This window comes from Thermobia domestica, chromosome 7 (genome assembly GCF_964235325.1).
Source record: "Thermobia domestica chromosome 7, izTheDome1.hap1.1, whole genome shotgun sequence".
NCBI classification, from domain to species: domain Eukaryota; kingdom Metazoa; phylum Arthropoda; class Insecta; order Zygentoma; family Lepismatidae; genus Thermobia; species Thermobia domestica.
In genome coordinates this window covers 140,929,374-141,001,462 of record NC_137460.1, presented here as the reverse complement: position 1 = coordinate 141,001,462, position 72,089 = coordinate 140,929,374, and positions in this window count along the sequence as shown.

Sequence of the window (72,089 nt, the reverse complement as noted above, 5' to 3'; positions counted from 1 at the left end):
TTTTTTATTCCGCTTTAGGGGTGAACATGGATACCTTGGAATCGTCCCGAGTTTGATTCTTGGAAATGTTGAATTTAACGTCCCCGCGAAAACGATGAGAAATGATAGGACGAAACATGAACTTACTTGACTGAGGATTGAAGCAGGGACCTCATACAGTAGAGACAAGCGCTAAGCGACCGTACACGTGTGTTGATTACTATGCAATGGTCCCGAGTTTGATTCTTGGTGTTAGTTTCAGGAAATGTTAATGTCCCCTTGAAACGTAGGAGGAAAACATGAACTTACTTCGTTGTGGATTGAAGCAGGAACCTCATTCGTTAGAGACAAGCACTGAGCCGCCGTACTCCATTCAGTGCGAACAATTTTACCTATGAAAAGAAACATGGACATGTTATGTTACATTAAACACTTTTTCTGCTCGTTGTTACGCATACGAATTGTTGTGAACTTGCAGAATCTGCTTATACAAAGAGTATAATGTCAGTTCGTTTATTGAATATCTCTAAAAGGTGTAAAGGAGGAACGATTTCGGGTCTGGTTAATAACATAAATTTATATCGTTTTTGGTCGCAGATTAAATAAAAATGATGAAAAAAAAAGCTTCTTCGTGCATTGGCTTATAATCATATGTTTAGAAGCAAACGTCAGCTATATTGTGTTACATGTGCTTACGTGTTCGTTGTCAGTATCATTGCATATTGAACATATACAGTATTTAATTGCCAATGGTTTACTTTGAAAGGATATATTTATTTTGAGATGAATAAAAGGGATGGGATGATGTGATTTTGGACCTAATTAGTATCTTTTCGTTTCCGTTCATGGATTAAATAAAAGGATGACTCTTTGCTTAAATCTGATTAGTTCATTGTTCGAGCGATTTTTAAACGCTCTGCGTTTGTTGATCAGTAAGCGCTTCATTGATGGAACCGATGTTGCCAGATTTTGAAAATCTAAATTGCTCCGATTCTTTTTGAAACGGTTCCACTGAGTTTAAGAATTTTCAAAACTAAAAATTTTGAAAACTAAAAATTTTTAAACAAACAAAATTTAAACTTTTCAAAAAAAATTCGAACTAAAATTTTCAAAAGATTTGAAACGAAAAATTTTTTTCAAACTAAAGTTTTAAACTTTCCAACTAGAAAGAAAATTTAATCAAAAAATTAATCAAATTTTGGAAAGTTAAACTAAACTTTTTCGAATTAAACTTATAAACTTAAAAATGTTTAAACTCAAGATTTCAAACCGAATTTTTTGAAAACAAACTTTTCAATTTGAAAAAAATCTTATAAAGTATATTATATTCTCATAGAACATAATAAAATAACTTTTTTTTTATTATTTCGAATGTTATGTTAAAAGTAAATAAATAAAAAATTTAATTAGGATACTTACTTATTTTCTAATTTCGCTTTCAAACTTTTTGAACATATAACATTTTTGATGACAAAATACACAATGTTTTGTTGGATACAGAAGATGGAATGTTTTATAATGGTCGCTAGTGTAATAGTAATGACCGTTGTTTCCAATTAAAATTCTTTCAGGACCTCTTTTTTTTAATTTCCTATCAAAACTGTGATATACAATTGTTTTTCCTTGTGCACACTTTGGTAATATTTGTTCGAAGTTAAAAAAACGATGCTTCTTAAATTTTTTCACTCTTACGTTTTCACTAGCTTTTGCGATTAAAACACATGTATCATACACATGGCACGACATATTGTGAATGAAATTACACTAAAAGATAAGTTAATTAAAATTAATTTTACCTAATATCCGGTTTCGTATGTTAAATTTAGATGAAACAACAAATAGCTGATTATTCGACTATCATGCTAATTTCAGGCATTCTTGAAAGTTTAGCATTAAAGGTAAGAAAATAAGATGACATGTTCACTGCTTATGATTAATTTGCTTTCTATAATCATGTAATTGGATCCTGTATTTCCTTTGTATGAATTTAATAAACTGTGTATTGAGCAGATCTAAATGCTGATTATCGTTGAAATTTTATATAAAACATCCTTTTGAAGTTTCAAGCTATGTGTTGAATAATGAGTATCGTATAAGCTTCTTATATGTTAATGCTGATTTATACTTTTACGAAATTAAAGTTTCGTTTAACAGTAACACTCAAATATTTGATTAAGAAATATTTGCCAATATTTCATTTTAATGCATACATTTCGTACAAATTAGCATATTTTAGTAAATAGCTCATAATTAAAGAATTCATTATCTGTCCTAACAAAATATGTGCTTACAACCAATTTATGTGTAAATCAACATTATTGTAATTATGACAAATTAAAATATGTGAATGCTATGCTTAAAAAATCCTTAATAAACGAAAACGAAATTTTCATTAATGATTACCTATAAACATGAGTTACTTTGTTAAGAAGTTAGCATATTTATTGATTTAATCATATAAAAGGAATTTCTTATTGTACCGACAAACAAATTTCAATATTTTTTATCTGATATAGTGATGACATAAATAATAGTCACTTACATTATTCATATCAAAGTTCAGAATTTATATTACTTCATTGTGAGGAAATAAACTTAATGCGTCAGTAATATATTTGTCAAGTTTACGATTTATTGATTAAGAATGATGTCATACATTGTGAAATTAAGTTTATCCAATGAATTAAGTAAATGAATATGCCTATGATTTAATATAAATACTTACTTCAAACATCTTTAAAGCATTACAAAAGCATCATCATCAACAGCTACATCAATAACTATACATACAAGTATCAAAATGGCTTCATGCTTACAGTTTTTAAATAGCAAGAATACATTAAAATTTACGAAAATTGGTGATCTGGAGACACACATACCATATATGATTTTGTATGCTGAAAAGATAAAAACAAAGTTTGGAGAACGTTTCTTACTACACATGGAAAGAAATGTAAACATCATTTTACCTAAACGATTCTTCCCAGAAGATACGTCGAAGCAAGAAGAGTTATTAAAGTTTTTTAACGCTAGTGATGTGACATTATATTACGAAGGCCTCGTTAATGGCACTCATAGACTAAATTTTAAGCAACATCCATCTGCTTCAAGAAATTAGCACAAACTGTAAAGAAAACTCATAATGTACAAGTGAATGAAATTAAGTGTCTTAAATATAGTGTAATGTATTATAATACAGTGTACTGTGTTAGTGCTTTCTAAATCTGGGTGTTTTCTGAATTTTAAGTGGGTACCTTTATTTGTTTCATTTATAAAATATACGGTTTATTTATAAATAAATCACGATTTACTTTAAATGTTAATGTTTATTTCTATTACGAAGTTATGAACTTGATTCTCTAAATCTAGTAATCTGCTACACAACAATGATCTAATGTTGAACAGTAATCAGAAATAACTTAAAGAATATACTGAAACTTGTAACTAATCCTTTCAGCTGATCGACTTTTTGCTTGATTCATATCAATGAATGGTCTGTACGTGTGTGTGTGTGTGTGTGTGTGTGTGTGTGTGTGTGTGTGTGTGTGTGTGTGTGTGTGTGCATGATGTTAGTCTAAAACAACAGTCTTTTTTCATGAATGGTTTTAAATTATTGTTGTGGTATCTGCTCCCCGAGAAAAACTGAGGCCTGCAAAAATGATCTTCCTCAACTCAGTGACCTTGCTTGTTTCATGTTAAGTATATCATTATCTGTTTTTTACGTCGTGATGACTCAATGACAGAAGTGTGTAAGTTCGTTGGTTCGATCTTAGCTAGGAGCGCGGTGGCTCAGTGGTAGAGCGTTCACCTCCGGTGCTTGGGGGCCCCTGTTTCGATCCCAGCTTGCGCCGTGTGGACTTTTCTTGGAGTTTTCCACTTCCTTCATTCCACCATTTCACTCATTTCTCATTATAACCGTCTCCTTTTGCCTAACAGGCATAACCGTGGGACGTAAAACAAAGATTTCATTTCATTTTATTTCGATCTTAGCTAACGTCAAGTTGCTTTGTAGTGAACAAAAAAAAAGCCGTGTGCGTGAGTTTTCTCAGGGTTCTTCCCACTATATTTAATCCATCATCGTCTTCTTTAGCCTAGTTAACATAACCGTAAGACGAAAAACTCAAAGATTTAATTTCATTTCTCTGAATCACCACGAGTGTTTTTTGTTCTCTTGACAGTACCGAGGACGTAAATCTTGTGTTCCTAGACTGCATAAGACGTGAACGATAAAATTTGAACCACCATAAATGTTTTATGTTGTCTTAACAATATCGAGGCTGTATAGGACGTGGACCTACAGTTCAAAGTGAAATTCGAATCATCATAAATGTAGCTATAAACACCAAATATTTGTTTCTATTTTACGTATAAGATGGAAAGCGTTTATGACCTTAGGCTGTATAAGACTTGAACGTACTTCTGTGGGTTGTGTACTTAAACCCGTAATAATAACGCCAAAAATCGAACCTGGACTTAGCCTCTGAAATCTCAAATGGGGTTAAGGAAAGATTTTTTTTTATTGTAATGCATTCAACCTAGAAAATGCTGATTAGCACCTTGACCTTCAAGTGAGAGGAGTGAGAGGTAAGGAAATACTTCTGTGCTTGACGTCACATGAATGAAATTCTGTCCATCTTAGCATTTTTCGCTCTGTGCTTTGATCAGTAAGCTGTTATCCGTTTCATACAAGTTCAAGTGTTAATGTGGCTAATATTTATTAAATCACGTCTTAATGATCGCTAAACTAAGTAGTATTTCATTCCTGGTGATCATACAGGCTATGTCCAGAAAAAAAATGGTCACGGCTACACAACTACAACAAGATTGCTTTCATGAGCTACGATGTGAAATCAGGCTATGGCTGGCCAACGGGTTCATTACATAAACGAACTTAATCGTTCTCAAGACAACATAAATCTTAAACCGTAAACTATGTTACATTACTAAAAGTTACGGCTCGCCAAACGAGTGATCACTTTCAATCTCTGTTAAGATTTTCTAAAAGTTTGAGTTTGATAATTGTAGTTCGAAAATATTTTAAATTCGAAACTTGTTTCAAATTTTGATTTTAAAACTTTCTACCAAATGTTTAAATTGGACAATTTCCAAACTTGAAGGGGGTGGGCCAAAGTACTCCACCCAAATTTAAAGGGGTGCACAAATATACCCATATCTTATGAAAGGTAATGAACAACTGTATACGTCCATATAACTATATAAGGTAATAGGGCCTCATCCAAGAGGATAAATTGGGCCAAAAGACCAAACACGTGGTACAACGTATTGCCTACGTTTTTAATTTGACAATTTTGTACCTCTAAAAGGGAACATGTTTTCTCCTGTTTCGTCCTATCATTTCCCATCACCATCGTTTTTCGCTGGGGACGTTAAATTTAACATTTTCAAGAACCATGGTTCGAAACCCACCAAGCACGATTAAAACCGAATTCATTCATAGCTAAGCGGTTAGCATACACATCTTTGGTTTGAAAGACCTGAGTTCGATTCCTGGAGAAACATTTCTTAGGATTTTTCTTAAACGGTTTAAATTTCTAGTTCGAAAATTTTAAAAGTTTAGTTCGATAAAAAGTTTGATTTGAAAATTTTTAGATGTGATTTACATCTTTAGTTCGAAACTTTTGTTTTTAAAAAATGTTTTAGTTCGACAAAATTTTGTTTCAATTATTTTAGTTCGAAATTTTTTTGGGTTCGAAAATTTTTTGTTTGAAACTTTTTTTTTTGTTTCAAAATTTTTAGTTCGAAAATTTTTTGTTTGAAAATTTTTGTTTAAAATTTTTTAGTTTTGAAATTTTTTTTAGTTCGAAAAATTTTTAGTTTAAAATTTCTTGCACTCTGCGGAACCGTTTCGAAAAGAATCGGAGCAGTTTAGGTAAGAAAAAATCTGGCAACACTGTTTCCATTAATGAATCGCTTACTGAGCAATAAATCGCTTAAACTCACAACAATGTGTTATAAGAAATCTACAAGAGACAAGAATGGGCCCCTTTTTCACCATTGTTCACTTGAGAGACATAGGCTACTAATTCAAGAACAGGATCTCCATACGTAAACATATAAGGTCTCTCCATCAATGTAAGAAAGCTGGTAATCATCTTATCTGCCAAAGAGAACGATAATATTTAATGTAAACTTCAGTACAATATCATGATACCAAAAAGGTTATTTAAGAGGAGGTTGAACCCTTCATGGGAACTTTAAGGATAACCATAAAAGAGAACAAAATTCTAAAATCCCGGTCGAGGGTGGATCGTCGTCATAGCACTCTGAATGTCTAGCATTGGGGTGGGGTGTAAGATTATGTGATTTCTATCAACCAATCAACATCATGGTACCAAAACTTTCATCTTACCCGTAAAATGAAACAAATGAGTGAGGGGTTTTCCCACGTAATCTGTTCACCGTGTGATGGGTCTAAGATCATGTGACCTCTATCAACCAATCGGAATCGAGATACCAAAGTATACATCAGAAAGGACACCCTAATTTCAAAAATCCTAGGACCTAAAATCACGTGATCTCAGGTACCAAAACACTTATCTTACCCGTAAAAGGAAACGAATTAGTGATGGATTTCCCCGCAAGGGTAAAACATGACGTCATACCATGTAACCTGTTCACCGTGTAGCGGGTCTAAGATCATGTAACCTCTATCAGCCAATCAGTATCGTAGTACCAAAGTACTCATCAAAGAGGATACCCAAATTTCAAAATCCCAGGGTCTAAGATCATGTGACCGCTATCAACCAATCAAATTCAAGGTACCAAACCACTCATCTTACCCGTAAAAGGGAACGAATTTTTAAAAAAAATCCCTGAGCCTAAGATCACGTGACCTCTATCAGCCAATCAGCATCGTGGTACCAAAACATTCATCTTACCCGTAAAAGGGAACGAATTTTCAAATATCACAGGGTCTAAGATCACGTGACAGCTGTCAACCAATCAGAATCACTCATCTTACCCGTAAAAGGGAACAATTTTCAAAAATCCTAGTCATAAAAGAGAATGAGGGATTTCCCCGCGGGGTGACTCATGACGTCATACCACGTGACCTGAAAATTTGAGTTTCCCGCGTGGGCGGGGCCTAACGTCACGTGACCTCTCTCAGCCAATCAAAATCGAGGTACCAAAGCATTCATCTTAGCCGTAAAAGGGAACGAAGTTCAAAATCCTGGTCATAAAAGAGAGTGAGGATGAGTCATTCGCGCCAACGGGGACCACTACTACTTACATGAAGCATACATACCAGGCACTGGACCGGTCGTTTCAGTTCCATTTCAGTTCTCGTGACAACTCCATTCTGCTTTCCGGTATTTATCTTTGTTCCATCATAACGAATGGCGATAAGCCTATTCAGTTCAAATCCTGATCATTTATGGTATTGTAAAAGTGTATTGCTGATGCTTGCTGCATCTTCCGATTCAGGGTAATTGTGACCAATGTATGCTGAACCTGGTTCACTAACCATTGTGACATGCTATTCTGTCATAGTTCGTCTATAAAAACGGGTCCCTTCTTCTCTTGATTGATTGTTTTGTCTTCCCTCCCATTAAAATATGGAACTGTCAGCAACATTGTTCGTTCAGCCCTCACACTTATCCTCATTCATTGTCTTTCCCTAAGAATTTTCTTTCGATCTATCACTCTGGATGTTTCATCTTTCATCACAATTCCATCATATTTAAGGATTTAACTTGCAATAGCATCAGCTCCTCTCTCTGATACTCTGGACACATTCAAGAATGAGACTTGTGAAAGCTTTATTGTTACGTATGTGTTTTTTTGTGCCATGTAACTCTTCAGATTCAATGTCATCAGCAGAGTTTTCTGGATTTCCTTTGATCTGCGTGAATGTCTTCAGATTTCGGGATTTTTCCCTTTCTTTCTGGGGTGCTTTTTTTTCTTTTTTACTGCTATTGCAAAAATCTCTACAGCTCCAATCACCATCTTCCGTTCATTCCTCTGATCTCTCAGGCACTCTCTCTCTCTCTCTCTCTCTTCAACTAGAACCTTCTTCTTCTTACTGCACTGACAGTTACTGCAGTATGGGTATTGGCAAGAAACAGATATCAAAAAATTTGTTGTTTGATTCAAACAAAAGTGTTCTTTAACTTGGCTATGTAGTACTTTTCGTCAGTATGTATTCATTTGTAGGCTTCAAAATTGTTCTACACTAATTGTGATAATTACTGAATTTTGTAAATATCTTCTCTCTAATGTAGAGGATATGTTCTATCCCATGCTGCCTGGACCTCGGAAGCAACTCACTTTGATATCACAGGTACCGACGGTTCGTTTCCGTTATTATTGGTTTCCAGATGAAGTGGTACAAAGGCGTAAAACTTCATTACTTCAGCATGCGTTGGTAACATTTTCTTCATTTCAGCTGGTGATCCGAAAAGTGGGCACTCAACTTCTCTCCTCCTTCCCTTTTGTACTGATCATGATTCAGACTCTGATATTATGTCGTTTTCAACAAGTGTTCATCAGAAATCAAGAGTTGAAATTACATTAAGAAAAGATACGTACGTGGCGTACCTAAAAGTGTAGGTTGCATCTGTAAACCTTGTAGTTTATGTACTTAACGTACAACAAACGTATAACTAAAAAAGTATATTTTATACGTACTTTCCGTTCAAGTGTTGCGAATAAATGTACTTTCCGTACGAAAGAAAGAACTGTCAAGCGAAAGAAAGTGGTTAGGATCTTACATACAGGTGAACATATGTAACATGTAGCTGACGTAAAAAAATGAAATCTTTGAGTTTTACGTCCCACGGTTATGCCGGTTAGGCTAAAGGAGACGGTGATGATGAGAGATGAGTGAAATGGTGGAATGAAGAAAGTGGGAGGAAACGGGAGAACGCCGAGAAAACCCACGAGCACGGTGTTTGTCCACCACAAAGTTCACTTGGCGGAGGCTGGGATCGAACCCGGGTGAACCAGAGGTGAACGCTTTACCACTGAGCCACCGCGTCCCCATAGCTGACGTATATTACGTACATGTCACACATCCTGCAACGCCATGATGCAGCTTCTAAGCGGGAAAAGTATGTAGCATATGGATAACGTATACTCCATACAGGTTTCAGTAGTAAACATAAGGATTCTGTATATTTGTACAATATACAGTCTTTGGATAACGCATTTTTCTCATTGTAGGTACAATATCTATACAGAGAGAAACTCATTAAAATACATTGAGTACCTATTTTACTTTCTATCTGGAATACGTGTGCGCTCACATGAAATAACTAAAGATGGCTAAGCTGATCAGTATGCAGCTGGTGAGTGAACTTTTGTTCAGTTCAGTTCAGTTCATGCAGAGTTCTGATTATTGTGATGAGGCATGAATCGAGAATGTTACTTTGGTTATGACGGATCGCCATTTAGAATTGTCGAACTGAGCCACTTAGGGCACCTGAAGAAATGACGCTGCTCACCTAAATTGCTTTACGTTATCAAAACATAATATTTAGCTAACTTCACACACCAGGCGATTAATCGGTAACAATATTCTACACAGAATAAAAAATAAATAAAACTAAAAAATGGTCAAATTCATCCGCCTTGGGATACCTCTAGAAACAGAAAGAGATAAAAATATTTTGGGATTTTTCATTTGAGATCAAAGGTAACTTTCTCAAACAGGGCAGATTTCAAATTCAAATTTCGTTTTTTACGATCCAATTTTTAAAAATGACAAACTTCATCCTTTCCGATGCACATCCAAATATTGAAGGCGAAAAAAGATATTTTGAGATTCTTGTTTCGAGACTAAAAGGCAATTTTCCCACATTATGCGGATTTCAAATTCAAAATTTCGTTTTCCAGGATCCATCCTGGTGCATAGTAACGCCTGGAAACAAATCCACTTACGTTGCAAATTTCCAATATATATTTTGCATATATTAATGCATTTACATTCGTTTCTGAATATACCTAGATATATTTATGTAACGAAATCTTCTTAATCCCTTTTCTTTCCGGATGCCCGCCCCGGGCAAAACCTGTACTTGAAAGAATAAAAAAGAAATACAAGCCTAACTTTGAAAACACAGAGCTGACCCTCTGGGAAATAATCCTGAAAAACTAGGGAGAATTTCACCTATACTGTATTAAAAGGCCGCGTAGCGCATCCAGATAATGTAAATGTCACACTCTAAATTTTAATATATTAACCTAAATCGAAGAATTATTTGAGTTGTTTAAGGATGTTACTTAACGATGACAAACCTAGTATTTCAAAAACAAGAACTTACAATTTATTATAAATAAAGGGGAAAATATAGAAAATAAGAAAAAGGAACTAACAGTACACAAAAGCTTAGCAATTGCATAACTAGTAAAAGGCAGTGTCTACAGTTCCCAATGGAACATCCAGGAAGACATTTAAAAAAAAAAAAAAAAACGCCATTCCAATATGGCCTAGAGCAAACTCAATTTTTTTGTCTTTAAGCAGTAAAATTTTCAATAGCAAAATTTTACACTTGCTCGTATCTAAATATGTCATCTTGAATAATCATTTCCCAAATACATAGAGTATACTCACGAATGTCCTTGACAAAATTTCACATCATTAAATACATGAAAAAAATTAATTTAGTAAAGTGTAAAGAAGCATACTCTAGGTACCTTAAATACCGACCAACTGACGATCGACGCCAGTTGATCCATGGCTTCCATTCCGGGTTCGAAACCAACCAATCACAATCCGGACTTTAGATCACGAGTACTTGTCATTTTACACTACTAGCTGTACCAGATCTTTCAATATATTTTCTCTATTCATAACACACCTCAGACTGAGACCGAAAAGGTAAGGTGGAAAGGGCGAAGGGAGAATAAGGTCGTATGTCCCCATAAAAATAGAAGGTAGCGCCATATACTTCCTAATAATACATGCATAATGATAGATTATTATATATACATAACATATATCACACAATTCCTCTTTACCATATTCGTGACAATCCATTTCGTCACATATAGATTACTTTTGTTCCCAATGTTATTGTTTTAGCCCTATTTAGAGACTACATACCTGACTTCTTAAAGTGCATTACTCCCAATGCGACAAGCTCCAATTCAAATATGTATAAATTCCATAAATTGTCATTATAGTGAAAAAACGCAACTGCAAAAAGACTGTACAATAACAATAAGTAATATACCTGTGTTCAAAATTGTACCGAAGTAGACAAAATAATCGCAACAAAAATGTTATCATCACCCCGCATGGGGTGCGAAACTACATAATGCAATTAAAAAGCTCGTGAATAAGTGTACTTAACATTCCAAAGGTTTGGTACTCCCCTTAACTGATTATCAATAGGCAAACCGAAAAGTCAGACCACATGAAAAAATTAAATACGTGTTCCAACGAGAAACAAGTCCGCATCAACCAGAAAACGATATATAATTTCTTCACCCAATAGACAAACATCTAATTGCGGTGATGAAATTAAACATAAGAGATAAAAAATAAATATAAGAATCAATCTAGCTGTGTATGCGCATCTTTTGTGGAAGTACTGTTTTGTATATATATGTAATATATTTTATTTTTAATTACAGTATTTGTATAGGCATAATTGCTTTTAGCGAATTGTTTATATGCTTATTAACGTTATAATTGGCGAATATGTTGAAGGGTCCTTCACAATATTCCTTTTGCATTCAGTACTTCCTTTTGCATCCAGTCTAATCAAATTATGGCTACTGACATCCATCAATAGATCATATAGTATATGATAGCCTTTTATATTTAATTTCGTTATAAAACACTATACTCTTTCTTGTAGTGTCATTTGGAGGAATTGGAAGTCTATTCTTTGGTGGAAGTTTGTTAGCAGTTTTTGAAATAATGTATCTCATCGTCGTAATTTTTTTCAAATCCGTTTTTAAAATGAAAAAGGAGACAAGTGTTGTAGTTGCTCCAGCAAGATGCAGGAAAAGAAAACGTTTCCAAGTGGATCAGGATAGAGGCAACACAATTCGTCTATATATACGGGAACATCGTAGGTGTAGGCAGGCCTGGACAAAAAGAAATTCCGTATCTACAGAAATAGATGTTGAAAGTTGTCGAACAAGGTGAGTAGTTTTGCAGTGTGTAATTCAGATTTTTCTTTAGTAATATAATAATAATAATAACAATAATAATAATAATAATAATAATAATAATAATAATAATAATAATAATAATAATAATAATAATAATAATAATGTTTTTATTTTAGCATTTGTGAAAATATTTCAAGTTCAACGAAAATTATTTTTCTATCGGATTACACATACGTTTCTGTGGGTAAATAACTATTCTTAAAATGCAATCTTTGTGATTATCTCAATACATTGATACATTTTAATACAAACATTGACGTATATATTTTATTACAGCAGGTGCTGATTATTCCTCTAAATATAAAGTTGTTACTTCGAATAGTATTACTAACTATAAAACATATTGTCAAACACTGTCTTTTTTTTACATATGGTTTAATTCCAAACTACAAAAGATTTATCATGATACAAAAAGTTAGGTCTGGTTGTTTACTTACAAAAGTATAACAGTTAGCATTAGCTTGAGAATGTGCATGAACAATGGTGAAAGTGACATCTGTCAGAGTTGTTATCAACCTCGCCTATCGTCTTTATATCCGTCATATTGGATTTAGTTTAAACTTCTTAAATGAAAAGAAACTGTGCGATACATGAACAAAGGCTTCAACTTTCTTAGAAGTAACTTTGTATGACATCATTGTGTGACAATCATGTCAGATTGGATCATAAAACATGCGAAACATAACATTGAATTACACAATGTGTTTTATATTGTTCTCTTGGACACGGATATATGCGTGTATGTGGGAAAATTTGTTTTCATGAAGACGTTAAAACTCTTTTGGTGTGACACATGCACAGGGCTCAATAATCCCAGCCTCAAAGAAATCCATACCATGAATTTTAATGAATACACAATAGACTTAGATTCCCCATAGCTAAAAGTCTAGGAGTGCCATATCAGATGTCCGTGATGGCTACTTAACCGGATCACACAACCCAAACTAATACGTTGAAAATTGTTAATCTAGCCACTCAGTAACACGACGTCCATAAGGGAAAGCGGCTTCACTCTCTTGGATGTCTTGAAGAAAACTTTCCTCTTCATTAGCTTTTAAACATGCCCACATAGACATGATCATAGCCATTTTTTCTCTTTTGAATTATATTTTGTTATTCACTATTCACAGAGATACCTATAAAGATTAGTACAACTCGTAACATTCGGTTGATACCTTACCATCATAACAAAATGTGCTACAAAATTTCATATCGTTCACATAACATATAATTCTTTGTTTTATTTTTCAAAATGTATCAATACGTTTTTATTTCTACGAATTTCCAGAAATCGATTTTACCACTAAATTTTGAAGAAATTCTAAAGTTCTTTCATTTATTTCAGATGTATCTTTCCATTTAAAAAATCAGCTAAATTTAAAATGGCCTATGCTAAGATGACAGGCATTGTTAAGAAGCAGAACTCTCCTCCCATTTTTGACTTAAATTGTTACACTAAAGCTATCGGCTCATTTTTCTCAATACTTACCTACGTCTTTATTTATGAAACCTTTGGTATATTTATTAATCACAATACACAATATTGTGAAAATAATGCATTTTATGTTGTACGTGAAAATCACTATTCTCATTGAAGAAAAAGGATGTCCTCATGATTCTAGATGCTTTTTTGAGGCACAGCCTCACCTGTTCCATTTACTAACAGTCACCTGAATACTTTTTTACACTGACATTGTCAATGAACTGAAATATATAGTGATAGATCCAACGAAACCTCCAAACCACTTGGAACTAGGAAACACATCTCTGGATTTGGAATGAAGAAATTCATTTTATTCCTCACTTACATTACTGTAAACATTTTAATATGTCGTTCAAAGGAATTAACTTATCGCACCACAAGAGAATAATGAACAATTCTATGAACTTGATATCAAATGAAACAGAGATAAAGCTTTCCACGGATAGACTGTATTTTCTTTCCACATTGTTTCTGATTCAAATGTCAGTCTTTTTTGTCTCTTCTTCAACTGGCTATCTATTTAAAGTAACCTTGAAAAGTAAAATACAAAAATATGATGAATATACGAAATGTTACATCAATCCCATTAAAATTTCATGGAAGGAGAAAATGTATTTTGTTTGGATAATTCATATCAGAATTTAATATCACGAAGTAAACTAATGTGGAAAAGGTGTAGCTCAACTGTAATTCACGATTCGTTACTATAATTCACGCTCTTTAAATATCTCACTTTGCAATATTTAACAAGAGGAAAGATTATTGACAAACAAGTTGTGTCCGTATTCCTATGAAAACAGTATGCTGAGATTTGTAGACATTCGTCATAATTCCAACTGAATAACTTTTACAATAACTGCAAATTCCAAGTCACCAAAGTATTTTTTTAATAGGGAGTAACGAGAACGTCCAGCGTTTACACTTGTTTATATAGACACGTTAACAATATTTTAAACGCCTTAAGTACACGCCTGGAATGCTGATTTATCGAATAATTCCAAATTCTGTGTTGGCATGAAGGTGTGTGATTTCTGTTAAATATTAGATGGTTATTAGTAGTAGAAAATGGATCGATCTGGAAAAGTATTAGAACAACTCAGGAGCCCCTGGGAAATCGAGCACCTTGAACCGTTCACCCACGGTCTTCTACGACCTCCATTTTAGAGGTGTATTTGTTCCCTTTTATGAGCACTGTTTAGGGGGTGTACTCGTTCTCTTTTATGAGTACATTTTAAGGGGTGGACACGTTCCCTTTTATGATCACTTTTTCCACCCCTATTTGAACATACAAGATAATACATAAGACTACTTACTTTTCCACCCCTTATTTTACAATAGCAGAAATTACAAAAGACTACGAACACATAGCAGAACAGAGAATACATAAGACTACGAAACATAGCAGGGGTGTATTCATTCCCTTTATGAACATTTTTTCAACCCTTATTTTAACTATAAACATAACGGACAATGGATACCTATGTAACATAGCAAAGGGGGTACACATAACATTACGAACATACAACTAGTTAACATAGCAGGGGTGTATTCGTTCCACCCCTATTTAAACATAGCAGAAATTACACAGAGACTACGAGAGTGTTGATCATCGAGCTCAAAGGTCAAAATACTTAAAACCTAAAAACTCGGAAACGGAGCCACATATTGGGAGGTGTTTCCACATTTAATAATTGGTCATCAACTACTACAAGTTCCAAAAATAATGACCATCGAGGTCAAAGGTCAAAATACTTAAAACCTAATAACTCGGAAACGTATCCACATATTGAGATGGTGTTTCCACATTTAGTTTATGAGCACATGTTAGGGGGTGTATTCGTTCACTTTTATGACCATATTTTCCAACCTCTATTTTAACATAGCAGAGCGTTCCACCCCTAATTGAACATAGCATAAGACTACGTAACGTAGCAGAGGTGTACTCGTTCTCTTTTATGAGCATATTTTCCAACCCCTTATTTTAACATAGCAAAGCAATTGGCCTATTTTTCCACAGTCCATTTTAGGAAGGTGTATTCATTCCCTTTTTTATGAGCACATGTTTGGGGGTGTACTTGTTCTCTTTTATGAGCATATTTTCCAATCCCTATTTTAGCATAACAGAAATTGCGTAAGACTACGAACGCAGAGCGGAGAATACAGCAAGGGTGTATTCATTCCCCTACGAAACATAGCAGGGGTGTATTCATTCCTTTTATCAGCACTTTTTCAACCCCTATTTTAACTATAAACATAGCAGACAATAAATACCAATGTAACATAGCAAAGGGGGGGTACATAAGACTACGAACACACAACTATTTAACATAGTGAGGCTGTAATCGTTCCACTCCTATTTAAACATAGCAAAACTAGTAAAAGAGTATTGCCTATTTTCCAACCCCTATTTTAACATAGCAGAAATTACATAAGACTACGAACACATAGGAGAGCAGAGAATACATAAGACTACGAAACATAGCAGGGGTGTATTCATTCCCTTTTATGAGCATTTTTCAACCCCTTTTTTCCTATACACATAGCGGACAATGAATACCTATGTAACATAGCGAAGGGGGTGTACATAAGATTACGAACACACAACTATTTAACATAGAAGGGCTGTATTCGTTCAACCCTTTATTTAACATAGCAGCAATTTATGAACACATTCTCCACCAATATTTTAACGTAGCACAGATTTCGTCCCCAACCCATAATTTAACATAGCAGAAATGGCACAAGCATGTCCCCAAACTACTGACCATCATGAACGAAGGTCAAACTCGTAAACAAAGCAACATATTGAGGTGCTGTTTCCACATTTAGTAATTGATCATCAAAGAGCACATGTCCCAAAAGTGTTAACCATCGAGCTCAAAGCTACAAGTTCCAAAAATACTGACCATCAAGGTCAAAGGTCCAACTCGAAAACGGAGCGACATATTGAGGTGCTGTTGGCTTCATTTAGTAGATGGTCATCAACTACTGACCATCGAGGTCAAAGGTCAGAATACTTAAAACCTAATAACACCTTAAATGAAGCCAAATATTGAGGTGGTCTTTCCACATTTAGTAATTGCTCATCAACTACTAACCATCGAGGTCAAAGGTCAAAATACTTAAATCCCAATCACTCGTAAACCAGGCAACATATTGAGGTAATGTTTCCACATTTAGTAATCGGTCACCAAAAACTACATGTACCAAAAATACCGACCATCAAAGTCAAAGGTCAAACTCGTAAACGAAGCAACATATTGAGGTAGTGTTTCCAGATTTAGTAATTGGTCATCAACAACCACATGTTCCAAAAATACCGACCATCGAAGTCAAAGGTCAAACTCGTAAACGGAGACAAATTTAGTAATTGGACACCAACCACTACAAGTCCCAAAACTGTTGACCATCGAGGTCAAAGGTCAAACTCGAAAACGGAGCCACATATTGAGGTGCCGTTTCCACGTTTAGTAATATGTCACAACAACTGACCATCGAGGTCAAAGCACATTTAGTATTTGGTCACCAACTATTGACCATCTAGGTCAAAGGTCAAATACTTATAAACCAAATAACCAGTAAACGGCGCAAAATATTGAGGTGCTGTCTCCACATTTAGTAATTGGTCATCAACTACTGCAAGTCCCAAAGGTTAAGCTCGTAAGCGGAGCGACGGATAAATTTTGTGCCAAACCGAAAACCCCAGAATCTTTTATCGGTCTGCACTACTCAAATAGACGAAGGAATAAATTTGTACTATACAGAAAAAAGTCCATCTTATATCATTTTGTACTACCGAGAAAAACCAAGATATAACATTTTATGCCGTTCCAATAAGTGAAGGAATAAATTTGGGTAGAATATTTAGTTTTGTACCAAGCAAAATAAGAAAAAAGAAGTGAAGAACGAATAAAATTTGGATGGACTATTTTCTTATGTACACCTTGTCTCAAAAAGGTTGAGCGCATTCTTTATTGGTGTTTTGAGGCAAAAATTTTCTAAGTCCAGCTTCGGGTATCTTCGGGAAAAAGTAAGCCAGGTTCGAACCTCCAAGCCAGCCTTTGCAATCGGGAAAAAGTTTGCAGATGTGTTTTTCTTCTTTTAAATATAATAAGACTTGTTACCAAGTGTTTAAAAAAGCAACATTGATTGAAATACTTAATGATACAATATTTCGAAACCTTGCACATGCTTGTTTGTCATTTAGCTCTCTATACGTAATGGAGCATTTAAATACGTTAAAGAATCTTTCCATATGTAAAAGAATGCTCAAAGTTAAGAAATAGAACATAATTATCGCCTGAGTACTAAAATAAAAGTCAAAGTAGAACAGAAACAGCGTTTGTCATGGATATGAATGTCATAATTATCTTGAGATCCGTTATACATCGCTAGAAGCTTAGTTCTAGAAGTCCTTGTGTTAGCTCATTGGTAAGCTGTTGGATTTCAAATTATAAGGTTGTGAGTTCGAATCCCATCTGGATCAATACTTTTTTAAAATTATATTTTCCGCAATGCATGAAAAATTATATAAAATAATTATATTAAAATACATAAGTTGTTTATATATAACATAATAATTGCAGAACATAGTAATTATTATGTTTAAAATATAACATCTGAGATAATTTTCACAGTAGGTCGTTATTATATATGAGAATGTTAAATACACGTTAGGAAAATCGTTTAATAGCAATAAATAAGTTATGTAGTGTATTTATTTGCAGCTATTTGTCATACAGATTTAACTTCTCAATATTCTCATTACAGTATGTTATTTATATTCGTGAAATACAGTATATTCCTACGGATATAGAAAGTGTATAACCAGAGTATCCAAAGTCGTATCCTGCTTCAAGACACATAGCTTTTCCCGATCCCCTTAACGTCACGGGAAGAAACACAAATTCTCTTTAGAACGGAATGTCGTTACTTAGAGTCTCATTCGAATACGTTGAATATGCTTTTGTGTATTCATCTCTCTCTCTCTCTCTCTCTCTCTCTCTCTCTCTCTCTCTCTCTCTCTCTCTCTTTCGCTTTGTTTATGTGTGTGTGTGTGTTGCAGAATATCCCAAGTTGAATACAACATTTGCAAAGTATATGAGCATCATTGTCATCGAATACCAGAAATTGAAAGTCGTATTTCTTCAGGTTAGGTTTGCGTGTTCATGTTAGCTCACTGGTAGAGTACGGACTTGCCACTGAAGAGGTCTTGAGTTCAAAGCCTACAGCTAATTATCATTCTTTTGTTAGTAGGATTGCACAGAAATCGGATACAAGGAGTGGTTTACTTCTAGAAATATTTTCAGAAGCGTTTAGGTAGCCCTGAAAAGGGCTGTTTTCGGGAGTTAAGGCGGGGTCATTAATATTGTGTCCAAGACCCTTCTGAATTTATTACACGCTCCATTCTTCTGGGCATGGAATCTATTACATGGGTGACAAATCTATCTCCTTCCCCTACCTCCAGCCATGCTTCGGAAACAAGATGCCACAGGTCATCCTGAGTTCTTGGTGGATCTGCCTCAGGCCAACTTTCCCTTAGAGTACGCTTCACTTCTGCTCACATATTTTCCATGAGATTGAGGTCTGCTCCACGAGGCGGCCAGTCGATTAAATCAATCTCAGGGTGCCCTGCGAACCATTCCTGAACCACACGGGAATTATGTATTGGCGACTGGTATTGCTGGAACTGAATTACACCATCAGGCTGAAACAGATGGCACCTTGATATTACTGATAATGTCTAAGTACTGAGCATTGTCCAGATGTCCTTCAATTCTATGAAGCTGTCCTGCTCCGCGACTGGAAATCCAACCCCAACATAAAATAGATACATGGCCACTGCGATTGCAAGCAGCCACATATCCATGGTCATATCGGGTGCCTCTCGGACGATACACGAAACGGCGTCCCTCCTTTGATGTTGTGAATATGGATTCATCTGAGAAAACTACGTTTTCCCAATTGAGACCCACATTCGCCTGTGCAAACGCGAGACGGTAAATTTTGTGGTCGTCTGAGAGTTTTTCCTTCACGGCAGCAACACGGCCACGTAACCCAGCATGACGAAGCCTTCGCAGAGCTGTATGCTTACTACCAGGAAAGAGAGAAGCTTCCCTTATCTGTCTAGACGTCCTTAGTGGGTCTAACCGGGCTTCATTTACTAATCTCGCATCTTGGGCTTTGGTTGACACATGCGGACGACCAGGAGATCGTAAATTACCAGTCTGACCTGTAGCACCATATTTCCGAATTCATTGCCTTCCTGTAGAGGCCGGGACACCTACTCGCCTGCTAGCTGCAGTTGCAGAATAACCTTCCAACTCCCATAAAGTAATTACTGCTGTACGTCTATCCATAGTTACCAATGTTCTGAGCTGTGAGAAGAAAGCAATAGGTAAAAGCTAGTACCTGACGTGTGATTGGTTACTTGCACGACACGCCTATTGTGGGGAACAGCGTTGCCAGATCTAGCATAATGATGCTAGATCTAGCATAATTTGCATGTCTCTAGCACCTAGCATCTTGCTTTTAGCATCCTGCCCAAATCTAGCACAATTTCAGCAAGTTATCAAAAAGCCGTAAAACCTGGAGAAGTTGGTCGTGGGAAGAAAAAGAACGGCAGAAATGTATCCTCTTCCATTGATTCATACACTCGGTAAACCATACAGGCAGTCTTATTTTCCTAAGTAAGTTCGGAACGGCTTTGGGCTTTTTTTTTTTTTTTTTTTGTGGCTCCACCCAGGGTTTTCTAATCCTTTAACTCCGAGGCATGGGCGGAGCTATGGGGGCCATTCTCCCCCCAACTTTTTGACAACTTCACCATCTTTACTTCTGACTTCATGATCATATTTATTCCTGAAATGACAGCTCCGAGACCGACCAAAAATCTGCCCCTCCCCCAGCAGACGATTCCCAACTCCGCTTATGCTGCGAAGTAATTTTCTTTCAAAATATGTAAACAAAAACTTTGCATTCATTTATACGATATATACGCCATTGAGTTTGGCAACGACTGCAGTAATTTAGTTGAGTTAAAATTTTGGTGCGTGAAGTATTGAGTTCTATCCATGCATTCTTGCTCTCTGTGTATTTGAAGTTACGTTATCGTATCTCAACTTTGTTTTTTTTTTTTTTAAACTCCTGAATTAGTAATTATGAGGATCTAGCATAATTTGACCGAATCTAGCATAAGTTCGATCAGGTTTTGGAATAATTCCGAGCTGTGAGTCTGGCAACGCTGGTGGCGAACGACTTGGTCAACGACTCGCGAAAGAAATCTGAAAATGGTGCGCCGTAATAATAATAATAAAAACAGTTTTTATAAAGGAATATTAATATATACGAAAAGCTGTTTAAAGAATGAATTGTTATACTGACTTTACACGTATAAAAACATATACCATATACCAAACAGATTGAGCGATATGATTATAGCTGTTTTGAGACGAACACTTTCGAAGTCCAACTTCGAGTGTCTTCGGAAAACAGTAAACTAAAGCTGCTGGTTCGAACCTCCAAAGCCAACCTTAGTAATCGGGAAAAGATGTACAGATATGTTTTTCCTTCTGTTAAATATAATAAGACATGTTGAAATGGTATAAAGTGTAGAAAAAAGTAACATTGATTGAAATACTTAATGATACAATATTTCGAGACTATGTATTCACACTCTCGTTTCGTCATTGTGATTTCCATACGGAAAAGAGCATTTACGTATGAGCTCAGTTATATTTCAGAAGCAGCTTGCGAAAAGCGGTCATATTAGCTCAGTGGTACACCACCGAGCGTTTAAATCGTGAGTTCGATACCCGTTCAGGTGAGATTCCTTTATGATATTCTACTTTCCTCAATGCATGAAAAGTATGTAAAATAGTTACATTACAATTCATCAGTTGTATATATATTTTCATATCATCAGTTGTATATATGAGTTGAATATATATATTCATATCATCAGTTGTATATATCAGTTGAATATATATATTCATGTCATTTCACAACATAAGTAATTCTTATCTTTAAAATATAACATCTGAGGTATTCACAGAACGTCGGTGTGTTATGTGTGAATATTGAATACAAATTTAAAAAATCGTGTAATAGCAATAAATAAGTTATGTAATGCATTTATTTGCAGCTACTTTCATCGCAGATAACTTCTCAATATTCGCATTACAGCATTTAGGTAGAGCATATCGAAAATCGGATCGTGGTTCAAGACAAAAAACTAGCTAGCCCCAAACTGTCACATAAGAAATTCACGAATCGCAAAAGTAAAGGGAAGAGATTGAGAGCGGTAATTCCTTAATCGCTCTCTCTCAACTCTCTCTTATCTGCATTTATACATATAAAAGTGTATGTATGTATGTTCCATCATAACTCATGTATCCCTAGAGCAGGGTTTCTCAACCTGGGAGTCGCGGCCCCTAGGGGATCGCGAAGATAGACGGAAGAGACAAATATAGTTAGAATCTAATACCAGAAATTATTTTTAAATATTATTTTTAATTTTGTTCTGATAAACATACTTTTATTTTTTATACACACTGTAAAGAACAATAAAAAATAAGTCTACTGGACATTTTCAAAGGGTGTAGAATTCGTGTTACTATTCGGTTCAAAGTCTCTTGTCGTCGCGAATTCTGTCGAGAAATTTGAAGCTTAAAATATACAAAACGATAATCATGCCTGTTGTTCTGTATGGTTGCGAAACATGGTCGCTTACTCTGAGGGAAGAACATAGACTGAAAGTATTTGAGAACAAGATCCTTAGACGAATATTCGGACCCAAGAGGAACGGGAATGGGGAATGGCGGAAACTTCATAACGAGGAACTACATAATTTATACGGTTACCCAACATTGTTAGGGTCGTCAAGTCTAGGAGGCTTAGGTGGGCAGGTCAGGTAGCTAGAATGGAAGAAAGTAGAAACGCTTTGAAAGTCTTGACTGGAAGACCGAACGGAAAACGACCATTAGGAAGACCTAGGGGCAGATGGGAGGACAATATTAAGATGGATCTCGCTGAGATAAGAATACAAAGTAGAAACTGGATCCAATTGGCTAAGGATAGAAGTCAGTGTAGAGCTTTTGTGAACGCGGCATTGAACCTCCGGGTTCCATAGGCTATAGAGTTAGTTAGTTAGTAGAGTTGTTTAAAAATGAATTTAAATCAAAGAGGTATGATATAAAACTAATGAGAACTGTATATAGAAATACTAGAAAAATACACATGAAACAAAACCTGCACATTGAAATACAATTAAAATTAAAACCTAATGAGATACCTAAGCATGGTGTAATTTCACTAGTGCAGCAATGCCCGGTTCAATCTTCATGACGAATATTATCAAGCCGTTTTCAACTGATAAGCGATTTCTTATCTTTGTTTTAATGTTTACCATAAAAAAAAAAAAAACACTTTCGCACAAGTATGATATAGCAAATGGAATTATTACTTTTAAAGCAGCAATTACCAGACCAAGATATTCTTCTCTCCTCATCAGGCAGAACTTGTCCAAGTCTTCGTTACAGAAAACCAGTTGCAAAGACTTGTCGCTTGATCATTCTATTATTTGGTCAAGAAGTTGTGGGCTTAGATCGGATACGTTAATGGCCTCTTCAATGAAGGAGTTTAACATCCATCTTGAACCAGCACCTTCGTCGTTGGGAATATAGATATTACAGTTACTGTATCCACTGTCAGTGCCGGGCGCCGAAAAGAGGGGCCACACATTTCGGAGGAAGTGTGTTACTCAAGTTAGGAAAGTGCATGTGCACATGTGTAAAATAGAAGGAAAAACGTAATAAAATGTGCTCAAAATTAAGGAAAGGTAGGGTTTATTTTGAAAATGTTATTGAGCTTCGTGCCAACCATGGTGGCGCTTCGTAGCTAGTCTGTCGACGTCACTCATATATACGGTGACATCGTACTATACTCTCGCCCCAGGCAATGATTTTCCATGGCACTGTTCACTATAAACAAAAAAAAAATGGATTCTACTATTATAGAAATAGGTATGTTAAAAATCCCACACAAGCTTATTATAAAACAAATTATAAAAGGGTCGCTGGCAAGAGCGTGTGATAAAAGGGGATCGTGATAGGAATTAGATTGAGAACCACTGGCCTAGAGTAATTTTAACCACATTTCTTATAGTTTCAAAAAGAGTGCTGTCGGGTTACCTATGGTGAATGGGAGGGGGATACATATTAAAGATTGCTAGAAAATGATCGATATTAGATTCATAGTTTTCGGGGTCGCTTAGATAAATAATGAGACCTTCAATTTCGCTTAACTCCGATTAAGCTCTCATTAGTAGGGATGGGCACGAACGACTTTTCTTTGAAACTCGACTCGACTCGAAACAGACATCTTTGAGGTCTACTCTTGGACTCGGCGCGAAAAATATCTTCCAACTCGACTCGGAGTCAAGTCGAACCAAAACGAGCCAAATCCTGTGTGTAGTCCTACCTAGACAATACATAGACAATAATTATTCTATCATCAATTATACTACTGTTACTACAAATAATAATAATAATAATAATAATAATAATAATAATAATAATAATAATAATAATAATAATAATAATAATTATTATTATTATTATTATTATTATTATTATTATTATTATTATTATTATTATTATTATTATTATTATTATGACAACACCGTGTACAAACATGAACGATAGATGGTTAGTAAAGGAATACTAAAAGCTAGTTGACTGCCGACGTCGGTAGTCATGAAGTTTACAAGGCAAGGACATCGTTCATTACCCTAAGCTGTAAGCGTCGGTGGACTACAGATGGTCAACTATTAACCTCTCGCCAGAAATTGGTGGCCCCGCAGCGACGATCCGTGATGGACCAAGTTCCATATTGAAAACTTTACTACCAGCGGCAGAGACGCGATGAAACGCCAACGAACCACAAAATTACTCTCCCAAAATATGTTAAAATGCCTATATGTGTGATTTGTTTATATTTAGGTGAAACAAAAAAACACAAAACAAATACCCCGGGGTGGACGCGAACTATCAATATTACGATTACTAGGCACGTGTTCTTCTGACTTCCCCACGGAAACGATCATAAAAAGCTTGGTTGTTGAAGGATAAATCATTTACGTCTTAATTTAGCCAATCAGACAAACCCCTACATCTCGAGTTCTAGGAGGTCATACCGTGAACCGTTTCAGATTTATTGCTTTCTGGTGGAGTACTATCCATGCGCAAAATTTGAGCATAATAGCCGACATGCATCTTCGGTGCCTCTTATCTTTAGTACAATTTTAACCAGAGATGGTGTGGGTCAATGAAAATTTGATCCACGACCCACCATGACCCACTATGACCCACCACCCAAATGACCCATTTGCCCACTCTGACCCATCAACCATCGTGATCCACTGTGACCCACCACCAACTATGAACCACTCTGAACCATTGCGACCAACTCCGACCCACCAAAACCCATCGACATCAACTCTGACCGATGACCCACGTCCTCCTCTCCATTGACTAAAGAGATTACACTTGTAATAAAACAAGACTGTGAAATTATCACTTATCGGAGTTTGAATTTCTACCATCATTGGCTCAAGCACCTCTTTGTTACAATACTGGTGGGTCTGACCTTTACGATATATAATGGCAAAGTGTTTCTCATCTTCCGAATTAAAATGAATTTAAATTTACCATATGTAATTATTTCTTCGTTGCCTTACAGACACATTTCAGTAGAAAATAGGGTGAAATTTAAAAGTTTCGAATCAAGGAAAAGTAGACCAACGTAAAAAAAAAAAAAAAAAGAGAGAGAGAGAGAGAGAGAGAGAAACTAATTTTCTATATAATTAAGCATGCCGTACTAATTGGAAATGCCCATGTAATTAAGTTTAGAATACAAATTTTATGGCCATTTTTCTCTAACTTTATGGCTTGATTGCCTTATGCTCGGAACGCTCCATATATTAAACACCAGCTTCACCAATTATAAATAGAAAGCAGTGGGTATAAAATTCCAAAAGAACTTTAGTTTGCATTACTCAATTTTTTTCTCAACTAATATCAATCGTTTTCGATTATTTTTACAAATCAACCCACTACCAATTTCCAATATATAGAAAATGCACCCCCGTCCCCCCGCTCATAAAAGACAATTTAAAAAAATGCCAGGGCATATTCTCTTTATTTTTAATAAAGAGTTATATGCTGAATTTCAGCTCTCAGTTGAACGGCTTGTGAGATACTAAATTTTTCGCAAAAATTCGGACTTCTACTTCCCCTAAGGATATGTATTATAATGAAAGTGACACGCGTATGACAACTTCCCAGTTGGGATTGGAGCCTGATTATATACCAAACGTCAATTCATTTGACTTTGCAATTTGACCGTGATGATTACGCAGACATAGTTACTTTCAATTTTTTATGATACATATCCTTATTTCATATGTTACAGATGATTCAAAAATATTTTTTCAAGCAGTTAGCTCCTCTAGAATCTCACAGGCTGCATCCCAAAATCCAACTCCTACTATCCTATGACAATCCAAAAGTGACTGAACTTTTTTTATTAGGAACAAATGACAAAAGAAAAATGGAGATCTTGAAAATAAAATGTAGAAAAGCTCGGTGCCCCCAATAACTCCATATTTCTCCGCCTCTTCATTCCGAACTTAAAAATAAAACTTAATTCGAATATGGTTAATTAGTGAATTTATTACAGTTAAATTCCACTCACTACATGCTACAGCTACAACTATGTAAGAAAAAATAACAACTGTGAAACATGTTCTGAATTACTATTACATTTCTTACGCTATTATTAAACATATTAGAATAGTAAAAGAGGATTGTTCGTGAAATAGTATATTTGCTCATGATTTTTAACTTTTTCATACGGAAAAAATTAAAATATTATTCAAGTTTTAAAATTTGCACTCTGCAAATATGTTGCCCTCTAGGCAATGGAACTAATGTGGACTAATGGGAAATGCTGCACTGTTAGCGGCGCTGAAAACTTATGATTCGATTCTAATATCGGTTGATTTCGATATCTTTATGTCGCTACGTAACCACCCTGGGTGCTAATGGGAGCTTAATTGGACTTGAATTGAAAGTAGAGCTATTCACCTAAGCGACCACGAAACTATGGATTCAATAATAATATCGACCCGTTTCTAGCATTTTTGATATGTATCCCGACAGTACTCTTTTTCCAGACTGTAAGAAATATAGTTAAAATTGCTCTAGATATATCAGAATTATGTTGAAACACACACATAAATCCACTTTTATATTCTGTATAAATAGAGAGAGAGTGAGCGAGCGAGCGAGCGAGAGAGGGCGACTCAAGGCATCACAACTTCCACATTGCAAAAGCATATATCAGGAATTGAATTGAAAATCTATGTAAAGACTTTCTGCTGTGGCATGCTTCATAAGGACAATTCCAGTCTGCTCACGTGACCTTTGGGGTTCATGAATTTTTTTGCGAGCGTTCCGACTTTGGATTCTCTGTTTATACCCTCTGTTTATGCATCGAATAACTTTTCAAGAACATAAATGACATTCTATATTATGAATGTTGAGAATTACTCTCTATATGACAAATAGCTGGAAATAAATACACTACATGATTTATTTATTGCTATTGAACGAGTTTCTTAACTTGTATTTACATCCTCATATATAATACCGACCTACTGTGAAAATTATCTCAGATGTTATATTTTAAACATAATAATTACTATGTTCTGCAATTGTTATGTTATATATAAACAACTTATGTATTTTAATATAATTATTTTATATAATTTTTCATGCATTGAGGAAAATATAATTTAAAAAAAAGTATTGACCCAGATGGGATTCGAACTCACAACCTTATAGTTTGAAATCCAACAGCTTACCAATGAGCTAACACAAGGACTTCTAGAACTAAGCTTCTAGCGATGTATAACGGATCTCAAGATAATTATGACATTCATATCCATGACAAACGCTGTTTCTGTTCTACTTTGACTTTTATTTTAGTACTCAGGCGATAATTATGTTCTATTTCTTAACTTTGAGCATTCTTTTACATATGGAAAGATTCTTTAACGTATTTAAATGCTCCATTACGTATAGAGAGCTAAATGACAAACAAGCATGTGCAAGGTTTCGAAATATTGTATCATTAAGTATTTCAATCAATGTTGCTTTTTTAAACACTTGGTAACAAGTCTTATTATATTTAAAAGAAGAAAAACACATCTGCAAACTTTTTCCCGATTGCAAAGGCTGGCTTGGAGGTTCGAACCTGGCTTACTTTTTCCCGAAGATACCCGAAGCTGGACTTAGAAAATTTTTGCCTCAAAACACCAATAAAGAATGCGCTCAACCTTTTTGAGACAAGGTGTACCAACAAAAATGGAGCAAATTTGAGTGGCATACATACTTTTGTACCAACGAATAAAAAAAACCGAAGTAGGAATAAATTAGGGTGGTCCATTTTGTTAAATCTGAGTGACCTATTCAGTTTTGTACTAAGCAGAAAAAAATGAAGAATGAATAAAATTTGCACTAAAAAAAAGCGAAGAAGGTAAAACTTAAATTGCTCAGTATTTATGTATATTTTGTACTACTAAAATAAACGAGGGAATAAATTTGGACGTTCTACTTTTTATACTAATCAGATGAAAACGGAGAAGGGCAATTTTATTTAATTTTGTAGTACTCAAATATACAAAGGTATAAATCTGTGTGACCCATTCAGTTTTGTACTAAGCAGAAAATTTGTTGGCTTTTTTAGAAAGACCATTTTATCTTTTGTATTACCCAAATAAAGAAACCTATTCAGATTTGCCAGCTTCTTTAAGTTTGTATTAACAATTAAAAAGCGAATAAATTTCTGTTCTAGTTTTTGCGCTAATCAGAGCCATTTTATATTATTTTTGTGCTCTAGAATTAAACGAAGGAAAAGCAAAGAAAGACCATTTTTAACTAGCTTAGAATTTATGTGCCTTTTGTAATGAAAGAACAAATTTCAGTGGTTTATTTGTGTATCAATCAGAAGGAAGTTCACTTTAACTAATCCTGCTACGAGTAGATCAATTAGTACATAGATAAAAAATAAATAAATAAACAAACGTAAAACGAAAGAAACGAATTGCGACTTAATAGCCTAAATAATTCATTTTCGAATACATACGGATTAAACCACTATGGCAAAAAATACTACTCTCTCCTTATGCTTATTTGGAGCACTCTTAAGAGGACCAAGCATTATTTTAAACTCGTATTCTAGCCAACGATTAGAAACCCACTAGTAGGGCGTCGATTTCGTTCAATTCAACCCCTCCTTATCGTTTGAAGTAAACCCGTTATGCTTTAGAAAACAAAATCCATATTGGAGTATAACTTTAAAAACATACTCTTATGACCACCTTTTATACAACAAACAAGCTTCTTATCCTCTCTCCAGAAATTAGAAAACAAATTCTTTCTTCTGCGATCTTCCGCATGCATTTCTTGCATTTTTAGCTCTTCCAATTCTTGCATTTTAGACCGAGAGCAGCAAGATTAATATTTGTATTCCCCTGCTTTAAATAACACTTCTGCTGAATAGAAATTCGATTGTCTCGATCTTCTGTTTTATCCGGCAACTTTACTTGGAAATTACCCCAATAAGCATCTGTTAACTTTATCCACATCTTAGAATTTATCAGTTTACAGCTAGTAAAAGAAAAGGAATAGATAATTATGAGACAGTTCCATATGAGTATAAAAGAAAACGAATAGGGTAAATACAGTCTTAGTAGAAACGATATTTTTTAATTAAGTAGAGATAAAGAAAGAGTGTGTGAAAAAATGTGTAATTAAATTTTAAATCATTATTATTATTATTTTAGAGGTCAATGGGAAGAATAAATGAATTTGAGTGGCATATGTACGAACAAGATATGCCATTTTAATAAACATTTTTATTATTATATTATCATGAGCTGTTTAAACAAATGTAGGGAAAAATTGTGTACCAACGAGAAATGCACTATTCATATAAACGAAGGAATTTAGTTTTGTACCGGGCAAAAAAGGAGTGAAGAATTAATAAAATTTGGATGGAATATTTTCTTTTGTACCAGCTGGGAAAAGTGAAGAAGAGCCACTTTAACTAGCTTAGGATTTTTAAGCAAACGAAAATGTACCTTTTTTGCTACTCAAATAAACAAAAGAACAAATTTTGATGTTCTGTTTTTTTCTGTATCAAGCAGAAGAAGATTCATTTTAGTGTCCTATTTCCTTTTCTATCAAGCAGCGAAAAGGATGGAGAATGAATAAATTTCTCTGGTTTCTTTACTTTTGTATTAAAGAGAAAAAAGAGAAGAAAGTCCATTTTAACTAGCTCAGAATGTATGTACCGTTTGTATTACTATTGTATGACTTTTGTATATTAAAAAAATGCAGGAATAAAAGCAAAGAAAGTCCATTTTAGCTAACTAAGAATTTCATATCATTTTGTACTACTCAAATAAACGAAGAAATATAGTTTTCTACCATTGTAACAAACTGAGTATTTTATAAGATTTTGTACTATTTGGTACCACCGAGAAAAAACATTCAAATAAATGAAGGTATAAATTGGGATAGAATATTTAGTTTTGTACCAAGCTGAAATTTGTTGGCTTCTTTACTTTTGTATTAAGACTAAAAACTTTAACACACACTTGGTTGTGTGCATTACTGTTTTGAATTTTAGAGTATAAGTACAAATTGTTTGGCATTATTTGACTGTCTTATGTGTTTTACAATGGCCGAAGTTTTTCATTTCCCTGTAGTACAACGTAATGGTCGCCCCGCTTATTCTAGGTCTGCAGATAGATATTTTCGGTTGAATAATGGTATTCAGCCATGTTTTGTGAGCACAATGCCCACTATAACGATGATGGATGGATATTTGTTTAATAGTCGCTATAACAAATGGTATATGGTAGAATTTGTTAAGCATTTATCGCATGTAGATATTAAGATTTTTTTGTCGTTGGTTACTCGTTTAACTGCACACAGTTCTCTTTTCCAATCAGCTACCTTTTTTGCCATGAAAACTAAGGGTAATAGTTATACTGTAACAGCTTTCTTTCGCTATGGGGGAACACAGGACACTTTGGATGAGCTACTACAGTTTTGGAATCATGGGTGCGAGTTCAGGCCAAGTATCTAGATTGCAGATTTACTTGGTTGCTTTACATGATGTGGTAAAATTGGCCTTTTTGCGGTATCTCCTGATACCTATCTGTTGGACCTCGCAGTATTTGGAAATTTGGTGAAAAAGAATAACAAATCTTTTTTCTCACAATAAAACTATACATACAGAATAATCCATTATGGAAAAAAGTAACATAAAATGGCTATATTAAACACCAGTAAGTACTACTTCCTCCTTATGCTTATTTGGAGTAGACTTAAGAGAATTTAAGTGGTATTACATTATACATCGATAACGCTAATTCCCCGATTAATAGTAGGTCTTACAAGAACGATACATTGTGTAAGAATTTCCAATTAATAGCGGTATTGCACTGTACTTATAAAATAATAATAGTCTGTAATAGTGCAGTTTATTTTTCGAATGAGAGTACGTTTTACAAGAACATTAAAACTTTTTAAATAGGTTACATTGCACAAGAGTTTTAAAGGTGTATTGTAGTGTACATTTTCTAGTCTACCAGCAATAATGATCTCTGAGAGAGTTATTAGGTAAAGATAAAACTTACCCGATAACAATTTGCTAGTGGCTAACCAATTACACCACCATTCTGCGACAATGTACTTGGGGATTATGTTGCGAAGGGCAAAGAGTTAAGAAGGAAGCTTGTAGTTCTTTTAACACATTTATACGATCTAATTTCTCAGATTTAAGGCTAAATTAAATGGGCAAGAGGTGTACAACAAATTGTGCAAAAGTATTTGGGAGATATAAGTAAGAAGTAATAGGATGGAATTAGCAGATGTGCCAATAGAAAAATTTTAGAACATCTACAAACAGAATATTACACAAGATTTTGCAGGTATTTTAATTTTTGAATGGAAGGACAAGCCTATTAACACTATTTGTAACAACGATGATTCCGTGGGTGTAGATTGTCTTAGATAGAATACAGGTAATTCTACCATTAAAATTTACACAAATTTATTTGCCAAACTTTTTGGTAACAATCTAATTGATTTTCTTCATTGTTCAGACAAGCGTTTACCGGGTATTACGAGATTGGAAGCAATTATCTTTAACTACTATACTGATGAGTGGATCCAATACAAGACTGCTTAGAACTAATTTTACACACCAAAGAATATTTTACAGATGTTTCGATTTCTAAGATGGGGATAAAGTTAACAGATGCTTATTGGGGTAATTTCCAAGTAAAGTTGCCGGATCAAACAAGATCGAGAGAATCGAATTTCTATCCAGCAGGAGTGTTATTTAAAGCAGGGGAATACAAAAGATCGTAAAAGAAAGAATTTGTTTTCTCATTTCTGGAGTGAGGATAAGAAAATGAAATGAAATCTTTAGTTTTACGTCCCATGGTTATGACGGTTAGGCTAAAGGAGACGGTAATGATGAGAAATGAATGAAATGGTGGAAAGAAGAAAGCGGGAGGAAACGGGAGATCCCCGAGAAAACCCACGAGCACGGTGTTTGTCCAAGTGGGGCTAATAAGCTTGTTTGTTGTATAAAAGGTGGTCATAAGAGTATGTTTTTAAAGTTATACTCCAATATGAATTTTGTTTTCTAAAGCATAACGGGTTTACTGCAAACGATAAGGAGGGGTTGAATTGAACGAAATCGACGCCCTACTAGTGGGTTTCTAATCGTTGGCTAGAATACGAGTTTAAAATAATGCTTGGTCCTCTTAAGAGTGCTCCAAATAAGCATAAGGAGAGAGTAGTATTTTTTGCCATAGTGGTTTAATCCGTATGTATTCGAAAATGAATTATTTAGGCTATTAAGTCGCAATTCGTTTCTTTCGTTTTACGTTTGTTTATTTATTTATTTTTTATCTATGTACTAATTGATCTACTCGTAGCAGGATTAGTTAAAGTGAACTTCCTTCTGATTGATACACAAATAAACCACTGAAATTTGTTCTTTCATTACAAAAGGCACATAAATTCTAAGCTAGTTAAAAATGGTCTTTCTTTGCTTTTCCTTCGTTTAATTCTAGAGCACAAAAATAATATAAAATGGCTCTGATTAGCGCAAAAACTAGAACAGAAATTTATTCGCTTTTTAATTGTTAATACAAACTTAAAGAAGCTGGCAAATCTGAATAGGTTTCTTTATTTGGGTAATACAAAAGATAAAATGGTCTTTCTAAAAAAGCCAACAAATTTTCTGCTTAGTACAAAACTGAATGGGTCACACAGATTTATACCTTTGTATATTTGAGTACTACAAAATTAAATAAAATTGCCCTTCTCCGTTTTCATCTGATTAGTATAAAAAGTAGAACGTCCAAATTTATTCCCTCGTTTATTTTAGTAGTACAAAATGTACATAAATACTGAGCAATTTAAGTTTTACTTTCTTCGCTTTTTTAAGTGCAAATTTTATTCATTCTTCAATTTTTTCTGCTTAGTACAAAACTGAATAGGTCACTCAGATTTAACAAAATGGACCACCCTAATTTATTCCTCCTTCGGTATTTTTTGTCGTTGGTACAAAAGTATGTATGCCACTGAAATTTGCTCCATTTTTGTTGGTACATAAGAAAATAGTCCATCCAAATTTTATTCGTTCTTCACTTCTTTTTTCTTATTTTGCTTGGTACAAAACTAAATATTCTACCCAAATTTATTCCTTCATTTATTTGAACGCCATAAATGCTACTTCTAGGTTAGTACAAAATGATAAAAAATGGACTTCTTCTGTATAGTACAAATTTATTATTTTGTCTATTTGAGTAGTGCAGAACGATAAGAGATTCTGGGGTTTTCGGTTTGGCACAAAATTTATCCGTCGCTCCGCTTACGAGCTTAACCTTTGGGACTTGATGTAGTTGATGACCAATTACTAAATGTGGAGACAGCACCTCAATATTTTGCGCCGTTTACTGGTTATTTGGTGTATAAGTATTTGACCTTTGCCCTCGACGGTCAGTAGTTGGTGACCAATTACTAAATGTGCTTTGACCTCCATGGTCAGTTGTTGTGACCTATTATTAAACGTGGAAACGGCACCTCAATATGTGGCTCCGTTTTCGAGTTTGACCTTTGACCTCGATGGTCAACATTTTGGGCCATGTGGTAGTTGGTGACCAATTACTAAATGTAGAAACAGCATCTCAATATTTGGCACCGTTTACTGGCTATTTGGTGTTTAAGTATTTTCACCTTTGATCTCGATGGTCGACACTTTCGAGACTTGTAGGTGTTGGTGGCAAATTACTAGATTTGTCTCCGTTTACGAGTTTGTCCTTTGACCTCAATGGTCAGCATTTTTGGAACTTGTAGTAGTTGATGACCAATTACTAAATGTGAAAACAGCACTTCAATATGTGACTCCATTTCCGAGTTTGACCTTTGACCTCCATGGCCGGTGTTGTTGGTACATGTAGTTGTTGGTGACCGATTACTAAATGTGGAAACACCACCTCAATATGTTGCCTCTTTAACGAGTGATTGGGATTTAAGTATTTTGACCTTTGATCTCGATGGTTAGTAGTTGATGAGCAATTACTAAATGTGGAAACACCACCTCAATATTTGGCTTCATTTTCGAGTTATTAGGTTTTAAGTAATTGGACCATTGACCTCGATGGACAGTAGTTAATGACCATTTACTAAATGTGGAAACAGCAACTCAATATTTGATCTCATTTTCGAGTGATTGGGTTTTAAATATTTTGACGTTTGACCTCGATGGTCAGCACTTTTGGACATGTGGTAGTTGATGGTCAATTACTAAATTTGGAAACAGCACCTCAATATGGGGCTCCGCTTTCGAGTTATTAGGTTTTAAGTATTCTGACCTTTGACCTCGATGGTTGGTATTTTTGGGTCATGTGGTAGTTGATGACCAATTACTAAATGTGGAAACAGCACCTCAATATGTCTCTCCGTTTTCCAGTTTGACGTTTGACCTCGATGGTCAGTATTTATGGAACATGTAGTTGCTGGTGACCAATTACTAAATGTGGAAACACCACCTCAATATGTTTCTTCGTTTACGAGTGATTCGGTTTTAGGTGTCATACAAAGGGCGTATCCCACATAAACTATAGGACCCAGGTAAAAATAAATATAATATTGGTAATCAGCATGGTCGAAAACCCCCATATACCGAGTTTCATCCAAATTGGTTAATATTGTCATAGAAAGGGCGTATCGCACATAAACTATAAGACCCAAGTAGAAATAAATATTATATTCGCAATCAGCATGTCACAAAACCCCTATATAGCGTCAACTACTGACTAAATGTGGAAACAGCACCTCAATACGTGGCTCCGTTTTCGAGTTATTAGGTTTTAAGTATTTTGACCTTTGACCTCGATTGATCAACACTTTGGGACATATGCTCTTTGATGATCAATTACTAAATGTGGAAACAGCAATTCAATATGTTGCTTCGGTTACGAGTTTGACCTTTTTTACACGATGGTCAGTAGTTTGGGGACATGCTTGTGTCATTTCTGCTATGTTAAATTATGGGTTGCTGACGAAATCTGCGCTACGTTAAAATAGGGGTGGAGAATGTGTTCATAAATTTCTGCTATGTTAAAATAAGGGGTTGAACGAATACAGCCCAGCTATGTTAAATAGCTGTGTGTTCGTAATCTTATGTACACCCCCTTTGCTATGTTACGTAGGTATTCATTGTCCGCTATGTTTATAGTTAAAATAGGGGTTGAAAATGCTCATAAAAGGGAATGAATACACCTCTGCAATGTTTCGTAGTCTTATGTATTCTCTGCTCTGCTATGTGTTCGTAGTCTTATGTAATTTCTGCTATGCTAAAACAGGGGTTGGAAAATATGCTCATAAAAGAGAACGAATATACCCCCTAACATGTGCTCATAAAAAAGGGAATGAATACACCCCGTAAAATGGACTGTGGAAAAATAGGCCAATTGCTTTGCTTTGTTAAAATAAGGGGTTGGAAAATATGCTCATAAAAGAGAACGAGTACATCTCTGCTATGTTACGTAGTCTTATGGTATGCTCAATTAGGGGTGGAACTCTCTGCTATGTTAAAATAGGGGTTGGGAAATATGCTCATAAAAGAGAACGAATACACCCCCTAACATGTGCTCATAAAAGAGAATGAATACAGCCCTAAAATGGACTGTGGAAAAATAGGCCAACTGCTATGTTAAAGTAAGGGGTTGGAAACGAGTGTATTCCTGCTATGTTACGTAGTCTTATGCTATGTTCAATTAGGGGTGGAACGCTCTATTATGTTAAAATAGGGGTTGGAAAAATATGATCATAAAAGACAACGAATACACCCCCAATGTGTTCTGTGCTATGTTATTAGCTCTGCTATGTTCGTTAGGTGTTGAACGAGTTTACCCCTAAAATGTGCTCATAAAAGGGAATGAATGCACCCCTAAAAAGTGCTCATAAAAGGGAACGAATACACCCCTATCACAGAGGACTCAATTTGTCGTATCCTCCCTGTGTCCTCCGGCATAGTGTGTCAGGCGGCACTGGGAAATTCATTGTGTGCTTCAGGCGGGACTGAGAAAGTGGTTAGAGGGTCAGTGGCACAGAAGCTTTATTTTTCTTCTACTGTTATTTCATTTTCATTCAGCCGTTCATTATTTTTCTCTTATTCGATAAGGCCCTCTCACATCTTTATCTCGGGTAACCTCGCTGACAACTCACTGTCGCTAAGGGGTTAGCACTGTAAGATTGTTTGCTACTACTTAGGTTTGATTCCAAAAAATGAAATTAAACTCAAAGACATATCTTGAAACAAAAATGAAAAAGACTATCCCTATAAAACAAGTTAAAAGGTGTGACATAGTAGTGGAGTTTAATTAAAACAGGAGCAGATATTTTACTCAAAATTATTTCCTTCTTACGGAAATCAAATACAAGCTTACGTAAAAATCCACAGTTTAATTCTTAGCCAAGATAATATTTTAAAAAAGTGTGTAAAATATTGCATTTACGCTCCATGAGACCAAGTTCGTAGTTGCATTCCAAGTTAAAACACTGAGCATTTACAGAAACTTCATTATTTGGTGTGCAAGAAGAAGCTCGGCAATATCCCGTTAATCCATAACTAGATAAAGATAGTAAATGTGGAATTTTATTGCGGTAGTCCGGCTAAAAGTCGGAGACCAACTATAGTTATCTGGTGTAGGTAACGCATCTCAGAAATAAACTCTCTTGGCATAACCTATTGTAAGTCAAATGTCTAAGAAATTTACTGTGCTTCTGAATGCTTGATAATACTTACTTGGTAGGTTTCTCATGAAGCTAAATTGCGAAGTAAGTTTATTCCTGTCCACATTACTTAATCTCTATTCGTCTTGAGTTAGTTTTCAAGAGAGAAATAGGAAGTAATACGTGTAATGTAGAATGTTAACTGAAGGATTTTTTTAAAAAATTTGTTTGTCATATGAAAGAAAAATAATAGTCATATGAAACGCAATGAATTAGGGGTTATTCACACTAACCCAAGTTCGCATACTCGAAGTATGGATAGTTTCCCTTTTACTTTTATTTTGCTTGTCTTCTTTTTACTTTTCCTGAACAAAATAGAAAAAAATACAAATTATGCCGTTTTAAAGTTTAGGGATTAAAATTCATTTGGTTTCAATTTTACGGTATTTTATATTCCTAATGAAAAATGCTCGGAATGTTGGAATGTTTTCAATTCAGGTTTTCCTTTCTATACAAAACCAGAAAACTGTACTTGCAATTCCCTAATTTAAATATGCGCTGTTTACTTCCTTAATGCCGTTTACAACTTTTTGGTTATCTTTATATAATTCCCTTTAAATATTATGTTAATACAGATTGTTGTTAAATATGTTACTATTATCTTCTGTTGTAGTGCATGTATGACATTTCTGTTTAAACTGAGAAAGGTAAATCATTTTGGATTGACGGAACTGAGTTTCTGTGGTAAAATGCACTAACCCGATATTAAACTACATTAGAATAGATCAGTGGAGAAAAGATGGTTTCACTTACTCTGCTTTTAAGTGTATTTTCTCAACATTGGAGGACATATAATGTGCAATGTATATGTTAATGTGCAATATTTTAATTCTTTTCTAGAGTTACTTATAACACCAAACGGGAACGTAATGGTGGATATATATTGATAAAGATGATATATGAGACTTCTAAAGAGTTCTCAAAGTACTCTTCAATTGATGGGGTGAAACATTTTGTTGATCATTCCAATATAATTCTAAGGTAACTGTAATGCAATTAACTTGTCTTAGTTACGTATAGTTAAATTAAACACAAATTATATCGTTATATATGAATATTAATTCGTTTTGTATAAATTATATAAATGACTTGTAGTTATAACAATGTTTACCCGGTGTATATCATGTTAATGTTTCTGAATTTAGACTTTTTTCTTCAGAATAGGGCTAGTATTATAATGCCCTATACTTAAATTTGGGATAAAGCTATTGTAAACCTAGATGTTACCTTTGAATAATTTTACAATTCAAGACTGAAGTTAAAAGGAAATTTTATACTCCTAACACCTCGCCGTTAACTGGCTCCACAAGAACCAATTGCTAAACTAAAATACCAAACTACTGTATTATCAGAAAATTAAGAACATTGTTTTACGGACTGTTTTGGATTTTGTCTGTCGCGAACTGCTCTTATCTAGTCATAATATGAGTGTTATTATGGAACCACAGAAATTGGGATGTTTCCACGGAAAATTGAATATTTTTTGCTTAGTGCTCTTTTCAAAATGGCCAATTTCCAGTGATTTAAGGAGCCATATCTCTGGAACCGTAACTCACAGAGAAATCGTATTGATGTTAATCAGTATCTAAAAGGATGATAAATATTTTGATTCCAAACAGTAACCGGTGTCTACTGTCCAATTGGCCACCAACTAATATCGGCACCAAAATTTTAACTATCCTCTTAAGTATTGATTAACATCAATATCATCTCTCCAAGAAATACCGTTCCCGTGATATTGGCCAAAAATGGCTAATTTCTAGATATTTAACCACCCATAGCTTGGGAACCATAAGTTGTAGAGAGATGATATTGATGATATTGTTGGTCAACACATAAGAGGATGGCAAATATTTGGTACCAAATAGTGACTTGTGGGCACTGTCCAACTGAACACTGGTTTGGCCAGTGGCAGTTGGATAGTGGCCATCAAATAATATCGGTATCAAAATATTTGCCATTCTATTAGGAATTGATTAACACCAATATTACCGGTGCTGTGATATTGGCCAAAAGATAGTTCCAATTTCGGGAGATTTAGGAAGCCAAATCTCGGGAACCGTAAGTCACACAGAGATCATATTGGTGTTGGCCAGTACCTAAGAAGATGGTGAACATTTTGACACCAAATAGTAACCGGTGGTCACTGATTAACTGTCTACAGGCCAACTGGCCACCGTTCCCCAGATATAGGCCAAAAAAGTTCGAATTTCTAGATATTTAAGCAGCCATATCTCGAGAACTGTAAGTCATAGAAAGATGATATTAAACTAACTTTTGCGAGAAATAGAAGAAGGTGCGGGTAAAAAGATTTACTTTTACATGTAGGAACAATCACAGTTATCCTTCGCGCCCCATCTCTCCATTCTTTCTAAGCTCGTTCTTGCAATGCTCATGGAGCATTCTCAACTGGTTAATTTTCCTTTACTCATCTATTTCGCTGATAGGTAAAAAAGTAATATTTTTCTGGTACGTCATACTTTACATTACAAAATTTAAAGAGTACCCAGAGAGAATTAATTAAGTATATTTTACCAATTCCACTGTTCTTTTCGTACTGTCTAAAGACTTTGTCCATTTTTCTCGTTGCATATATTTTGCAACAGCAATAGTTCTGTCACTTGTCTCATTTTCATGAATTGAATTTATTCATACGGAGATGTATCCAAGGAACAACACAACATCATTTTCGGTAGCAATGAACTTCTCATATTCTTCTGCGTATTTTATATTTGTGTTTGCTACGTCAAATTCTCATCAAAAGTATGTAATACAGTATATTAAGAAAAACTAGAAAATTAATACCTCAGAATAACTTATAATCCAGAAAGGTGCTTTTTCTTTGATTGTCCAACGGTACACGTTCTTTTCAATTTATTGAACGTATGTGTATTGGTATGTAAAAAATAAGAAGCAAAAAGTATTGTTTGATACAAGAAATTATTTTCCAGTACAGACAAAGTCATATTTAATTTGATTCTGGAAAAAATTACAAAACATTAAATTGTAAAAGTCATACGGTAATCATTATATACTTTCTAAACATGTACACATTTTAATATTAAAGAAAATGAAGTTTTCAAAAGTCTCACTAAAGAAAATTGTAGAGTTATGTCTTTCTTATTTAAGAACTCATGCACCTTCTTTTGTGAAAGAAGAATAAAATCAACAAATAAGAAAAACAAGAAACGAATTTAAGATAATCATGTCATTTGAAAATGTTCTCACATCAGAATAAGAATTACTCTGAAGAAATGATGATACGGTAACTAAGCAACAGTAGGAATATCAACAAAAGAGATAATGATTTGAAGTCCAATGGTGTTTGATTTTCATGCCTATCAATGAAACTTGACTCATATTTTAAAGAATAATTCTGTAAGGTTTAAATATATGAATTATAAAAATGTTTAAATAATCTTCAAAATACATATAGGAAATATAAAAAATTATATTACAAGTATTGAACAATATTTATCAAGAGGATTGTGTAGCCATTGATAGTCGTTAGTTGAGTATTTTAATCTGGATTAAGATAAAATATCTCTTAAAAATTTTAATATATTTAATGTAGAAATATTGAACTTTAACTTGTGCATTGATACATATCTCTATATATCATAAGGAAATTATCACATTTTAGCTAGTAGCACTTTCTATTTTATAAGAACGTAAGGGAAATAAAGTGTAAAAACGGGTAAAATTGAATTGTAAGCGCTGATCAAATTTCTGCAGTTGAGAAGCTGCATCTGAAATGGAAACTACCTAATTAACTAACTAACCTAACCCTATGGCCTATGGAACCCGGAGGTTCAATGCCGCGTCCACAAAAGCTCTCCACTGAATTCTATCCCTAGCCAACTGGATGCAGTTTCTACTTTGTATTCCTATTTCTGCGAGATCCACCTTAATATTGACCTCCCATCTGCGCCTAGGTTTTCCTAATGGTCTTTTTCCGATTGGTCTTCCAGTCAAGATTTTGAAAGTTTTTCTACTTTCTTCCATCATAGCTACATGCCTTGTCCACCTCAGTTCCTAGACCTGATGACCTTAAGAGTGTTCGGCAAACCATATAAATTATGTAGTTCCTCGTTATGAGGTTCCCGCCATTCCCCATTCCAGAATATTCGTTTCAGGGTCCTATTTTCAAAAACTTTTAGTCTATGTTCTTCTCTAAGAGTAAGGGACCAATTTTCGCAACCATACAGAACAACAGGCATGATTATTGTTTTATATATTTTAAGCTTCAAATTCCTCAACACAATTCGCGATAACAGGAGATTTTGAACTGAGTAGTAACATGAATTCAATGCTTTTAGTCGACATTTAGTTTCTTCGTGAATATGATTTTGGTTCCTTAATATTAATCCTAGATATTTATAAGTACCCACTTTATCAGAAGTATTATTTAGTATTTTCACTCATTCATACCTCGTCGTATTACGGTCCAGGCGCACTTCCATGTAGCTAGTTTTCTCTGCATTTACTTCAAAACTCATCTCGCTGCAAATGTTGAATAAGACCTCTGCATTTCTTTCTGTTGTTCTCTATAATCTCCTATTAAATTTACATCAGCATACGCCATAACATGGTGAAAACCGTTCAACTCTAGGCCCTGGTTGTTACCTTTAATTTTTCTTATAGCGTATTCCAGGACAAAGTTGAATAATATTAGCGACAAGGCATCTCCTTGTTTCAGGCCATTCTCGATGTGAAAGCTCGTGGACAAAGATTTTCCTACTCTGATTTTACCTTTAGATTCATTTAAATATGTCTTAATTAATCCAAGTAGCTTTCTTGGTATTCCAAATTATGTAAGAATGTTGTACAATGTTTCTCTTCTAAGCGAGTCGTAACTCTTTATAAAATCAATAAATAATTGATGTACCGTGGTATTGTATTCCCACTTCTTTTCAAAAATTTGTGGAATGGTGAATATTTGGTCGATAGTTGGTAGATTTCGTCTAAATCCGCACTTATAATCTCCAATAATTTCATCTGCGTATGGGGTCAATGTTACTAATAAAATGTTTATAAGGATCTTATAGGATGTCGACAAAAGAGAAATGCCTCGATAATTATTACAGCCAGTTTTGTTGCCTTTCTTCTGGATTGGAACAATGATTGGTTCTTTCCACTCTTGTGGCAATTCTTCCTTGTTCCGGATAAGGAGAATAAGTTTGTGTATCTTGTTCAACAATTTTTCGCCTCCAACTAAAATTAAGTCAGCCGGAATTTCGTCTACACCCGGAGATTTATGTTTCTTTAATTTCTTTTTAGCGATTTCTAGTTCTATTCGGTAAGGTTCTTTAATATACGGTTCTGCGGTGTGCATCTCCCTTTCCCCACACATTAGTTTTTGGCTGTGTGTTAATCAAATCGTCAAAGAATTTTTTCCATTTATTTAAGATGCTATCTGTATCTATGAGAACTGTCCCGTCAGCTTTCTTTAATATAAAAGCACGAGGTTGATAGCCTTTTTAAAATTCGTTGATCCCCTTATACATGCCCCGAATGTTTCTATTTTTACTATTATCTTCAAAATCCTTAATTTTAGCTTTCAGAAAATCTCGTTTCTTTATTATAAACGTTTTGGAAGTTTCCCGCCTGATGTCTACGAAATTTTGTGTAGTTATTTCATTCGGATTTATAGCCAATGTAATTTTGCCTGTTTTCTCGTGTATGACCCAGAGACTAAGGCAAAATCAAAGAAATGAAAGCTTACTTACCAATCGTAAATAATATCCGTAAACAAACCCTAACGGGCTAGATGATGCCAGTCTTTTGGAAGCAGAGTGGGGAAGTAATGTAGAATTTCTTGGCGGAGAATACCACAATTACAGGGGTATATTATGATTCACTGTTGATTGCATCAAAACTAAGATACATGGAAAACTGACCAAAGATGTCGGTATCCTTCAAGACAGCACTCCAATTCACAACACGCATGTTGCGTAGACTGAAGAAAGATCATGCTGATATGAAATATTTTCCCATCCTCACATTCTCCTAATCTTGCACCACCTTATCTATTTTCTTTTCAACTATAAAGTTATTTGTGAAGGGAAAGCACTTCCAAGAAGATTTAACTCATGTTTCTGGGGTCAAGTCATGACTACTCGAACATTTTCCGCACTTGTACAAACAAGGTATCTACAAGTACAGAAAGCGATAGGAAACGTGTGTGGCTATTGGAGGTTTCTATGTAGAGAAGAACCAAATTTAATTTATTTGAACAACTTACGTAATTCTAAATTATAAAATAGTAACTTAAGCTAAGAATAAATGTTAAAAGTATAATCTACAATGGAAGTAAGTAAACAAAATTCAAATGATCATAGTATGACATGGTCTGCATGCTTAAAGAGTAAGGAAATATACATTTTAACAAACAATAATGTCTCAAAATGTATTACAATATATTTTACGATATTGTATGGACAAATGGAGAACAGGGAGAGCTAGGATCGAATAATTGAACTAAATAAAATTCAAAAAATTGTACTTATAAAGATAACCACACGATCTTCGTAGGATGAGAAAATGATGGAATAAATACAAATAAGAATTTTCATAGTATTAGAACAGTACTACACGAAGTAGTAGTGCGAGAATGAAATATAAAATGATGTTAAATATAATAGAAAATGATTAGGTTCTCTCTCTCTCTGTCAGGGGTGTAGCCACGGGGAGGCCCATCGGGGCCAGGCCCCCCAAATGATCAGCCCTTAAAACATCATCGTACAATTACCTCATTTCGGTAACTTAAAAATAACAAAGTTTACATATAATTATTAATTAACGGTAAAATAATATGGACAAATACTATTTTGCCATACCAATCGAAAAATAGTATGGTATCTCTTCCTTATACCTATCGAAAAATAGTATGGTATACTTTTGTTGACAGCAAATCACACAATTTACTGCGATTTATATTTGACAGTTTGAAAATAAGGTATTTTAACAAGGTACTATAAATATTGCCATAAAATAATGGTACTAAAAGGATTTGTAAGTAGGCCTGCATTATATGTTTTATATACTTTAACTAGCGTTTATAAATATTTTTATCAGATGGAAAATTTGGTTAAAATCAACGTTATTCGGTTTTTCAGTTTGCATTTCAATTAATCGGTAATCTTCAACTTTTACATGTCACCATCGCTCTTCGGAGTACAAATGGGGGCTGAATTTGGATTTACACGGCACCGGAAGAATCACTTATCATCTCAGCTACCACGAAAACTATGGATTCGACATTAATATTGGTCATTTCAGAATTTTTTATATATCGTCGTCTCTTCTTCAAACTGCACCTTCAAAGTGAAGCGATAAAATCCACCCATGCCCGGACTTCATCTATGTTGAAAATTTGATCGAGATTGGTCGGGCGGTTCAAGAGTTAAGTTACAACTGTAGTCACTTTCATTTATATATACATATATATAGATAAATAAAAATTGCCATTATTTTGGAAAGTTGCGAACAACTATAGCCTATATAAATTCAATCATACAGAAGGGATTCGAAATCGCACTAGACACCAGCATGACTGGTGAGGAATCCTGCGTTTAGTACAATACAATAACACCCTGTTTTGACGCTTTCCCAGCTTTGCATTTACAGCACACAGTTTTCTGTAGTTAGTTGTTAGTGACCGTAACCACCGCTTGAAAATGCGCTCGTGTTCCTACTCGTATCGCTACTTCTGAGAATATTATTTAAAACTTTTGATTCGAATCATTACCCACTCTTTTCCTCTAAGAGCTTTCGCATGTGAACAGAGAAACTCCTTTTCGTAAAATAATATTTACCGCGACGGAACGATCTACGATTCGCAGACCAAAATAAGATATTAAAAACCTAATTCGTCGGATATTAATGTTGTACTATTTTTCTTTTTTAATTTTTGGATTTGAATATTTCTGAAGAAATCTACTTTATTCGCATTCTCGCACTGATTTAGGACAAGAATAATTTGAAAAGTGGTAAACTGAAGTCCAAAATCCAACAGTCCCATGTGCAGCCACTTCGAATCTGCGGTCGACGAGAAACATAACTTTGCATTGTTAATACTGGCGAACTTCAAATGCAAGAAGTATCCTGAATCCCGGAAGAAGAGGTCGATGTTATTTCTTTAGATCCTGTTTCACCTGCATCTTTCGGCAGTACTTTATCCTTGCCAATCACCAGTGACTTAAAATGATGGGCGCTATCTCCTTGGGGAAACGACAGTAGTTTTGAAGAATTAGGATTGGTTAATTAAACAACCTTATGGTGTTAAAATATTATTACGGGTCTACCATTTTCTGATACTTGCGAAAAGCACTACAAATATGTTTACAATAATATAATCATTTTGTAATAAAAAGTTCTACCATTAAAAATAGTATTTTTACTGTAATAACCCCCAAAATAATCAAAATTGGCAAAAAAAAATCAAAAAGTGTTTCGTAACAAAATGGCCTTGGGGTTCGACCTTGCGTTACGAAGTGACAGGGGGAGGGAGGGGTAAAATTGGAAAGAAATAGCTTTACGTAATATGTGGACGGTTCCTAAAACATGAGATGAGATATAAGCGTTATCAATATAATTATGTTTTTTAGTCACGAATAATAAATAAATATTTTTGTCAGGAAATTTTAAAGTAATTAAGTGCAATTTCAAAGAAAATCAATGTTGTGTAGATAGGTTCTGTGTACAAGCTCATAAACTGCAATAGTTAAGCATAAAGATATAACGTTTGGTCCGGGTCAGTAGTTATTGGTTGTTAAACATAATAAAAATTACCTGGAATATAATTAATGGAGAAAAAGCGAATAATAATAATAATAATAATAATAATAATAATAATAATAATAATAATAATAATAATAATAAGCTACAAACAATGTTTTTCGTTTCCCGGAAGGAAAACAAATTTTCCGATTTTCTCTGGCATCAAAAACACTAGCTATAACACAATTTCTTTTGGCTTTGTAAACTGGAGCTAAATTTGCTGATTACACCCCTCCTCTCTCTCTCTCTCTCTCTCTCTCTCTCTATATATATATATATATATATATATATATATAAAGGTAACAAAGAAGGTCCTGTCGCTTTTTCACTCATCAGCACCCCCGACTTTCTATTAACGTTCTGGAAGGCCATGGATTCCATCGCGGTAGAACTTCGTGTACCGTAAAGCGTATCAAGTGCATTTTACAGCTCTACTAGGGATTTGAACTAACGTCCTCTAAGGTGATTGGCCGAGGAATGAAACAGGTGTTAATCTTACAGTGCAATATCCGCGGAGTATGACGGATGCAATAGTGTTTCCCAACCAAGGCGTAGAATGGTGTCCCGGGTAATCCTAGCCATTTGGGTCTTAGCGTTGTCCTGTAGCGTAGAAGGATCCACTTGCGATTCAGAAGTGCTGGCTGCGGAGTTTTGAGATGTTCTTGAACACGGCTCAACTGCTGACAGTACACATTTGCATTGATGCTCTGACTAGCTGATAGCAGTTCCCGATGCACGATACCGCGAACAGTGCACTAAACACTTAGGAGAATTTTCTTCTGATGCAGTGCTGGTTCTGGCGACGTTTAGGAACCGGTTCATTTGATGCTAACCAATGATGACTGGGCCGTGGAGCTTCGTACAAAACTCACTTCTCATCACATGTCAATACCCTTCCAGAATAGGCTTTTCTTCAGACGAGACAACAAAGAAACACAGTTGTCTGCTCGCGTTGCTTTCTGCCCAGAGTCAAATCATGTGGGACCCATCGACCTTACTTCCAGTACTTTCCAAGTTGACGAAGGTGCTGCCGAATAGTTCTCCACTCACACTGAATTGTAGTACCAATACCTCACATGTCTGGCCACAGTTCACCTCAATTGCTGCCTGTAGATCTTCAGTTTGTACATATGTTGGTCTTTCAGCGCGTGGTGCCTCTTCGAGTGTTTCATCACCGCCCTAAAACCGGTTAAAGCACAGTTTCACTGTCTGCGTAACTACGACACCCTGACCAAAGGCCTGGGTTATCTTCCTCTATGCAGGAGGGGCATTTGACCCCAGTTTGAACTCGTACAGCATACACGCTCTTATGACGCTCTGTTAAGGTCCCATGTTCACTTTGTCCTTGCACAAGTTCACGATGTAACTGAACTGCCACAAACAGGTAGCATGTTGGATATACCCACACCAACAACTGACCTTCACCTTATCTCCATTTGCATTCAACTCACGATGTGAGGGCCAATTGAACACAAACCTCCACAACAAGCGACAGAAGTTTCTTGGTTACGTTTTTACCTTTATATATATAGTAAGTAAAAATAATGTTCCGTAAAGTTAGAAGATGTTGCAAGGTAGGACTAAGACTGGAAGTCTCGCTTGACAATGACGAAAGCAGCAATTTGAGTTAAAGAACCAATGTTCAGAACTACGTTGGCTCTGGCCTATACTCCGCAAAACTTATATAAATAATAATAAACTAAAGCATATAAATGAAGAACAACTTCTCCTACCCAAGAGCAATTAATACATTCTTTACCCTTGAATATAAACTTAGGGGAGGTATGTCCTAGCAGAAAGAGTGCTGACAGTAAAATAGCGTATCTCAGACCTTACATAGGATAGTAGGAAAGATGCGGCATATATTATAACATCTGTTTTTCTAAACTAGAAATATTCTAAATATTCAAAAGTCTTTATAAAAAATTATAATCACTTAATTCTAATTATGAACCGAGCAGTTGATAGCACCATTGAACTCCTTGTATTTTTAGATATGGTAGACAAACAGGAAAATTATGGAATATTTAAATTTAAAGTTCATATATATATATATGTTCAAAAAGCTTTATAACAGTTTTAAATAACAACGAATTTAACAAAAAATAAAGCCAAATATATAACAATACATATCTTTTCTTTATTTATCCACTCTGGTTCAATTAACGTGAAGTATACAAACCAAAGCCGAAAAGTGAAATTTAACTACAAGTCAAAAAATGTAGTCGAATGTTGCAAATAATCTTTTGCGTTCATATAATACCCTATTACTTTAATCTTCAAGGTTAATTTGTAATTAATAGCTACAATTTAAAATTCTCAATTATGCCTTTAAATAATGCAACTCATCAAATAGGATACAAAAGCTGTAAAAATAGTGTAATACAAAATTCACAACTCCTCTACATTACTGGTATCGGACCTCATTTACTTCTCACTCTTTTTGTGTATTGTAAACATAATCACTTAATATAAATTATCCTTCTCACTACCATAGATCTTTCCGAAAAAATACACTTCTTAACAGATTCAGAACTTAATGCTATTTACGATTACAATATTAATTCGCAACATAACTTTTCAATTTGAGTGCTTTACACAAGAAGGAGAAGAAAGGTTGTGCAAATTTGTATCTATTCCCTTGGTATGACCTAACTGTCATCGAGACGAACATTTGAAGATTAGAATTTCTTAAACATTCCGCCTTTGGTGCTGAACATATAAATAAACCCTCCTGGTGAACATATAAATAAATTTCCACACGGAACATCTTGTAGTAAAATGTTATTGCGATGCAAAAGACAACTGAACGACGTATAGGAGCAGCTATAAATAAGTACCAGACACCTACTTCAAGATATAATAGGATGAAATACCCTCACTTAGATGGAAAATTATGAAACCCCTCACCGAGGTAAGAATGAGATAAGGACACTAATTGAATAGTAGCACGATGGGCGAAGAATAATAAGTATTTAACTAGGTAAAATGCAAATGTAGTTATGTATACTTTCATTCATTGTAGATCCTCAACTGATTTCAATACACGTTGAGCTTCGTCACAATAAGCCCTGTATAATCCGCTCCAAAATCGCAGATGTATCATTCCGATTTTACAATTTCAGCAATGATTGTTGGAGTGATGTCCTCTATTTTCTATACAGGTATTTTCTAGACAATATGTAACCCGAAACGAGGAATTAATTCGGAAAAGGTTAGATGACTCTGAGCTCAAGGAACAGAATCCCTTTGACCTATTTATGTATTCAGGAAAATATAATGCACATACGCACGAGTGCAGTTTAAAAGTACAGTAGATACAGCAGGGTCTGCTAACTCATTGATTTTCTTGTTAAACGAATCTCCTCTTTGGCTAGAAAAAACGAATAGATAGGTTTTCTTTCAAGCTGAAAATTCCAATATTTATAAAAAGACTTAACAATCGCGCTGTATCGAGGCCGTGAGAATGGTGATCAATCGAATTGATCGATAATGAACGCTTCGTTAACTATAGAAAGTCTCAGTAAGTGTGATTTTAATCCTAGGAAACCAAGGGCTGGGGGTGCCTCGGAGGCCCAGAAATTAATTTGTTATATTTTGTAACATTTCTAATTGCATAAAAAATCTAAAGAAAAGATATTGTCAAGCATGACCCCATTAATCAAAAAACGTACTTGTTTAGATTTTATTATTTTATTTTTTCTATGTATAAATAAAGAAAATGTGGGCCTCAGAGGCTAAGAGGCTATACACAGCATACGCTAATTGTCATATTGGAATGTTTTCACTATTTATTCTCCTTTGAAACAATTTTGGTATTACAACATGCAGGGGTACTCTCAGCTATTATTCTGGTACAGTGCTGCCAACTGTACGTTATAAAAAATAGTAGACCTATATATATATATATCCCTTTGGGGATCCGATGGTACAATTTGTACCATACGGGTGTTTCATGGTACATTGCGTTATAACTCTCCTATTTGAGCTTTTTCGTCCCGTTTTTTTTTTTCAAGTCCAGAGGCATTGTAGAATACCTTATATATGGTTTCACACCTTCCTGCGTCGACACATAGAAGGTGATGAACTCATAATTCTAAAATATATATTTTCTTTTATTAAGCCTAAGTTCATTATTTTTGACGGGCTCATTTTTGCACGTAGAAGATTGAAATTTTGCACAAACATTCAGTCCACCGAGTAGTAATTACTAGATTTTTTATTCAGGTTTCTGCGTTAAACAGGGGGGATCCAGAAGGGCAAAAAGTTGAAAAAAGGGATATTTTTACCCAAAAATTCCCTTTTTTTGGGATTTTCCCGCCTTAGATACATGATGGAGATACGTGAGTCATACCGTCTGAAAGGCAGTTCTATTTTAAAGAGAATGATGGGCGAAACATGACCCTAAGGTAATTAGGAATGTGTCAGGGAATTTTATCAAAATATACTTCTGTATAGGGGAATATGGGACATTTTCGGTATTTTTTGGCGGGTTTATTTTTGCACCTAGAAGATTGAAATTGTGCACATTCAGTCCACTAAGTAGTATTTAACATATTTTTTTCAGATTTCTGCGTTAAAACAGGGAGGTCCAGAGGGGCTAAAATTTGAAAAAAGGGATATTTAGACCCAAAAAATCTTTTCTTTCGGGATTTTTCCGCCTTAGATACATGATTGAGACATGTGAATGGTACCGTCTGAAAGGCAGTTCTATTCTGAAGAGAATGATTGGTGGTTTATAGTCCTAGGGTAAATAGAGATGTCTCAGGAAATTTTTACCTGAGATCATGGTGTTTTGCGTTAATTTGAGGCATTGTGGGGATTCTTGATAAAATTTCTCCTGCCCTTAGTATTCAAGATAGAAACTTGAAATTTGGCACACACATTCAGTATACCAAGTACTATTTATCATATTGTTTGAGAACTCTACGTTCACACAGGGCCGTTCCAGAGGGGCCCAAATTGTGAAAAGAAAAATTTCCCCCCGAAATGTTCCTTTTGACATCACTTTTCCCTCTTCTGGTATATGGTATGAGAATGCAATTGGTACCATTTGCAAGCAATCTCTATTCTGAAGAGAATGAGGTATGAACCATGATCCTAGGATAAATAGTGACGATGCAGTAGCTGCTTGACTGAAAGTCTAAAACATACCCTAAAAAACTTGGATCCATATATATATTCTGATTATTTTTGGCACCTAAATATATTTTCTATTAGTTTATTTCTTCAAACCTGCTAACACCTAAATACGTCACTTCATATTATAATCACACACACACACACACACACACACACACACACACACACATATCTATATCTATCTATCTATCTATATATATATATATATATATATATATATATATATATATATATATATATATATATATATATATATGTATAATACTGGTGTTATCAAGTATTTTTAATCATAGAATCCACAAGCAGCAGCCTGCAACACTGACTGAAGACGTATATTTCATAGGAAATCGTCGGTTTCTTATTCTGTGACTATGACTGTATGTAGAAATCTGCTGCAGCATTGCAACAATGGCGAATCGTGCTCTTCTCCAAAGTTCAATTGAGAAAGAACTTAAAGAACTTTTAAATGAATCTAACATAAAAAGGTAGTGAGCTCGAATATAGCAACGTGGAAGTAACCTTGTCAGATTTTGATGCAAAAGACAGTGATTTGAACATTTTATTTCATAATGCAAATGGAACAAATGGAAGCACTGGTACGTTTGTTGCAGTGAATCTTGCAGTGACTCCCTTGTAATATTCGTGATGCTGTAGTGGTGTTAGTTTACAAAACTGATAGACAAGTCGTAGCTTGTTTGGTTACGTTTTACATGTTCATTCTATAGTTGCAAAAACCTAACGTTGTGCTACTAGAAAAATTGAAACTGTATGTTAGGTTGGCAACACTGCTTCTCTGGTGACATCCCCTATAGCAGGCCTGTCCATGAATTGGCTCCCGGAGCCGAAGCGTGAGTGAGCACGAGCGGAGACAAGATCAGGTGAGCACAGGGATTGGTAGCTTCGCCCCTTCCACTGCATCCGATAAGTGTTGCCAACCACACGTGATGGCAAAAAAACCTACGGCCAAGCCTGGTCAGAAATTCGCACGATGTTGAAGCATTGAGCAGACGCAAGTGTGAAATGTACAGGTGTGCTCTCCCCCTCCCCATTTCGAAAGCAGTGACGCGAAAACACTGCAGGAAATAAAATTGGTACGTTTTTTTTTTTTTGGTCGAGGAAGACGCATGATAGAGGTTACAGTTAGCGTTGAAGTAACTAACAAATGAACAAGAAAGAAAGAAAGAAAGAAAGAAACTAATATTAAACATGTCAGCTTACAGACGTAAAAACGACTGCAAAAATCGGAAACGAATTTTTTCAGACCTTTTTAGCTTGCTTACACAATTCGTGACGTTGTATTACATTAGCACTCGGTCTGTAACTTGTCACTCGCTTCACGTTTGCTAAGTTGTAAACACCTTCCGTTCCTAGATTGATAGCAGAACGACGGGAGGTTGAAAATAATAATAATAATAATAATAATAATAATAATAATAATAATAATAATAATAATAATAATGCATATTCATAATTTTAACTGAAAACCCAATTGGAAGAAGACCACTAGGAAGACCTAGGCGTAGATGGAAAGACAATATTAAGATGAATCTTGCAGAAATAAGAGTACAGAGTAGAAACTGGATCCAGTTGGCTAAGGACAGAAGTTAGTGGAAATATTTTGTAAAGGCGGCATTGAACCTTCCGGTTCCATAGGCCATATAGTTAGTTAGTTAGTTAGTTATTATTATCTAAAAGAAATGTTCAAATGTTGTTAAGAGACAATTACACAGAAGAACTGAGTTCCGACCAAACACTAATTTGCCGGAAGGAAATTCCAGTGTAGTCCAGCCCACTTTAAGCGTTATCCGTGCAACCTACGTTTCATGTTCAAGATATTGGGAATAATTGTTCGCATCATTCAGTTGGAACGTTTCCTTCCCAGTTTACGCTGTTACGGTAGGCCTACAACATTGTGACTTTCAAAATCAATCAGTAACTATCGAAGACAAGCGTGAGTTTCAGTTGTTGATATGATTTAACATTCTTTTTCACTTTTAACAAGCCACCGGCAAGCAACCAGCCAGGGACAATATATTTTTCATTATTAAAAAGACACTCCTTATTAAAAAAAACACTAATTGTAGTCACTAATGGTCACTCTTAAAAATGGAAAATCTCTTTGGCTCTCTTAATATTTTGTTTGATTCTTTGCGATCAAAGTAACTTTAAAAGTGGAGTAAGAAATACTATTCTTCCTATTGAGAGTGTAATAGTGGCTTCTAATCTCCTTAACCAACATCTTGCTAAGCCTATTCGCAAACACATACATGCATAAGCAAATTTTCTGGAGATAATACTTAGATAATTACAAACAAGTGCTACAGTATTTTTTTTGTATCAACATATTCTCTCTTTTCCTAAAAAGCGAAACAAGATAATATAACAAACCCACACGCGTATTAAGAAGTTGATTATATATAGAAATATATATATATATATATATATATATATATATATATATATATATATATATATATATATATATATATATATTGAAAACTGGTTTTCCATTGGGCAAACTAGCAAATTCTTATAAATGTAAGCGATGGTTTGGTTCCACCACATCCTTCTTTAACAAAAGAAGAAAAAGAAGAAAAGGAACGTACATAGTTTATCATTTGATTGCTGTTACAAGTTTGTGTTGTCTATAGTTAACGGTTACCACATTGTAAAAAACACTTTACACTAAATGGCAATCAGTTACCATACATACTTTTTTTTATTTGGTACGCTAGTGATTACCGCCAAGGTTGACAACACTTCCGCTCCTCGAAGGACGAAACCCGAAGATGTACGTAATACGAACAATCGTATTTGCACGTAGAATGCTCGTGAGCGTTCACGAGGAGAGTTTCCACTATCTGCTCACCGTGGCCAGGGCTGCCCTATAGTGTCCAATGAACGTTCGTCACATTGTCTATCTTTTCGAGGAAACAAAATTTGAAAGAATTTAACCATTCCAAGGGTAACCGGGATGGAATTACACAAGATTAATCCTGCATTCATTGGAATACTGAAGTATACCTCACTCTTCCCCATTCTACCGGGTTTTACTGTACCGCCACCAAAATGTTTTTAGAAGCCGCCTTTGTACATATACTATATTGTACTAAGTTGCTATTTGTCTGTTTGGTAGTTTTTCTACACAAACAAATAAAATAAATAGGTCATAGCTACTGACAATTGGTAACACTGTACTTAGAAACCTAGTGATAATAGAGAATAAAAATATATGATATCTTAGACATCCCAAGTTAATATTAGACAAGATAAATTATTTTCCGTGAGAAACAATGACCTTTAATCTGGTGTTTCATGTAACCCGAAAATACCTTGGTGTTCCTACCGTTTAGTTTGTTAGTAGAAAAACATAATTACTCTCGTTGGAACGCGCATATAAATCACAAATATTTATACAAGCTAAAAGTGTAGATGTTTCATACACAAAACATACGGCTATATTTGATTCATGCATCCAGTAGACCTTTGACGTCTCTATGAAGCTTCTTTTGATCAAAAGAAGACTCCAACATCTAGGATGACAAAATTTCCAGTATTATTGTAACCGAGCCAACCGTATTCAGATCGATTAGAAAGAAGAAGAGACAATGTAGGCACCTGCCTCACAAACTGAAGCTCGAGGTCACGAATAATTGTTCGAGTTTATGAAAGTGAAGCCTATTTAGTTAAAAGAAGAAGACATTTAATTTTTATCAATGTTTTTCTGTGTGCTTAGTAGCTTTTTACCAGACACGAAACCAGAGCTTCAATTGAGTGTTTCTTAACAAGTTCAATCCTCAGTAAGTAGATTATATTTCAAATGTAATTTAATGTCTTCCTTAGCATTATTATTCTTATAATGTCTGAGATTGCTTGTTTTTGCTGAAACCAAAGACCAGATATTTAACTATAATTAAGCAATTTAAATACATTTCATCCTATTGAAAACCCTAACCTCAATAAAAAAAAATACACTTACGTTGAGACTATTGAGCAGAGACTATTGCTTGCTTTTGAAGTAGTTCTTTCTAGGAAGTAATTTCAATTCCTGTCTCCCAATTATCTTTTATGTCAAATGATTCGATTACAGTCCTTATCCTTTCGAATAGAAATAAGGAGAGAATTGTAATTTGCCATCGGAGATCCTGATCACCATAATTTTATCCTTCCCATAATTTTAGCCGGCTATAGCTCAGAACAAACGCATTTCCAGCTACTTGTATAATACCACAATCTAGTTATTCTGTCGTTGTCTTTAATCTATTATCTCTTTCAAGTTGAAGAAACACTGAGTATTAATTGCATATTTACATTTAAATATCATTTTTAGGTTTATTTGGTTCTGTTGTTGGATTGCATTTATCATGTTCGTTGGATTAGTATCAAGCGTGCTTTGGAAAAAATACTATTATGGTGCAACTACGTATGAAATTGAAACACAAAATCCTTCATGGAATATTACAGATGGATTTTCGCTTGGTATTTGTTTCACTGATGCCATAAAAGATAACTTGTAAGTTCATATAACATTCTGCATTTTGTTAATTTATTTTTAATATTATTGAAAAATGAACTGCTGAAAACCTATATTGATCTTAAGCATATTTGAAGTAATGTACTAATTGTAGGTTTGCAAACCATTTGTGACTTACAGCTTATTCGCTTTACTAATATCGAATCAAGGTATGAATCAAATGAACAATGATTCTTTCTGGAAAATAGTAGAGTCTTATTTACCATGATTCAAATACTTGGATTTTAGTGACTACTCTGAGCAATCAATTTATGAGGGAATCAGTTGGCAATGTTTCCAAAATTATTTCCTACTTCAAACCACATTTTTATATAGAGCAGTTTGATGAAAAGAGCAATGGAAAACTAGTGGGGGTAGCTATATGGAATAAAATAAAGTGCAATGTGAACTTTAAAGTTTTAAGGTTATAGTTTTCAGACTAAAGGAAACAGGTGATTAATTAAAACGAATAGCTTTGAAATAGTTAGTGGAATGAATTTGTGTTTAGGCTAAATCGGGAATACCCGTAAAATATTCTGTGATAAGAGGTTACCGACCACTAATTTATGCCCTAGGATGGAATGACGGATAAGTTGTACCACACTGTATCTGGTACTTTCTGTGACCATATCCGCAGTGAAGTAGTACTTGCCTTTCAGTGAAGTGAATCATGAAAAAGTTTACTTGTTCACCAAAAGGTTAATTCATCAAAACATTAATATCATTTTCATTACACAATATGTATTTCCTGAAAGTAAACAAAATTAAGACAAAACCTTTAATTGTTCATATTAGGTGTTATTTAAAAATTCACAAATATCCATAAATCGAACATACGAGTTATCAAGTAAGTAACATCTACTATTTTCTAAGGAAAATTTTACCTGCACGAGTACTTGTTGATCGATCTCAACCAGGATGCACCCGAAGCAATACGTTACCGAACGAATAGTTTTCTCGACGAATTATATCATTATGTTTACAATCATGTTTAAATTAATTTAGACGTTAAATTATTAAAGATTTTATACGATTCCTGGTAGAGTAAAACACCCTCATCTTCTACGTGTCCCGTAGAGCCATATCCAGTGGGTGTCTAGGGAGGCCGGGACGCGTATTTTTTTTTTACTGGCTCCCATAAAATTTTCATGGTAGGTTTACAAATGAACTACAATAAAGTGATGAACTATAATATAGTTGGAACGCCCCCTCTCTAAATTCTAACGGCTGACGCCCTACATTCTTGGCTTGGCTATGGGCCTGGTGTCATGTACAATTGATGCAACGATTACGTAAATATATCGTCCTCACAACTCTTTATCTTATGAAAAAATGTTTTCATAGCATTTTCATTCTTAGTGTGTGAGAGAGACTTGCAACATTAATTCTCGGTCTGGAACAGTTCATCGCGCTTTCGTTGAAGCCATTCAATTGGTATATCTCGATGACCTTGATGAAACCATTGAAAATGGAGTCGTAATTTAGCAGAGACATGGAGCTTGTAACACTTTTCTACATATAACACAGAAATTGTTCGTGGTGTCAGTGAATTCAAGAGACAAGAAACTTTATTGATACTTTTGATTCCTTGTGGTTCCCCTAGGTTAATTTCGAGTTAGTATAATTCTTCTTCTTCATTTGTAATGCTTCCTCAAGAATTGCTTTTAATTATCGACAGATCATTTGCTGGATAACCTGCACGTCAGATTTCGTAACAAGAGACGACGATGGTTCACGATCTTTTATAAGCTGAAAATAGTATGTAGTCTAATATAGAAAGTTTTCAAATTCCTACATAAACTGCCAGTGCTTTTTGTAAAGGAAATACCTTTCCAGGGAAAGAAGCAAAATAAATTTGAAATCTATGTGCAGAGTACCAGAATATTAATTATAGAAGAATACCATGTTAATAGTAATTTCTACCGGGCGGTTTATACACTTTTACAAAGCCTATTATTTTCTTTCCTTCATAAAAAACTAGGTAAATGGAATATATAATCCATGGCAAAAAGATAAATACAAACTCCTTTTTAAAAATCGTTGGAATGTAAACTCAGACGAAAGAATTGCAGATTTGTGTATGTAGAGACACTGTCAGCAAACATTTTGAAATACAGTATTAAGTGAAGCAAAGAAAATTTATTTTTGTAATACCTGGTAGTTATCAGAAAGAACAAATTCAAAATACTTGGAGATTCGGTATTGACTAAGGGTTTCATAGTATATGAAGCACCAAAAACATCTGACCACGAGCAATCTCAGAATATTGTTCCATTGAGATGAGTATTTCTTTTTGAAATAGCAATTTTATTTTATTAGTTTCATGACTTCCTTCTTCATTATTCTCAAGTATCTTGTGCAGCCGTTGATCACTTCTTAGGGAGCCCGTGGACTCCGCAGAGCACACTTTAAGAAACTTTGCATTGCACAGTTCATAAAAAGTATTCAATGAATCATCGAAAAAAAATACGAGTATTTATGGTAGTGTTCCGCGTTTCGTAATTTTCGCTAGGGTACCCTATGGAAACGTAGATCATAACGCCGGATGAATCATAACATATATCTTCCAAATTACTATTATATTTCACCAATCTCAAATTTGAATATTACGAAATTTGATAGGAGGTACCTATGGTACCCAATGCAATGGACAAGCCTGCCCTGATTTTCAGAGATACAAACATTAGTCTTAACATTAGTTTTCCTGTATAAACCAGGAACAAGATTTGTGCTTAATAACGATGTAAAAACCGTAGTACACTTTTAACAATATACTTCGGACCAGCATACATGACTATGACCAGGTCCAACATTTGTGGTCCGTGGTTCCAGAGATACTGTCCATGCTACTTATACAGTAACAGGTAACATTCTTATTAATTTAAAAATTTGTTTCAGTATCATTTAATTATATAACTTTCATATAATTTGATTACAATACAGAGTCTTCCAAAAGTCCTGCAAAAAAATAAAAGGCTGTAACTTTGGAAGTACTACTTACATTTTGTATATTGTTTGTAATGTTTACTGAAAATTTTAAAATTTTTGTTGGCAACAATGAGCAGATGTAAACGTTGCTGTCATAACCGTAAATCACATGGCCGAGCAGTGTCTGAAGCAGCACTAGAACTACCGCCAAACTACTCAGAAAATCCCGCGAGAGAACGTGTTGGTAATAAGAATAACCTGCGAAAGAGACTGGTCTCAGCGCTTATCGACTTTCGTTCTCTCGAGACATGCGATTTCGATTCAATATATCAAACAAATAAAGAGCAAGATAACGTGGGCTCCATTCCGTTCCAACTTTACTTTAATTTTGCGGACTCTAACGCAACGCAAAACCTGGATCAAAGATTTCTAAAGGCGCTACGCCTATTATCACAAACTAATGCCCCTTTATTCCGCTGCGTTGGCGAAAACCTGTACAATAAGTGTCTGGTTTTGAGATATTGTGAGTGATATTTTTTCTTACATTTTCAAAAGTGAATGAAATAAAATGTCAGAAAGTGGAGTATATGAATATACGTAATATAATTCCTATTAACGAATCTTCAATGCCAGTGGTCTTTTGAAAATTAATGTGTTATTAAGGAACGAAGACCAACGCCTTTGTTGAAAATAGAACAAACAGAGAGCAAGAAATTTCTGCATGCATTGGTACATACACACACACACACACACACACACACACACACATATATATATATATATATATATATATATATATATATATATATATATATATATATATATATATATATATATATGTATATGTATGTTCTATTGTTCTATGTATGTATGTATGTAGTTGTTGAAATAAAGACCAGCGTATAAAAATATTTGTCTGATTCTGTTTTTAAAGGGGAATTAAGTGACACACAAAATATCTTGATTGAATACTTGTCATGTGTTTTAAACAATATAATTAAACAAAAAAATTTACAAGCAGAGTTTGTTTCAGTACATGTAGACTAAACAGCATATGGTTCTTGTGAAGCGTAGATAATGTGATAGTCCATCTTCCCCACCCGATCGTACCAATTAAAGCAATCAAATTTCATTGTGACGAACTAAGATCATGAGTCGCATAGTCAATTTCATTATGAAAATTGAGATCCGGATCGAATAAATGCTGTCGATGGACTACAATTGCATTAAAATTATGTGAATTCGTCTTCTTGTATTTCTATAGTAAAATATTTATGTCTAATCTGTTTCATTTCACTATTATTATTATTATTATTATTATTATTATTATTATTATTATTATTATTATTATTATTAGTAGTAGTAGTAGTAGTAGTAGTAGTAGTAGTAGTAGTAGTAGTAGTAGTTGTTGTTGTTGTTGTTGTTGTAGTAGTAGTAGTTGTTGTTGTTGTTGTAGTGGTAGTAGTAGTAGTTGTTGTAGTAGTAGTAGTTGTAGTAGTAATAGTAGTAGTAGTAGTTGTAGTTGCAGTAGTAGTAGTAGTAGTAGTAGTAGTAGTAGTAGAACATTGGGTCTACCCTCTTGATACTACCACCCTTCGCCACTGGGTACGATAAGATCCTAGCTATCGGAAGTATTTTACTTGCCTCGTAGCGGAAGGTAAACAACCAGTGTTGATGTGATTCATTCCGTGCAGGTAAGCGTGTTGCTAAGTCCAAAGAAACCGTTGAAACGCAGATCCTTAGAGCTGCGAGTGCCAATGACGACGCTACACAATATCGTTCGTAAGAAAACAAAGAGCCTTACAATTTGAAACTTGTACAGGAATTGACGGAAAGAAGACTGTGACATAAGAAGTGAGTTTTGTGAAATGATGTTTGCACGGTTGAACAGTGATCCAGGGCTTCTTTCAAAGTTACTGTTCTCAGATGAATCCACGTTTCATGTGTGTGGTAAGGTAAACCGACACAATTGTAGAATCTGGGGAATTGAGAATCCACACGAATTTGAGACATATATTCGTGATTCTCCAAAGTTAAATGTGTGGTGTGCCGTTTTAATGAACTTCGAAATGCCATTCTTGGATTCCCGAAGACTTCAGCAATGTTTGGACGTAAATGGTGCTCAGCTTGAGATTTGGCGTTGAAAAAATGATTGGAAACAAGATTTCAGACTTTCTTACAAGTCCACTAAAAGTTTTGTACAAATACAATAAATGGTTACAAAGTTACAGCCTTTTACATTTTTTGCTGGACTTTTGGAAGACCCTGTATATGCTGTTACAAAAACACATATAACCGTTTGAAATAAATATGCATATATACGTGAAAAGGTTCTACTTTAATTTTGTTTCAAATTTTCAACAGGAAATGTGAGGACTTTATTATTGAATGTAGTGAACATGGAATTCATTTGGATTGCTGTAGTGGACTCCAACTTATACAAACAGAAGTGCCAAATTGCTTCTTCTTGAATTCAAAACAAGGCCCGTAAGTACATTTAAGGACATGTTTTTTGATAGGGTATATATTTAAAGTTTGTGTTGATTCAGTGATTTTATGAAGTGAATATAATGTCACATTTCATCACGATTATCGGCATAAAGCGTATAAGTCTCACAAGAATAATATAAATGTCCTACAATATTATTATGTTTCAGTTTAAAGTATTTTTAGATATGCTAGTGACTTTGTAGCAACTTTAGAAACTCTCAAAGGGTCGCGAAGTTTACCTTCCCTCACTGCGTGTAATAATATCTGAATATTCAATGTACTAGTTAAATAATTTGAACTTAATCTTTTCGCATACAAATTTTGATTTGCCGCTAAATATTTGTTACGATATATTCTTAACAATAAACTATGCCCTCGACATAAAACTAGCTTGATACATTTATATTTTTGAAATAATATGAAAATTAAATTGTAATCTTAGCCACAATAACGAACTAATACTTGAAGACTAATATAAATATAAAATAATTAACAGTAAAAGACAAACAATGAAGAAACTCTTATTATTGAACTGTAAGTTATACTACATGTTTTTATAATTTTGTATTTTTGTATTCAATTTATTTGTTACGTATTTACATATGATCCCAACTGAAACAATACAAACCTTGGCGATGGAACTTGAGGTTAACGTTTTCTATACTTGATATGCTTTGTACACTAAATCTGAGAGTTAATGACTTATCTACCTGGAGAACTAAAATACTGAAATGGTCAAAGTGCGAGACAACTACTACAATTTTCTTGACTGTGCCTCTAGTATTCCTCGCATGCTTTAGTATTAACAATTACATGTGTAAATACGATAACAATGGATTATTATCTCTTATAATTCATCATTTAGAAGTGTTATTATCAAACATCTTATCAATGTCTACTAAGATTAAGGCATAATTGTATTCATTTTGAGTGAACAATATTGGAAATAAACATTGCAAAAATATATAAGTAAACAAAAAATCATATTTATTGTTTGCTATCGTCTACTTATTTCCACAGCATTTTGATGAATACTTTGATGACCCGCCCCTATTTTTATACACAAATTCCATTAATTTAAATTACATTTGGCATTGTCTTCAGAGCGACTACAAACTAACTTACTGAATTCCGTCATCGCTTTGCAACAGATCACAGATTAGAGAAACATCAAAATCTGCTATCATATTCTTGCTTCACATTTTATCCTATACTTTATGAAATTAGTGGAAATGAATATTCTCTTTACCACTTACCCTTTATAATTTAAAAGTGATGTACCGGGATAGTTTTCATAAAAAAAAATAAAAGACAATTACATTTGGATAAATAAAGCATTTCAAGGATCGTCACTTTTCTACACTGTTTGTAGTTGAAATGTGTCAATAATGAAGAATTAAATATGTTCTGTAAAACTTACGTAAAGATACCAAGACTTTTATAAAAGCAAATTGTGTATTTTGTTCAAAATCAAAATAATCACATATAGTTTAAAGTTAAAATTACTGAGAACATAAAGTGAAGATTATTTGCTTCTACAACGTACAGCATCACTAAATACGCCACTATTAGAATGTAACAGGAGATCTTGAAATATCTGTTTTCAAATATTACAGTTTTGTACTAAAAAGGAATGACTTTTTCAGGAAGTAAAACTTAGCAGCTTTTAGTGTTTCTGTAAGTAGTATTGGCCTAACCCTATCTAACTTTTGATTATCTAATTTGGGGCCTCATGAGCCATAGCGTTAATGCGAATGAATCATTGATGCTTTGGCCCGGGATTGCGTCGCCTATTGAAAATTTTCTTATGCTTACTCAGGGGCCAGGCATGCTGGCGCGAATGAGTCAGAGGTACCTTGGCCCGGCTATGACGTCATTGAATAGGGAGTTTTGGATCAGATGTTATGATGATTCTTTAAAATTATTAAAACATATTATAGATGATTATGAATTAGAAACCTTATGAATTAGTACAGGTTTCTGAATGCTTTTTATTTTCGTTCCCTTTTATGGCATAAAATTTGGAGATTGTTATCCCTTGGATGAGATGGTATATAATTGAAATTTTGTAATAACTGGAAATTAGTGAAGACTCAAAATTTAATCGAATAGTTAAAACCGCTTATTTGTTAATCGAATAGTTAAAACCGTTTATTTGTTAATCGAATAGCTAAAACCGTTTAGGTGTTAATGGAATAGTTAAAAACCGGATAAGGTTTGACGGTTAACCGTGAAACAATTCCCTCTTTGTACTCACTGAAAAATTTTGGCTAAAATTTTTGAGATGATGATTTTAACTAAACCGTCAATGTTGTTTAAGATATAAATTACACGAACTAACAACCTGACCAAGAAGGTAACCTTAAAGTATCGTAGTTCTCTCTTATCAAAAAGCTTAAGAGGAGTGCATTAAGGTACACATATCCTCATTATATGTAAATAAAGTGACAGAAAACTCTACTTTGAAGAGCTCACACAACGTCTATGTAGAGCATAAATTCTAAACAGCATAAGAATTTAAGTTAATATCAAAGTCATATAAGCTCTCATCGAGAATCAAACTCATGACCTTCGGAGACTAAATCTAGACAGTGCATGCCTATAACGTAATAAAGAGAATTCATGAGGTTAGAAACTTTCCCAAATTATACCTTTAGCAATTTTAGGTGATCAAATACTAAAATTAGTTCTGGAGACCACGACTTTGGTTTTGCCAAATTAACCCACCAATCATTAAATTTTTGTGTTCGTTCAAGTACCCTTGCTCTATAAAAGTCTATACTCATGACGTCATTATTATTTATTCACGGACGGAAACGAATGGTAGTAACTAGGTTCAGTTCATCACTTACGTATTTTACCTTCTTTAGGAATGAATGTATCCTTTCAAGGTAAACCATTACACATATATGTTCTTGTTTTGTCATAAGAAATAACTCTTCAATGATATCTCATTACATAAGTATGATTAATCGTTATTACAATGAACCAATCAGATTAAAGCAAAAAGTAAATATGACGTCATTTATTTTAATCTACAGACGAAAACGAGAGGAACTAACTAGGTCCAAAATAACCTCATCTCATCCCTTTTCTCCTTCTCAAAGAATGAATATATCTTTTCAAAGTAAACCATTACACACTATGGGACAATTAAACACCGTACTTGTTCAAACAAAGAATGCCAACGATACTGACAACGAATACGTAAGCATATGTAACACGATATAGATGACGTTTCCTTTCAAACATATGATTTTAAGTCAATACACAAAGTAGCTTTTTAAATCTTTCCAATAGTTTTATTTAATGCACAAACGAATACGATATAAATTATTATTGTTAACCAAGTCCGGGATTGCCCCTCCCCTTCTTTTATGCGTCTCAAATAAATGTATGCTTTCCTGGACATACTTTTTGACAATTGAATATCGTGGTTCGAGTCCCATAAGTCCCGTGAATGGAAACTATACCTTAACCAAAAGTCAAGTATTCCTCCCAAAGTTTTCGAGTTAAGTTGATTTTGAGTTTAACGTCCCGTTTAACAGCGAGGATAGAACCTACTAATTAACGTGGAATCCAGACCACATACGCTCCCGCCGGGAATAAAATCCTGGTCTCCCAAGCCAAAGGCGCATAAGCTAACCGGTTACCCACGGAGGAGCTCCAAAGTTTTCGAGTTTCGTATTAATACTAATACTAATTTATACTATTTCTGAGATCTACTAATTCATAATGTAATAGATCATCACGAAAGACCTTATTTTAGTAATTTTATACCGATAAAAGGGAACAAAACAAGCCATCATAACCTCCAAGCTAAAAATCCCAGTTCAGTGACGTCATACAAACACATTAGCTTGAACCAAATACCTGTAATTCATTCGCACCAATAGAGAGCGCGATGGCTCAGTGGTAGAGCGTTCACCTCTGCTGTATGGGATCCCTGTTTCAAACCCCGCAAAAGTAGTTTTGTGGTTGGCAACAATATGCTCGGGATATTCCAATTTTCTCTCACACCATTCCTAACACCCTTTCATGCATTTCTCCTCGTCACCGTCTCCTTTAGCCTAACCGGGATAACCGTGGGACATAAAACTAAAGATTTCATTTGCGCCAGTGTTAGTCCAATTATATACCATCTCATCAAAGGGATAACAATCTCCAAATTTTATGTCTTAAAAGGGAACGAAAATAAAATCAATTCGGAAACCTGTACTAATTCATAAGGTAATAAATCATCTATAATATGTTTAAATAATTTTAAAGAATCATCATAGAGTCTGATCCAAAACTCCACATTCAATGACATCATAGCCGGGCCAAGGTACCTCTGACTCATTCGCGCCAGCATGCCTGGCCCCTGAGTAATCATAAGCAAAATTTCAATAGGCGTTGCAATCCCGTGCCAAAGCATCCTTGATTCATTCGCATTAACGCTATGGTCCAGGAGGCCCCACATTGGATAATCAAATGTTAGATAGGGTGGGGCCAATACTACCCTCTAACTCATAGTATGGAACAAACTTTGGGGATTAAATATGGAAGACGTTTTTCGAATGTCTCTAACCTTCATCTTTTGCTAGATGTTAACAATATTATAAATAAAGAAAAAGTAATTATTTGGTCGGGTTCTAAAATTTACTGGCTTTTAATGTTCCTGCACTGTATAATATGGGAGAAAAGTAGGTAGGATTAGAAAACAATAACAATTTTTACTCTCCACTCCACTATTTCTTGCCAAATTTTAATGGAAAGTAAAGAATTTTGTCATGTACTAACATTTAGTAGCTTTTATTAATCCTCTGGCGTCGATATGGAAGAAACATGTAGTAGGGGGTATAATAGAAATTTTTGAAATTACTGTATTCGTTATCTGCTATAATCAAAAGATATTTAAATGAAAACTGATTACTTTTTTGTCATCTAAAATTAGGTGAGTTGTAATGTTCCTCTGCCATGTAGTATGGGAGAAATATGAGATGGTAGTAATGTGATAGTAATTTCTAAAATGTGTCTAGCCGTCATTTCTTATCAGATGATAGTTATGTAAGATAAATAAAAATGTGTCATGTACTGAAATGTAATGGGCTTAAGTGTTTCTTTAGCATATGAGTGAGAGAAACGTGTTTTTGGGGTAAGAACACGGCAAAGTTCTTTAAAAATCTATAATAAGTATGTGTCAATTCATTTTACTGTGCATCTGTTTGAGATTACTGGTCATAGTTTTTTTTGATTGTTTTATACGTATATGGATATGAACATGAACTGTATATGTAAATTTATTTTCGTTTCATGAATAGTGATTAAAATGAAGTTTTCCATTTACTGTAACATTTTGCTCCTTTAGCCTAGTATTTTTTCTTTAATCAGGCAGGTAAGTGACTTTGAAATTCAAGTCAGGTACGTAACAAGAGCAAGTCTCAGGGAGATCTGGCTTAATCTATTGCTTGGGTGGTACGATGGGTGAAAGAGTCTACTTTGATTATTTTGTGGGACACCATTCACCACACTTCTGTAGTATTCTTAATGATTACCTGTATGTAAACTTCATTTATCCACGCTTTCTTAGATATACATCTCGTTCGTCATCCTTATTTCTATTGATATTCTATCAACGAATTTTGTTAGTAACTGTAATGTCGTTATATACGTCATAAATAAAATCCACATATCTACATATAATCCTTCACTTTTTATGCTGGAATCGTGCGACGTGGACAATTGTAGAATCATGCACTTTCACATAGAGAATATTAGAAATCTAAGACGACAAACATGCCGTTTCACCTCAACGTCTAGCACTTTTGGTGATATTTAGCAACAAAGTTTATATTTCCATGCTTTTGGTAGCCCGTAACTTTGAGACTGAGATTCGGAAGAAATGTTTACTATAATTTCTTTCTAGTTTCTATGAATAGATTAATCTTCCAACCGTTATCAAGTGTGCAAATTACTATTCTTTATACACCTCAACGTCTAGCACTTTTGGTGATATTTAGCAACAAAGTTGATATTTCCATGCTTTTGGTAGCCCGCAACTTTGAGACTGAGATTCGGAAGAAATGTTTACTATAATTTCTTTCTAGTTTCTACGAATAGATTAATCTTCCAACCGTTATCAAGTGTGCAAATTACTATTCTTTATATACCATCTGTATCAAAAGTCTGGGTAATATGAGTAGGGTATCAATGTAGGTTCTGCAGACAACTTTCCCCTCAACCCCTAACTGCCAAAAATTACAAATCCACCACTAGCCATAGTACTTTAACAAAGAAGAATAGCACAAAGTAGATAGGGTAATTGCACTGCATATAGGTATTTATGACATTTAAAAATCAAAGAAAATGAACTAAGTGCTTTGAATATTATTTATTTAATAAATCATGAAAAAGTGTGTAATTTTTGGAGAATTAAAACAATATCAAGAATTTGCTCGAAATGGAAATACAAGACGAGATGAGTGTAAGGCATGTCGGAATAAAATGAGCAAACAAAATGATGAAACAGAAAAAATGGGCGCGTTTGCTTATCATGTTGTAAATCCTGAACAATTATCTGAAAAAGAATTTAGAGACTTACAAAACGAATTGAATGATATCAAACTAATGTTTTTAGAATTTTACATCGACTATAAGAATGGAAAAGTTCAACTTGATGAAAGAGCAAAATATCATCTTAATAAAATAAATGAGCTGTGGAATAATGCTTTACCCTATAAGAATTTACACTACTATTTCAGTTTTAAGAATCATCATATCTTTATCAATCATATTAATAATAACAAGTGGAGTGAGTATAGAAATGTATTTTTGAAATGGAGGGTAAGGATGATGCCTTATTCAAATTGGGAGTAAAGATAGATAAACTACTGTTTTATGAAATTACTCATAAAACGCTTACATCTAAAACTTATAATTTATAGCGCTGTCTTTGATGGAAAAAATAGTTTTTGTTTGATCCAAATCGGTCCATAGATAGCTGAGTAATACGAACTTAAAGTTTAGTATGTTGCATATGGCTGTTGCATACATACATATATACACTTTCTCCAGATGCACATACATATATTCAGTTGAGAGAAGCATGAACATACATATATGTATTAGATTTATAGCCTCTCTCTTTCCTTCTTAGAACGCGACATGTAACCCGATTTTCTTTTTTCCTTTCCTCACACCAACATATTTTCTTTTCTCTTCCTTCAACAGAGCTTCTAGCTAGTAGATGCAACATGTTTTCTTTCTTTTTTAGCAGCTGTTTGGACTTCAGCCAAATGTATCTCACGCTTTTCTCCCTGCCCAGTTTGAGAAAGAGTTATCCCCGGCAGTTTTTGTGGCGGAGCGTCTTTCTTGCAAATCTTGATTCAAGGTTATTTCTTATGAAAATTTCTGATCGGACAACTACAACTATGCAAATTAAAAAAAACTTTCCATGTTACTTAGCTAGCATGAACGAGAAACTGTTTATATAAACCGCCAAAAAAAACAATGTTTTTACCGTGCAGTGTCTCTAACTCAATATTTTTTTCGGAACGTTCCAGGATTTTAATTTTTCAAGATATCGCTTTAAAACATATAGGGATGAATTCACCCCATTACTAATAAATATGATAATTGTTAAAAGTGAGTTGGCAACACTGCAACCTCACCCCCAAATAACGTCAAAATTCAATAGCTCGGTCCCTAATTAACCGATTTCAAAAGTTCAAACGGCAAATGAATACTAATAACATAACCAATTTTATAAAATGCATAAATGGTTGCATAACCCACAGATTATTTCACCCTTTTTCAATATCTCTACAGTTTCATTAAATTATAAAAATAAAAATATTACCGTATTCTATATTTAATTCTAAGACTTTTTCAAAGAATAACATTTTTCCAAAAACTCAAAAATAAACCCGTAAAAAATTCCCGAATTTTGAATTTGTCATAACGTCATCAAATATTAACCGATTTTCAAAATTCAAACGACAATCAATAGAGAAATAAATGTATTATCTATTGAATGTCTAGTAAGTTGCATAACTCTAAGGATATAATTACAAAAACTCAAATAAATCCCTTATTTATACATATATCTTTAAAATTCAAATGACATTATGTTCTGTATATCCAAAGGTCTTAGTTTTAATAGTCTTGATGCTATAAAAACCTTATACACTTAAAACACACTTAAAATTACAAGTTCGGATATTGATAATGAAACTATAAAAACATTTATACACTTATAACATACTTAAAATTACAAGTTCGGATATTGATAATGGAATCTTCTGCTAACCTTGTTCTCTATAGGAAACAATGACTTCTTAAACTCTTTCCACTGATCATAATTCAAGCTGAATAGACAGCTGTTAATATCAAAAACAATTTGAACTTCGGTTTGCACATTTTTACAATTACATTGAAATTATTAGTGAGTATAAATTTCTTTTGAGGATCCATTGTATCCACTCCATTTTTTACTTCTGACGACATATTTTTGGTCATTTTTATTATTTTTTGGATTCACAAAACCGATCCTCATTTGAAATTTACATACAGAACTCAACAGCTGGATAATTATCTTTTAAACCAGTGTATTTGATTTTTATTCCATCTTTAACGATCTCATCAATCATTTTATATGTAAAGTGTTTTGTAAATCTAGGTGGAAGAAATACCTTAAACTCTTCACATTTAACTAAAATGCTCTTTCCAAACATAGTTTTAATCTTTTCTATTTTCACAATCTTATATTCTGTATTGAATGCTAATTCTCTTAATCCAATAACTTGTTTTTGCTCAAGACTTCCAAGTTTATTTAAAAGCTCAATATGACTCGCCATCGTATTTATTATATAGAAAATAAATTTTTATCTTTAACTATAAACTTTTTAATTATTTTTGTAATGTTTATGGAGAACCTCCATAAACATTACAAAAAATACATGTAACTATCTAAAACTTCTACTACTTTCTCATTCTTAGGATCATATGTAAAGTTCTTTTGTCCAATTAAAATCGCATAACATATAGTATTAGCAGCTACAGCTTCTGTAAAGTCTACTACAATCTTTATGTTAGTTCTCTCATTTACCGACACATTGTTCCTCTTACTACAATTAATCACATACATTGGTCTATTATCTATAAACTATTTAGGATCATAGTACATTTCGGTATTACCACATGTTATTCTCTTAAATGCAGTATAATCTTCGTACATCTTAAAATAATCCCTGTTAGCAATATCTAAGTTTCTTGATTCTTTTGGAAATACCTCATTCCTTCCATTCTCAAGATATATATTCTTTACCTTACAATGATCAAACTTACTTGCATCTGCTGTTTGTTTACCACTTCTATCAGTTTGGAACATTACAACTACGAAATCAGGCATATCAAATTGTCTAGAATTAAATTGAGTAGTAACATCAAACTCCAAGAAAGAACCTACAACAGTCTTCTGAACACATTGATAAGTATGGAATGAAAATATAATTTTAGGTTGTTTAAGAATATTCAACTTTAACTGGTTTTTTATAATTAGATTCGTATTCAACAATAGGCATTCTTATCTCCATACTTTTTATTGTTATTTTTCCGTCATGAGGAGCTGTTGCACCTGCTTCTGTCCCAGCCCATTTGTACAAGACATCGTTATTGTTGTTAGCTTTTGTAAATGTTATTCTCAATCCACCTTTCCACATAACCTCTTTATAATCACTTAAGAAGCCTGGAATTAATCTTAATGGGTACAAAACACTAAGGTCCTTTCTTAGACCAAGTTTATCATCTGTTTCAAATCCTGCTTGTTTTAGATATTCAACTTCTGGCTTGGAAAGCTTTAATGTTATAATAGCTGTAGATGTTATTCCTGGTAGCTCAATCTTATCTATAACAACGCCATGCTTTCTAACCTCACTTTGAGAAAAGAAGAATGGTAAGAAGTTATCTACAAGTTTTATAGTATCATTTGCACCAAATGTTCCTCCAACTGCTGCACCAACAACTTCAAAAGTCATATGACAATCTGCTTTGTGTGGATGTATGAACCCACCCCCCCACATCGAAATCAAACTCAATATCTTTGTTAGCTTCATTCAAATTATATAATGTTCTTGTGTTAGCTTTAAAACTCTGTAACTCGTAACTCTCAATACTATCCATTTATTATAAAGAAAATTTTAAAACAACGCTTTTATGGCATAAAAGAATCATAACAATTAAAAACTTATAATCCCCATCCTAACTTAACCTTAGCATTCATAGCAGTACTAACTCCAAAAGCAGCTAATCGTTCACCAATAGATGCGTCACTACTAAATGCTATATTCCATGCTTTAGTTTCTGGTTCCTTATCTGCAATATGTCTTGACTTTGTTTCTTTATTGTCTCTGTAGTATATATCGTGTTATTTACAAGCCTCATCTAATGGGTTAATACCTTCATCACCTCTTTCTAACCTTTCTTGAAGCTTCGTAAAAGGACCGCAAAATCTGAAGCCAGGTATATGTAACTCTGCTATTCCCTTCATGTTTAAAATATTATTCATTAGTCCTTTCCCAAGCTTCTCATCATTCCAGAATCGTGGTGGTAAAATATTTAAGATCTTAATCAAATAACCTATACCTTTTGGATCATTAGGAATCAATTGTGAAAGCTTGTTATTAATCATACTCACTATACCTACTTTCTCATTATAAAAGTTATTATTACCAGCCTTTTCTTCTCCATCTATAACTATTAACCGATCAATTAACTTTCTCACACCATTCATCCATATATATTCTTTAGGTATCTCTGTATATTGTTTAATTCCTTCACCAGCCCTTTTAGGAGTTGGAGGTAAATTTGGTTTAATATAATCATCCCAAATAGGCTTGATAATATTAATGTAATTAGAACCTCTATTAGATGCTACTTTTTTTTATCTCGATTATATTTTTGGAAAGCAGCATCTGATTCTAGTATTATTTCCTTGTGCTGTTCAAAATCGTCATCATCATAATCTTCAATGGTTTTATTAGTATTCATCGTTAACAATTCCCATAGACCTTCTGTTCCTTTATAAGTTTTACCATTAATTATCAAATTATCACCAGTCACTTTAACTTCAGAATTTCCTATCTTATTTATTATTTTTCCATCTTCTTCTACAGTTCTTATTCCAAATACACTATCATTTCTT